This window comes from Ziziphus jujuba, chromosome 3 (genome assembly GCF_031755915.1).
Source record: "Ziziphus jujuba cultivar Dongzao chromosome 3, ASM3175591v1".
Lineage (NCBI taxonomy): Eukaryota > Viridiplantae > Streptophyta > Magnoliopsida > Rosales > Rhamnaceae > Ziziphus > Ziziphus jujuba.
Window position 1 is genome coordinate 29434258 of NC_083381.1, and position 71625 is coordinate 29505882.

Below are 71625 nucleotides of genomic sequence, written 5' to 3' on the forward strand. Positions count from 1 at the left end.
TACCTCTCATGGTGGAGTTGAAGAAAATGGGGGTATTAGTGCATATGCATCCTTCTGGAGTCCTTATGGCTAGTTTTCAGGTGCGACCGGTGTTAGTGGATTGTATATTGGAGACTCAAATGGAAGACCCTAAATTGAGAACAATTAAGAGCAAGGTACAAGAAGGTCTTGATCCGGAGTTTTCCATAAGGAGGGATGGGGCCCTCGTGTATAAAGGACGACTTTGCGTTTCTGATATTCTAGAACTTAAGAAGGAGATCTTAGAGGAGGCGCATAGCTCAATATATACGATGCATCCTGGAAGTACCAAAATGTACCGAACGCTTGTTAAGTATTATTGGTGGATTGGCATGAAGAGGGAAGTGGCAGATTTTGTATCAAAATGCCTAATTTGTCAACAAGTAAAGGCAGAAAGACAGAAGCCTTCAGGACTACTCCAATCCTTACCTGTTCCCGTATGGAAGTGGGAAGAACTCAATATGGATTTTGTGTTCAACCTTCCTTCTACACCCAGGAGATATGATGGTGTTTGGGTGATCATTGATCGTCTAACCAAGTTAGCCCAGTTGTTTGTACAACGTATTGTGAGTCTTCATGGAGTACCGCTAGCCATCGTATCCGATCGAGATCCACGTTTTAGTTCACAACTATGGCGGAAATTAGCTGATGCATTAGGAGCAAGACTTAACTATAGCAACGCCTTTCATCCGCAATCTGATGGACAAGCTGAGCGCACAATTCAGACATTAGAAGATATGCTAAGGTCTTGTGTTATGCAATTTCATGGTAGCTGGGATGAACAATTGCCATTGATAGAATTTGTTTATAACAATAGTTATCAGGCGAGTATTGGGATGTCCCTGTATAAGGCCTTATATGGAAGGCAATGTCGGACACCTTTGTGCTGGAGTGAAGTAGGAGAAGAGAGACTTCTTGCAACGAATAATGCGGTTGGATCTGAGTATTTACGGATGACCTTGGACAAGGTGAAGATCATTTGGGATCGATTGAAGGTTGCCCAAGATCGACAGAAGAGTTATGCCGATGTGCGTAGGAAGGATTTGGAATTTGAAGTAAGAGATTGGGTATTCTTAAAGTTATCTCCATGGAAAGGAGTAGTACACTTTGGTCGACGAGGTAAGTTGAGTCCTCGTTATATTGGGCCTTACGAGATTACGGAGAGGATTGGCCCCATGGCTTATAAATTAGCATTACCAGAAGAGCTAGCCCGAGTGCACAACGTATTTCATGTTTCAATGCTACGGAAATATATTGCAGACCCATCACATGTACTCGAGACTCCTGACATAGAATTTAGGGAAAATCTTTCGTATGTAGAGCAACCAGTGCAGATTTTGGATCGCAAGGAGCGGGTGCTACGTAACAAAACTATTCCTTTAGTTAAAGTTTTATGGCGGAATCATTTAATCGAGGAAGCAACGTGGGAGCCCAAGGCACAGATGCTTGATCAGTATCCCTACCTGTTCCGGTAACGTGTCAAATTTCGAGGACGAAATTCTTATAAGGGGGGAAGGTTGTAACACCCCATCCCAAACCACATCGGAATTCTTGCACGTTGACCGAGATTGACCATTGATCGAGTGGGTCAAAAGTTGACTTTTTGTTCCAGTTGAAATTTCTAGTTGACCATGGTACCGTAGCAAAGTACATGATGCCCCGAATTCGTAAACTAGTAGCACGTTGAAAACGGAGCTACGGTTTGAAAGTTATGGGCAAAACAAGTCGAGATTCAAATTATCCAAAAGGTGTCCGGAGTTGACTTTTTATGGTTGTAGAATTTTGTTTGACTTTTGTATGGTTGTAAAATACTCGTTGATACGAGTTCATAGACTAGCGGCACGCTTAATTGGACATCTGGTTAAAAAGTTATGGACATGTGAAGTTTTCCGAGTACCGTAATATTTTAATATATCTGGCTTGAGTGAACAGTGACGCCACATGTCAACATCTTAGAGTTCCACGTGGGTGAACAGTGTCACCCACGATGGCTTTTATTTTGGCAAAATGGGTGAGCCGGCGGCGAAAGGAGAAAGAGAGAGAGAGAAAGAGCTAGAGAGAGAGACGACGGCCACCGCCATTTAACCATTTTCTGGACACCCTTTCCTCACACGCGTCACCCCACCTTGAAGACCACCTAAAAACCGGCTGGCCAGCCAAAAACCACGCCCAACCGACTGCCGACACATCCAGATTGAGGCTTTTTCCGACGGCGGCGCCGATTCCCTCAAACTCCGATTTCTCCCTATTCCGACCACTGTTTGCCTCACCGCCAGTCCCATTGAGTTACCCACCACCAGATCTACCTTCCCACCAAAAATCACGGCCAGTGGCCACCGGACGTGCCGCCGGCGGTGACAGGTTCCGGTGACCATGGCAGGTTGCCTGGAAAATCCACTTTTCGGTGAGTTTTCAGCTGCACCGCCCCTCCTTTCCCAGTGATTCCGACCCTCTGAACCCAAATTCGGTGTCCCCTTTCCTCAAATCTCAACGGATTGAGAGAATCGAAGAGTTGAATCCTGAAAGCTTTCCAGCGAGATTCCGCCACCTCGGGTCCGATCTCCGGGAAGTAAGACCGAATTCGCAATCTTCGTCACTCAAGCTTCGATTCGGTATATTACTCGTCAATTTTGGTTGTCGTTTGTGTTCACTCCCCGGGTACCCATTTGGGTGTTACCCGATTAAAATATTAAAATAATTGGTTTTGTGTATTGTGGATATTTTAGGTGCACGTGTGGGTAGTGGAATTGATCCTGCAGAGGATCTTGATTGATACACGTGCTTAAGGTGAGTGACCCACCTTTAAAACCATTTTGGGGTGATTAATTTTTTTTTTTTTTTTTGTTAATTTGATATCTAGAATTATGCACATGTGGTGGAATTTAAAGTTAATTGTGGAAAAAATATATTATTTTATATATATATACCCATTGATGCTAAACGGAAGTTTGGGTTATTAAGAAATTCCCGATTATTATTATTGTGGTTTAATTGTATTTATTACGCAGGAGCAAGGTGTTTTCATTAATTAATTATATTTGGATTTTAATATTATTTTTGGGCATGATTTGATTTTAAATATTTCAAGAAAAATATTTGTTTAAATTGGTGGTTTCAAATTTTATAATTATACCCATGGAACATTATTTGATGGTACGAGAAAAATTATTTGTATATGGTTACCGGTGGATTTGTACTGGAAATGTTAAAAAAAAAATATGGGAGATTGAGTCGAAAAATGGTATAATTCTCACGGTGGATTTTGGAAAAGTTTGCGTATCTTTTTATAATAAAATTTGGTTATTTATTTTAAACGTACTCATACAGTACTGGTGTTCTGTACTGTATATGTGGATGAGCGCGCAAGTTATAATGTCTCCCATGAGTTGCCATTGGAGCGAGGGCAGACAAGTTTTATATAATGCGCATCAGCTGCCCCCCTCCATGGCCAGGATGACGGTTTAAGCAGCGACGCTGTCAGGATGCCGAAGCGACCGTATGCAAGTTTCTCTCTTTAACCCCCCCGTCAAACGGTGCTCGGGACGCTGGATATCGGAGAGCATCACTGGTATATGGTGTGGTGCATCAAGTATAAATTTTCAGATAGAAATTTCAAACCCTAAAGTGTTCTAAAATTATTTATTATATTTTATTACATTTTATTTATATTTGGATCATTTAATTATTATTTATTAAATTGACAATTTCTTGATTTTGGGGCATACGAATAACGGGTTTTGCGAAAATGTTTTAAAAGGGGAACCTTTCCAACGGAGTGAATAGTGAGGGTTTTGAAAGAAAATATTATTTTCAATGAATTGTTATTTATTTATTTATTTATTTGTTTGGTATTGAGTAATTAAATTCCTTTTATTGTTATATTATTAATATTAAAATTATACAGTAGATAGGGTCACTCACTGAGATGATTAGTATCTCATATTTTTAAATTCCGTTCCCTTAGGTGCAAGGGGTGGTAGACGTTCTTCTGGAGCGAACCTAATCTCCGTCGCTGTCATAGTTCGAAAAGTTATCTTATCTTCATTTATTTCAATTGTAATATTTCTTTCATCCTTGTTGTATAATTTCTATACTTAATAGTACTTCATGAAACTCTGTATACTATCTTGGACATTTATATATTAATTATGCACTGATTTGTTGTTATTCATTTGGAGTGCTGTAAATTTGTGGAATCAAATTGTAGTAATGTGGGAGGAATAAAGGGATGAATATAGAAGTGTGTTTTCAGTGCAGGAAATTTGTGGTAAGTCCAATTCTTAGGGGAGATTCTGCCGGATTTTCCATTGGAGGGTCCGGTAGGGTTTTCCTGGGATCAGAGCTTGTCTAGAGTTCCGGTGAGGAATTTTGGACGGGTCCTGACAAATTGGTGACACATGACACTTACTAATTGATGACATGTGACACACATGAAGGACTATCTAAATTTTCCATTACTTGGTAAATTCAATCCCAAAAAATAGGCATGATTTTACATATATGTAACTTTTCAACCATATGTCCAAATTAAGTGTGTCGCTAATCTACAGACTCGTATTAACGAGCTCTATCATATGGTGCATGACTCAAAATCAAAATCCATACAAATAAAGAGTCAACCTTGGGCTCGCTGATCAAACCGAGCTGCACCCTATTTTGAGCATAACTTTCCAATCTCAGCTCCAATTTCGACATACTATTAGCCTATAAACTCGAGGTCAACAAGTATTTCGCCAAAGTGCCTTGGACAAACTGAAATTCCTTTCGCAATAAAAATTTAACCATAGAAACCACTTGGTCGACCCCAGTCAATCCTGGGCAAATTTGATTGGCTGCTTCATAGGTAAGAAAGCTTGCTATTGACTAGGTTGAGCTGGTAATACTAAATTATGTAATTACATTATAAGTTGACACACGTAACTTTGCAAAAGCTGATGTGTTAAACACTAATCTAAGTATTGTAAGGCGGTTAACTAGATTTTTTTAACTTAAAAAGGTTTGCAATGTATTTTTACCGCCTACGTGAAGCCTATAAATAGGCAAAGTCACTTCCATGTAATGCAAGCCATAAAAAGCATAAGTCAATATCAAAGTATTAAGCCATTTCCTCGCTCTTCCAAATTTCCATTACACTCGGCCCCACTTTTTCTTTTATTAAACATCTTTCCATTCAAATTTGGCCTCCTTCACTATTAGTTAAATAGCCAAGCCTCCACTTAAAATAACCTTCCGCATATTATCCAATAGATAGACAGTTGAAAGTTAACCTGCCCCCCTTATGAGTCAAAAAGTTGTTGTCCAAGTTGGGAATCAATGTGAATCACGATTGTATGAGTAAATTACACGAACATTCATTTTAGTTTAAACTTTTTCGCATATGCCTTTGGTTTTACATTAATTGTATGCACTTTTTTTGAAACTTTTAATTTGTTACAAAACATATCCTTCGGTCAGCTGTGAAAATACAAAGAAAGTCGAAAGTAAGTTCCATCAAGAAGAGAAGAAACCCGTGCTTAGCCTTTCCACTAATATATATATATATATATCCAATTAGCAAGCTGATTAATTTTGGGTTTTATATATAGTTTAATCCTTAATTATGAAAGCCATCAAAACAACATGGAAAATTAACAAAAAACAAAATTTATTGTGGTTCACATTAATTTATAGTGGCTCATGTTTAATGTGAGAGCTACGTCCATTTTGCTGCCGTAGATTTTAATTGTAATCAAAATGGAAAAAAACATTCACAAAAGTCTTAACACTATTTTCTTACTAAAAAATGGCATGTTTACTATTTTTTATATGGTTAAAATCCTATGATGTACACCATAAATAAATTGGAGAAGTGGAGGGAAATAATAGGGGAAATTAGCATATAGCTATTTATTAATTTGCACGTATCAGAAATTCGGAATAATGGCCAAACTCCGCGTCAAAAACATAAAATTCAAGACATGTAGACCATATTCATGCCATTAACAGCTGAAACAAAAATTTTGATTACCAGATTGAAGGTCACCATTTTAAATTCCTCTATAACAAAAACGCTATAAAATCCATCTATTGACATGGTCTAGAACAGGCACATATCTCTTACTCAGACATATCAAGACCTCGTTTTGGGATTTTGCAACGAAAATCAGAAGATAAACAAATTCTAAGATTTCAAAATAAATCAGAACACTTACATACGTACACACGATAATTAGAACTTAAAATCAACTTCCAAACTCTAAAACAAAACTCTTCTTAGAAAATAAAAAGGGGGAAAAAAAATGGCATAATCATCAAAACCTTAAGCAACAATATATATCACTATTATCTTTGTACAAAAGCTCAACATCTCGACAATTAGACCTCTATTTTCCTTGCACAAAAGCTCCTGCAACAAGGGAGAAGATTAAGTTAAACAAGCTAAAAAAGAGCTACTCCAATTCTTTTTAAAAAAATAAAATAAAATAAAAAAGAGAGAGAAGGAAAATGGAAACGGGGTCCGTTTAGTTTCTATATATCTTCTATATATTTCTTCATCTGGTTGTTGTTGCAATTATCATTTGAAAAAAAAAAAAAAATCTATACTTAAAAAGGAACTCTTTACATAATTTCGGGAAACAATAACTATGACAGATTCACAAAATTACAAAATAGGTAGAAGGATGACGTAAGTTACATTTAATTGAATAAAAAAATATTTTTTATTAGGAAATTGAAACAAAACAACATCGGAGAGAAAGATTAATAATTCCACCACAATTGAAAGCAGAGCTATTAAACTGAGATTGCAATTTTTGTAAATGTAGTAAAACATAAACATGCAAAGGATATTATTTATCCTTAATCAAATGAAGTATATAAAAAGTTTTTAACAATTTAGCTCAGATTTAATTTTAGCAAACTGAAGAAATTATATGTATTCTAAATTCTACAACTTTTATCTTTCCCACATATTAAACCTTGTTTACCAACTGCTTCTATTTACATTTTTTATATTATAGTGCAGAATATTAATATTCTACAGAACAACCTCAATTGGTTGGATATGCATTTTGCTAGAGGCAAGATATATAATAACCTGAAAGCTAGTAAATTTATTTTCAAACAATGCACTAGGCTAAAATTTAGAAACACTATAGGGGGGGAAAAAAAATCAGAGAAGAGGGTACCGTTAATTACGTACCTGACAATATTTTTTATCCCACCTTCCAACACATAAGTAAGCATAGTCCTTCAAGCATAGTCATTTAGTGAATCCAATCCTTATCAAAAACAGAGTAACTTTTTCATTAGACAGCACTATGTATCCCAATGATACTCCAATAACGATTCCACTTCCATAACCTATCAAGATGATCTTCCACTAAAACCCATTTGTTTCCTTCCAACTACCTTCTTTTTGGAAGTCTGAGGATGGTGATTGTTGTGGCTCATTGTTATTCCCACACATTTCAGACAACGGAAATCCACATAATCCCAAGTTTCCACTGTATGAACTGTTCTCAAATGTGTTGAATTGCTTGCCATTGGGTATGGGACCAAATAATTTATTTCTCGACAGGTTTAAAACCGAAAGAGATATCATATTTGTCAATTGCTGAGGAATCTCACCAACAAGCTCATTCGACGAGAGGTCTAACCATTCAAGGTTACTCAAATTACCCAATGTTGATGGAATGGAACCAGTCAATTTATTATGTGAAATATTGAGCCCTTTTAGTGACTTTAGCTTCCCAATCAATCTTGGAATCTCTCCCTCAAATCTGTTATTTGACAAATCGATGGTTGTGAGAATCGTTTGAATTTTCACCAATTCCATAGTGAAGCCTTTCATGACCAAACTTACAGAAACTTCATAATAATAATAGCCTTCTCCCATGTACTCTAATTGGTCTGTATGCGCATCCATCATGGCCACTAGATTCCCAAAATATTTTGATGGCAAATTACCACTAAACTCATTACTGGAGAGGTCCATGATTCGCAAGTTTTGGAAAGGAAGTGCAGCTTTGGGACTATCTATGTATCCATGAAATCTATTAGATTTCAAGATAAGAACTTGAAGAGTGGGAAGAGATTCCAACCAGTAGGGAAATGTGTCATTTATCTTGTTATTTCCAACATCTAAAACTTCCAAACTTCCACACCTGAGCAAAGATCGTGGCAATATTCCACCAAGTTGATTTCCTTTAAGGATGAGTTGCCTCAAGTACTTTCCGTTTACAAACGTTTGAGGAATTGTGCCATGCAACTTATTCATACCCAGATTCAACACGAATAGACCGACACTAAAATTTCCGATACACGGATGAATGGTTCCATTGAGAGAATTATTAGATAAATCAAGGAAGTAGAGGGAAGCAACATTACAAATCGAAGAAGGTATCTCTCCGCTCAATTGATTTTTTGAGATTGAAAGGAAACCCAGGCTTTTTAACAATGAAAAATCATTTAACCCGATATCACCACTCAAGGAATTTGAGGAAAGATTTAGCGTACGAAGATTCACAAGTTGAAAGATAAACTTTGGAATGGATCCATGGAGTTTGTTTGCACCTAAATCAAGATCCTCCAGGGAGTGGGATTGAAATTCGTCAACATTGAAACCAGTGAATTGGTTGTTTCGGAGTTTTAGGTATCTCAAAAATTTTAAGGAAGATATCCAACTGGGAATTTCACCACCTAAATTGTTAGATGAGAGATCTAAGTCGCTGATTTGTGTGTCCAGGAAGCGAAGTGAGATTATTCCAAACCAGATTTTTACAACTATTGAGAAGTAAAGATTCCAAAGACATGAAATTTTCAATTAGAAAAGTTAAATCTATTGAGAGCTTAGTCCTAGAAAGATACAACAACTTGAGTTCTGGACTAGTACTACTCCAATTAGATTTAGTCAATAAGGAACCCGTGAGATTATCATTCCACCTTAAATCAAGCTTTTCAAGTTTTGGTAGGTGGAAAATATAATCTGTAGGTAAGTTCCCTCCAAATCTGCAATTCCTTATTGTAAGATATACCAAAGAAGAAGACAAATTCATCAAGATAACAGGGGAAGCATAGGACATATCAACTTCATCCTTAAAAATATCTTCCAGATTGGTAAGGTTTGTGACAATTCTTTTCAAGGCAAAAGTGTCTACTCTTAATTGATGATTAAAAGAAGCAAGATGAAGTTCAACCAGTTTGGATAGATAAGAGATTTCTGGTGGTATATGCCCCGAAAAATTGGACTCATAAATTTGAAGGTGCTCTAACTGCGTAAACTTACCGAATTCAGAAGGAATTGTGGAGCCTCGAAAATCGTTATATGCCAGAACCAAGTCCTTTAGATGGCAAAGGAAGAAAAGACTATTGTTAGAATGAAAAATTCCCTGAAGCCTACCACAATAAAGATCAAGGCCGATCACATGACCTGTAGTATCATCACACGTGACTCCCTTCCATGCACAGCAATCTGCCTCTGCTGTGCCATTTCCCCAAGACACTGTTTGAGGAATATTAGGACCGGTACACCATTCATTGAGAGAGGCATTAACAGAAAATGAGTTCTTGAATTGGAGAAGAGCAGATCTCTCATAAGGATGACACAATGGAGAAGGATTAATATTATCAGTGGAGGTAGAATATGAAAATGTTGATGATGACATGAAAGATGGAGACAAGAAAAGAAAGAGAAGAGATGGTAGCAATGAAAACCAAGCCATCAGAAAAACTAGTATCAAGCAATGCAGTTTGCGGTACATATGATTTTGTTGTTGTTAATCTGAGTATGTATGTATGTACATATAACCAATATGAAGATAAAAAAGAATTAAATAATCCGTGTTCCCTTGTTGCGTGTGAATTCAGCTTGATTGATTTACTTTTGAGCTTTCTTTTCATGAAGACTCAAAAAGCAGCTTTAATTCATGATTAAGATCCTAATAAAACATTACATCACCAAAACGCGTTACATTTACTTTTTTCTAATATTACTGTTATTATTACTTTGCATCAATGGCATATCCTAACTTTAATTAGTTCCATGTACACACATTTATCTTTATTTTAAAAAAAAAAAAAACCCGGAATAAAAAAATATTATATGATTTTATAATCCATATTCTCGGCAAATTTTAATTTGGAGAGCTCTACTATGTAATATATAACCATGTCCTCCTCCTTTAGAATAGATAAATATTAATGTAATCCTTAAAAAAAAATTAAAGAATAAAAAAAAAAAAAAAAAAACTCCTGGAACAGATATGTCCAAAAAAATAGATAAATAATTAAGTGTTTCTTTTGGTAACGTTTTACATGATTGGTTTTTGGTTTTCAATTTTTTTCCTTAAACGTTTTATTCTAGTTTTTTAAAAAAACAAAAGAAAAAAAAAAACAAAGGTTTTACTTTAGTTTAATAGTTTATAAATGGTTTATGCTTTATGTAATAGTATTGCTTTTCACCAATCTCTACAATTTAAAGAAACTGGCTACAAGATCAAAGGAAAAAAAAAAAAAAACCCCAAAAGACATTTTTTATCAAACTAGAAAACCAAGCAATATACAAAAATTTTATCACATCAGGGTTAAATCTTCCTAGGTCCTACCTACTTAAACAGCTTGCAAACTTGCAAGCTAGCCTCATAAGTTCGGTTATCATAGTCGTTGGATTTTTTTGGATTTTTGTTTATGATGTTCCTATTTTGTCTATATATATATATATATAATATAACAAACCAAATTCTTTTTTGTTTTACTGAAATTTAAAGAAAATTATTTTTTTTGTAGTCCAACTTATTGCATGTGAATTTTTATTTTATTTTTTTGGTAATAATTATTGCATGTGAATTGATCAGCTTGACTGAGTTACTTTTGCATTTTTTTTCATTTCTTTTGGTTCAGTGAATTCCAAAAGCAGCTTTGGTTCATGATAAGATCGTAGAAAACATTATGACCAAATCACATTTGATTCACTTTTTACGATTAGATAATTAATTAATTTCCATCAACCACATTCTAACGTTATTTCCATACACATATAAAGTTTTATTTTTATTAAAGATAAAGAAATTGTAAAAAAAATAAAAAATAAAAAATAATTTCTAATTATGAATTTTCTACTCCATCGTTTTTTTTTTTTTTTTCTTTTGTTTTTTTAAACAGTCGAGGAGGGCCTATTTTTTAACTTGGTTCCAGTTTGAACCTGAATTTAAAGATTTACGAGGCGATGTTAAGCCTAGGTTTTACTTCATGGTCATAGTAAATTTTTAGTGTTTGGAGAACTTACTGTGTGTATATATATATATATATGGATAACTAGAAGCAAAATTTTATTTTATTTTTATATTTTAACAAGAAGCAAAGACTAAGTAGTGCTATAGGCACAATAATGTTTACAAAAAAAACGTTTAACATATTACATATATTTATGTATTGTCGGTTGACATATTTATATAATCTAAATATGAATTAAGAAACCAATAAAAATAATATTAAAACTTGCAACCAATTTGTCAAAATATTTACCAGATACTAAATTTATTATATTATTGACTTACATTTAGTTACAATTATCATTTAAAATATTCACTTATCCATATCAAATGTATATTTAGATTTCAACTAATAAAATAAAAATATATCAAATTGCTACTTCATCTTAGTAGTTATTATAGTAGACTGATTAATATCTCTAACATTATTCAAAAAAAAAAATTAACTGAATATTATCATATTATTCACTATAATATTTTTAATAAATTTAATAAATATTTTAGTAGCACATTATTGAAAAATTATACAAGATACATTTGATCTTTGCATAATACTTTGTTTGTCAATCTTTTACAGAAAATATTTTTATTTTTCTATTATTTTTGTGTTCTTCAACAGGATTAGAGAATCATATTGTTGTTTTAGAAGTTTTTGAATAAAGTTACTAAATTGTCGGTATGGAGACAACAAAAAAACAACCCCTGATGGACAAAGGTTGTCCCTCCACCCCCAGTCGGAAATCCACGTATCACGATTGTACAAGGAAACTATTCTTTGTCAGTTTACACTTCACATATATCTTTTGTTTTGCAATAATTCAATTTTTAAATTTGTTACAAAATATATCCTCCCTTCAACTGTGAAATCTCTATTAAACAGAATTTGAACTATTCTCAATGACAAAGTTACCATTATCTCTGGTTACATTATTTTCTAAACTAATGTTGTCATTAATTACTTTTTAATTTATTTTATCCTCAAAAAATAATATTTATCATTATTGATAAATGATAATTAATAGCATTTACATACTTAGATAGCAGATCATAATATAAATAGTTACTATTAAAAGATTTATTTTTAAAATTTTAATATAAAAAATAATAAAATTAAACACTCTCAATTAAAGTTCTCTTTATGAACAGGTGATCATAACTATTAGTGACACATATTGAAGTTCTTTATCCTCTATCAAAAAGAAGTATATAAAAAGTTTTTAGCAAAGTTGGTAAAATTACTAAGAGTACACTTCTAAGTTTTAAATTCAACTAGATATGGATAAAATTACTATTCTTTTTAATTTAGAATATATTATAATTTCTAAACAAAAAAAAAACAAAAAGCAAAAAAGGGATATTATTTGTTTTCTAAATTCTACAAGTTTTATGCTGCTCACATAGTTCACATTTGCATTGTTGATATTTGATATACACACACACACACACACACACACACACATATATATATATATATATATATATATATATAATTTGTATAAAGTGCAGACATTTGGACGTTTTTATCTTGTGAACGTCCACAAAAATGATGGTTTTTTAAAAAATCATCATCATACTATCATACAGACACGATTATTGATTATGATTTCTTCAAAAACCATCATTTTTACGGATGTCCATATAATAAAAACATATGTACGTCCAAACCATAAAATCTTTATATATATATATATATAAATGAGATGGTCAAGCATTTATGAAGAGATCTCATCTACAAATGATGTTCTAATATGCAACATCAAGCAATTCCTCTTTTTAAACCCGAAAAGTGCATTGTTGGAACTAGGTTGGAACGCCAAATAGCTCTAGATTCCGGGGTTCTCGCCAAGTATCCATTCATACATATTTTTTTATTATTATTATTATTATTATTATTATTATTATTATATAAACGATATGATAAAAAATTTATAAAAAGGGATTGTGAGGGAGAATTATCCATAGTTATCATAATTTTTATGTTCTAATGACTATAAATGATTGTCCGTATAAATATATGGAGAATTAACAATTTTACAACAAAATGCATGCACACCTATCATATCAAATGCAGACCATTTTATTTAACAAAAATAAAATCTTAAAAAACAAAAAATAAATGTTTTCTACCTAAGTTTCACATCATTGTCTAAATAAAATCTTTGGGAAAAGTTAAGTGAACTGTCCTTGCCGAAATAATGGAAATCACTTCTGAGTAAAACAAAAGGAGTCGTCCACCCACCATGACTATTTATCTAAATTGGGTATCCAAACGAGTCAGGAATCACGATTGTAATTGTAAGTAAATTACAAAGCATCCACATCCTATTTAGTTCACACTGTTTTTTTGGAAGTACCTTTTGTTTTATAATAATTGCATACACTTCTTTTTTTATTTTTTTGAAATTTTAAATTTGTTCAAAACATATCGTTCTGATCTACTTCCTCTGCTTTTTTTTTATTTTTGCCCTCATGTACTTGTCTACGCTTCTTTTTTACCGCTTGAAATATATTTGAACACATATTTCAATTAAATTTATTTATCTTTTTAAATATTTTTGTTGATAAAACAGTTTAATGTTATTTATTAGATTAACAATCAATGGTTGAGATTCAAAGTCTAGATAAATATGAAAAAAAAAAAAAAAAAAAGCAAAAAATCCTAATTCATCCTGCTTTTTGGGTCAGTTGGGAAATCTACAGCTACCAATATTGTTCAATCATTAGTATTTATTCTATTTTATGGTTAGTAAATGATTTTCACCCAATTAGTTGTTGTTGACCTGTAAAAGAGTACAAAATAAAAAGAGGCAATAATTTTTTTAAGTTAAGTCAAATATTATATACATATATATAAAAGGTAGTTCTATGATACCGATATCCATTTTTTTTTATCATGCAGGTGTTCAAAAATATTATGATTTTTTTAAAAACTATTGTCTTTTGAAAACGTCTCCACAATCAAAAAAGGCAAATGTCTATACTATAAAATTTCTATATATATATATATATATATACATATATACATATGGTGAGCTGTTTCAACCCTCATGGCTTTCAGTTTCATTCATACTCAACAATCAACATGTTACATGTTACCAGAGACATCTGTATCTATCACCTGAAAATCCTTAAAACTAGAGCCGCTTATAATTAGCTTCCAATTTGCCACTTATCATAAAAGAAATTACATGAATAACCCATCTTCCTATCGTTTATGATACATTGGAGCCTGACATCTTTGGATCAAGCTCAAAAGAATTGTACAAACACACACAAAAACCAGAACAATCGAAACGATTTGAATACAGAACTGAGGCGACGCGTACACTATTCTACACTATCTCTGATTATTCACAAGGGTGACGAAACACTAGAAATAAAAGAGTTAGCTCTGGTTGTTGCAGATCTCGGCACCTATGTGGTTCCATCCCAATGATAAGCAGCCAGGAGGCAAACAAATAGTTTTGAACCACAAGCTGCATCGGTTTGAAAGAGTAAAAATTAATGGGGTGACAGTTCCTAATTTTCCACATCTGAGTGAGATTGCCTCTGTGTCGGGCTGACACTTCCACCTCGGCTAATCTTGAGTGCTGTTAAAGCCTTTTGTATTTCCATTGTCATTGCACTGTCCACACTCCCTGATGACAACTTCTTATGTGATTTTTGCAAATGAAGCTTAAGAGAGCTACTACTCAGACCAGCATTCTTCCCACAGATAGGGCAAACTTTAATCATTGGCTTCCTCTGTTGCCACTCCATGGAAACCCTACCATGTAATTTCCTATCCAGAGTTACTAAGCTCTTTGCAAACCCATCATTTGGCTGGGCCCGTCGATGAACTCTTTTAAGTGTATTCCATGCTTTTAATAGAGTGAAATTCCTGCAACATAGAAAGAGTAATCAATAAGGAGCATTTCCTTTAATCAAGAAATTATTCTGAATTCATTTAGTTGATTTCATTTGAGAGGTTTCCATGTCATTGAGTATGCAGTATTAAATATCCCACACCCTACCATGTAATTATAATTTTCACTTACTTTCTGAGCATTAGATATGCAAGCACTACCGTGGCACTTCTACTTCTGCCCTCGAAGCAATGAACTAAGACCTTCCCACCTAGTTGTTCAACATGATCAATAAAATCTGAAGCTTCATCAAAAATGCTGCTGATATTTGAATCTTCATTGTCATATATCTGATAATTTGGGGAAAGCGGATTTAGCATAGGCAAGCCAAAAATAATATGAATATTATTTATAAATGCATACTAGGAAAAGGATAAACAATGCCTCTAATATCACTCATAATAATGAATAGAGGCTTGTGTGCGTACAGTTCCATTCCCCTGGGCAACATAGCCCAGCTTATGCTGGCCAATACATGTCCCACAAGGCTGTGGGACGCTGTCAGCCAGCTCATCCTGGACTACATTGCAGAATAAAATTCTGTGTGTGTATGGTAAACATGACTTACTAAGCATCATAACATATACCATGGAAATATAAAATAACTAATATTTGGGATACGTAATTGCTTTTTACCAAGAAGAACAAACAGAACAAAAACAAAACAAAAAAAGAACTTACAGAAAAATTTTTGTACTCGAATAGATCAGGAAACTGAGAATCTGACTGTCCAATTTCATTGGAGCATAAACACAATATATGAGTAATTCCTATATGTTGCAGTGTAAATACAGATCTCGCAGCCAGCGCTCCTCCAATAAAGAGGGTACTTGTGATTAAGGATGGCCTTTCTGTATTTGCAGCCTCAGATATCAATGCAATCCTCTCAAGAATGTGCTCAAGTCTGACCTGTAAGTTATAGTAAATATGTTTTAATCAGAAATTAAAATTTTTAAAAAAAAATGTTAAGAAGAGGGAAAATGTTTCTGTAAAAATGCATGTTCCCTCATTGTAAATTGGAAGAATAATATATTTAAATTCTATGTACAAAACTCAACAAAACATTACCTTCAACTCATAAGCATCAATAACGCAATTATTATCACTACCCTCAAAGAATCCACTATTAAAATTGTTCTCCTGGCAGAGCTTAACAGCATCATTCTTGAGCATTTCATTCCACTGTTCCAACTCTTTATTTGAATCAGCATCCATCTGAAAAATAACAGAATATATCATAATTAAATCGTGTATATTATAAAATAATAATAAAAATAAATATGCCTAGAATCAAATGACATAGGATAAGCATGTATTTCAAAAAAAATCTTTTCATCGGTATCAAGTGGGGGTCCCTCTTCCTAAGTAATAGCAAGAATCAAATGACATCACAAGAAACTCCACATAGGCAACCCTGCTCCAATTCCAAAAACCATTGTCACCTAAGTAACAGTTTGAAACATGACTAGAAGTATACAAAAATGAGTGTGTTGCAGACTATACTAAAGAGTTCCTTTTATCTCATGTTATCACTCTAGACACCATACCCAGGTGAACAAAGTTCTGTTTTTAAGTATATTACCAACCTTGACAAGTTTATGGTAGTCACGGAGCTTTGCTGTTAAACGCAGGTTACGAAGGGGCTCGCCCCCAAATCCTTTATGGAATTTCCCATGCCAAGCATCACGTGACAATGGAGAACTGGAGTCTGAGCTTTCTTTATTTCCTGAAGATGAAGACCTTGAAGTGGATCTTTGAGATTCTGAATCACCAATATCTAGATTACTATCACTAACATACCGTTCCTTGCTTGGAGAAGGAAAAGGAACATATCCAGCAGAATGTGATGGTGACTCAGGAATTGCCAGATCAACATTGTCAGACTCCCCTGAAGAAGTTTTGTTTACAATATTCAAAAATAACCGTAACAAGCTATCTAGCTTTTGATGAAGAGTGAGAAGAAATATATGGAAGCCCTGCATGTCCCTAAGAGCAGCACGGAATCCACTGCGAAATTCTTGAACAATTGACAGCATTTCAGTCGCCCGTGCATCAGGTGTTTCACCATCCTCTAAGGGAGGGGATCCCAATTTCCCTCCTGTTATGTCATGTAACAGATTGGAGGAATACTGAGAACTGTTAAGTAGTAACTCAACCAACTTAGGATAAATTGCCTGGTCATTTGCACGCTTTCCTGCAGGAGGTCGACGAGGAACATTGGAATCAATAGCCACAATTTGAAAGTCAGAAAATCTTGATTCATCTGATAATTGCTTTCTCAAGCAAATGTCAATAGATTTTGGCGATTCGACATTGTTAGAAAGATCAGAAGCCTCTGAAACGGATCCAGAATTATGAGAGATCAATCTGCAATCCACCGAAGTTGATCTTCGTTCCTTTTGAAGAGCTCTAATCACTCGTGGTCTGTACTTTTTCATAGCAGAATCAATGACTTCCTCCAAATTATCCATATTTGTAGAAGCCATTTTTTCAACCATTAATAAATTTGAAGAATTTCCACGCCATCTTAGCTGACGGCAAGGGAGCCTATCTTCGTTTCTGATGACAAGGTCTAATAACAAGACCCTACCAAGAGCAGCTGCTGTATTTTCAGCATATTCCCTCAAGTCAAATGCACTAGAACTTTCTAGCAAAGGAGATCCATGTGCATAACTGCAGAGAAAAAGATTCTGGTCTCCATTAAAATATAGAAGATTAGTTCTTCATAGAAGTGATGGGAACAATGCATAACCATGCTTCCTTATTTGAATGCTACTAATGGTGTTTAGGAACAAAGAGGTAACTTTGCCTGTATATTAATAATCAATACAAACCTTATCCATAGGTCTACTAGCTAACATAGGTAAGCAGAAGTTTCAAATCATACTGCTTCATTTAAGTTTATCTTATTCAAACTCTCTGCTTCTCATTCTATATGTGCACTCCAAACAGTGCTAACAAAAGCAGCATATATCACATTGAAATATCCAACAATTTCTCCAATTAATTATCATTTTCGCTAATCGTTTTTCTACAAGCAGAAACAAATTTCTGCAAAAGGGAATAGAATTGAAAAAAATAATGAAATTGCTTCACAGAGCCTGTCTAAATAAGAAAAATTAACTGGACATTGTACCAAATAAAGGATGATAAAGGATTTTAAAAAATAAAAATAATAAATAAAAAATAATAATAATAATAATAATAATAAATAAATAAATAATAAAATAGAACAAAGGTTTAACAATATCTCCCTTGACAAAGTGCTGGATATATTATAACAGCCTGGGGCTAGGCCAATAAAACAACCATCAAACTTACACAACTCACATTGATTATTGAATGATATTATATTCTCCCTCTGGTTTTTCTCTCATATTTCTCCCCCTATCCCCTTGATCAATTCTCACCACCCAAGTCCCTTTCTCTTCATAGTCGTACACCAACTCTTTTTTCTTTTGGCTAATGTGAAAACCTACACTGCCTTCATCTGGGGGCTGAGAAGATTTTGGATATCCTAAGCCTATCCTTCTCTTGTGTATCAAGTCAGTCAAAAAGGAAGAGTAGGATTATGATACATGGACTTCTCGTAGGCCAGCATCCTAGTATTACTCTCTGAATTTTAGTTTACAATGGAAATAAAACCAGTTTGAGGGTCTTTAAGGTAGATGCTCAAATGAAAATGAACAGACCCCAATGAACCGACCACCTCAAAGAAATAATCTCTTGGTCCCTCAACTTAACAAAATGGCCCCACAATCTAATTGTCTTATTGTGTGCATGAGAATAGTCGACCAAACTTCTCAATAAAGATCATGTCACTATGCTCAGAAAAATACCACAACATTTAAAAAGATTAAAATATTATTTGACTTGTCTATCACTTCATCCAAGTAAAAAAAACACACCAAAGGCTCTTGGAAGTACAAATATTCCATGCTTCAGAATTACAAGATCTCATTAGACAAGAAAACAAATTGTGTTTCACCTCATTAGTAAAAGACATCTGCTAAGTTCAAGAGCTTCCAAAAGTTCTGAGCAAGTCATTTCACCAGCTTCATCTCCTTCTAAACTTGCTCCATCTCTTGCTTTCTCAGCAGCTTCCTTAATCTGGAGCCACTCCACACTAGAATTATGAATAACTCTTGCCTGCAATAATCCAATATAATGACTCAGAGAGAAAGAAAAAAGATAATATTGGATCACTAGAATCAAGGTTATTCTAGCAGTTTAAAAAAGTAACTATACCATTTAAGTTTTAGCAATTTCTTTTAAGAGAAAAAAAATAATAGTTATAATAATAAGGCAAACCTGAGGGGTTCGGACTCCAAGCCACTTAGCAAATTCATATCCAAGACGTTCAGATTGCGTAGCCATCCTAGACGATGATATTTTTATAACAGCAGCTGCTTCCTTTGCAAGACCATCATTATCTGCTGGCTGACTGAAAAAGGCAAAGAAGACAACTCCTCCAGAATTCACAGTAACCTATATGCACATAATTGAAAAGAAGGTGGGATAACTGATACAGGGATACCCAACTAAACTAAGCCTTCAGAGAAAGCACATACATACTTCTAGGGCTTTATTCATTTCATCCTCAGAATGATCAGTGTTGCTATTATGTTCGGTGTGGTGAAGAGATGAAAGCATGTCCCAAGAAAAAGAACTTGACTCAATTTCCAGAGTAGCAGCTTTACCGAGTCTTTCCCATAGACTGATTTCTGTTGTTTGATCAGAAGGCAGAGAACCTTTTGAATTATCAATGAACTCTCCTGCACTGAATAGCAATAAGGATGTGAAACATGCAACACAAATAATCTCCTTTTTTTCCAAGATAGGAGTCTACAATGGAGGTTTTGTTTGAATCTTAGTAACAATTTTTTTAAGAATTGCTGATTGAGGAGGTTGCAGTTGAAGTGGGCACATCTATCTTAGAATTAAAGCAATAAAAAGGCAATGAACAGCAATAATATAGCGCATTAAATAACAAGGTTTCAAATTGTGTATTGGCACCAACAGATTCAGCATGGCAGCAAGCAGAAAAGCACATCTAAAATGAGTCAATGTTCAAGAATTGTCACTTATAATAATTTCTATAATATATATACAAAATCTACTATATGAAATCAGCATTCCTAGCTTTAACCAATCCAGGGTTGTCAAAAAATTCAAAATTAATAAATGTGAATGGATGCTCTGGTCCAAAAATTTCCTAAGGTTGAGAGCTGAGAAGGTGATTATAAAAGGACACATTGAGTTCAAAATGCAATTTTTCAAACAATTCCGAATCTTTAATAGACCGAACTAAAAATGATATGGGGCTGAGATGATTTGGGCAGGATGCTTTAAAGGTGACACTGGAGCAGGCAATTCTGGAATCCTATCTTATACCATACCCATCTTGGTCCTGCTACCATTTTACTTACCTCAGTGGAGAAAGTTTGGTTCTCCCACTTTTGCCACCCTTCTGCACGATTTACCCTCTTTTTTATCATCACAATATTTACTCTTACTTTCCAGTCACCCAGAAAAAACTAATACATGAACAATGCATGGTAGAACACAAAAAAAAAAAAAAAAAAAAAAAAAAAAAAAAGGGTAACCAACAACAAACAACCAAAAGAGCTATAAAGAAGAGGAAGACAGAACGAAAGAGGAAAGTACCTAGAAGGCATATCATTGAGCCTCGGAGGCCTGTGAGGGAAACCAGAGGAGCGAAATTTGGCACTGCGTTTACGAACCAATTCCAGCCATTGCGTGAACCTATGCGCAGGCCCTGAGGTAATGTCACCCAACATATACAAAACCTGCATCTCAACACAAGCCAACTACATAAATTTCATTGCTGCTCTTTCAAATTCCTGCATCTATCGCTCGAACAACCAACTCCATAAATACCATATTTATAATGCCGCCACTATTTTCCCGGGAACCCTATCATTATAATTAATAAACTCTTCCTCTCCCTCTGCCTCTGTCTATGTTAAAAAAATGTATGCATATGCACAAGTGAAACTGACCCTGGAAGTGACGGTAAGGGGCAAAGGAGCCTCAGGCTCGTCGGATCCAAGGTCGGACTCCTTCTCTTCTTCTTTATCCTGCAATTTCCGCATAAGCAGCAAAGCAAATATTAAAACCAACTGATCATGCAATGGACAACCCAGATCCCAAAATATCAAAATTTATGAAAATTAACAATCTGGGAAAAAAAAAAAAAAAAAAAAAAAGAGTAAAACTATAAAAGTGGGTGGAGATTCGTGGGAAATACCTGGACCTGTATTGGGTTGATGAGTAAAGGGTCTGGCTTTTGCTCTTTTGCCATAATGTTTATTTTTGGGAGGTTTGCTTTCTTTTTGTTAAAATTATAAAAATAAAAATAAAAATAAAAATAAAAAGAGGGAAAAAAAATGGGAGGGCTACCACTCTCTACAAATTCGGCAAACAAAAGTAGTTTGCTTTTTTTAAGGAAGGCTGTTAAGGATGATATATTATACCACTCGATGAACAAAGCAAGACGCTTTTTTCAGAATCTTTTTTTTGCTGCTGCTTCAAGTAGCCACTTTTTTTTCTTTTTCACTGAGTACTTTTATCAGTAAGGAAGTAGGCAGTGTTAGAAAACTGCTCAAAAAGACGTTGGCATAAATATGATTGATGAATTGCTTGCCTTCTCTTCAAGTCTGCAAAAATGGGGGCCAATTTAACTACTCTCTCTCAGCGGTTATTGTTGCTGCTATGATGAAGATCACAATTTTTTTTTTTTTTCTTATATAAAGAAAACTACCAGAAAGTGGATCATGATGATGGATCATGTGTACAATAATTAATGTTGGCGCGTCGGGTTCCCAAATCCCAATATTTAAAAAAATAAAATAAAATAAATCAGGTATTTTTTTATTCCCGTATTGGAGTTTCTCCAACGGTTATTTTCTTTGGAAAGAAAGTTAAAAGTGATTTGTTGAAAAGAAAATTGTGGGAAATTTTTATTACTATTTGTATTTTGATGGAGGGAAATTCTTATTACTATTGTTAATAAAACTCCTTCTTTTTTTTTTGTTGGGGTGAAATATTATTAATAAAACTCGATTTTGGGAAATTGGAGGGAGTTTATATGATTCTTCAGAGCAAGGTTCTGAAGTAAAGGTGGCGGTTGGAATATAATTTTCCAAAAAGGAATTTTTTTTTTTTTTGGGGGGTATTTTTAATATATTTTTTAGTAATATGAGAGTAGACGTTACACCTATACTCCTGGATTATTTTATTCCGGATAAGTTACATCATTAACCAAGAAATATTCTCTTCGAAATAAAAAATTGATACCAAAATAAATAATTAAATTTTGAAAAAAAAAAAATATATATATATATATAACAAATAAAGTATATAACAATATATTTGGTCCAAAAAACCAAAGTGTCCCACATTTTTGCCACATTTTTTTTTTCCCTTGAAAATGGCCCATCTCAAAAAGTGTGTATATATATATATTCGATATTTAATTTATCTTTTTCACTTGATTTTTTTTTTATTAGATCTTATCATATTCTAAAATTTATATGACTTTTTTTTCTTTTTTTTTTTGAAGGAATATAACTAGTTTACTTATATAATATATGAGATCCCATATCGGTTGAAAAAAAGAACGAAGCACCCTTATAAGGAGGATGTGGATACCTTTCCTTTGATAGGCCTTTTAAAACTGTGCGGACGGAGCCTAAAGCGGACAATATCTCGTGCGGATGGACTAGACTGTTACAATTGGTATCAGAGCTAGTACCCGGATCAATATGCCAGTGAGGACGCTAGGTCCCAAAAGGGATGGATTGTGAGATTTCACATCCCTTGAAAAGGAAAACGTAGGTCCCAAAAGGGATGGATTGTGAGATTTCACATCCCTTGAAAAGGAAAACGAAGCATCCCTTTATAAGAGGATGTGAATACATTTCCTAAGTCTTATGAGCGAAGCATGCCTAGGCGTAAAAAGGTCAAGCCAAGCCTTAAGCCTAAGCATGCCTAAGCATAAAAAGGTTTTTTACAATTATATTATTATTTTAATTATAATAAGGCTACTAAATAAACAAAATAATTCATATTTTAAATGTCAAAATATATATAAATCTATATTACTTTTGTATGTGTAATAAATATGTATTAGCATGTAATTGATCATAATAGATTTATGAAAATTCAGATTTTTCAATTTTTCAACAATAGATTAGTTTCAAAACATATATATTATAAATCTATAAATACCTAATAATTCCTAGATTAATACATACTTTAGCTATTATCATAATCGAACTCTTATCTTATTCTTTATCAGACTTCAATTCAATATCTACATCTTCATCCAACTTATCTTTCTTGCCATCCGATACAAAATCATTTTCCTCGGGCTCCTTAATTTCAACTTAAGTATTTCTAAAATCTTTTTTAGGTGGTAACATATCATTCTTCATCTCATCATCATTTTCATCATCATCACAACCTTCGGCAATCCATGCATTACTAGCATCACTTGCTAATAGAGTCTCTAATTTATTACTCTTCTTTTTCTTATTCATCATTTTTATTTTTTTTGTTTAAGAAAAAAAACTTAATCTTAAAAAAGTTTCCATTCTTTAACAATATTTTTTATTTTTATATTTCAATTTCTGATGAATTGTTATTTAAAATTTTTTAAAAAATAATCTTAGAAAAAAAAAAACTTTGAACAAAACGCTCGTGTCTTTTAGCTCCTAGGCGCGCATTAGACGGTCAACACAGTATTAATCCTTTTTTTCTAAGTTTTGCTACTATGTGAAGCGTTATCTAAAAGTATCACGTCTAAACGTACCTAAACAGCACTTTTTTCCGCTTTTTAGAATACCGGTAAAACTAATACTTTTTTATTCTTAAAGTTCTTTGGAAAAACATGTATTAGTATTTTTATCATTTTTAAGGACAAAATTGCATTTTAGCTGCTCAAATATCTCAAATTTCTATTAAAAATTAATGTCAACCAATTTAGTTGTATTTCACCACTTAAGATTTATTACTGTTGGAAAGACAAAATTAACAAGCAAATTAAGACTTTGAAGATATTTTATTTGTCTAAACATAAAATTAAGGTTTAAAAAGGCATGGAAAAAAATTTTATGAAGTGAAAAAGTATCCATTTTCCTACACAACAAAACTGCATATACATTTATCTACCCAAACAAAAACAAAAAAAGCAAAAAAAAAAAAAAAAAAAAAAAACACTGCATATACGTTTATCACAAAAACAAAAGAATAAAGGCAAAAATGCAGATATAAGTAGCCAGACGATCTCTTTTCATTGCAATTTTTTCAATTTAAAAATATAATTACATTGTAGTATTCTCTAAAATCATTTAGTTTCGTTTTGGAACTTTAAAATTAATTGTATCACATTAATGTCCAATTTTTACAATCTTTACAAATTGATCTAGTTATGTTAAAATTGACTTAAATTGTGAAATAGAAATCATCTACTGCACATTGGATCCATAAATTTGATTTTTTAATTTATTTTTTAGATTTTTTCCAATTTTTCTGTTTGAAAATTTTAAAAAAATTTCAAGAGCCCACAAACAATATTAGATGTTCAAAATAATTTTGTGACCTCAAAAAAAAATATATATATTTGAAAAACATTTTGTAAGCCAAAAAAAAAAAAAAACAAATGTTAAAAGAAAATCAAAGAGCCTAAACAAATAATAAATGTTCGAAAAAAATTCTGAGAGTCCAAATATATAAATATTCAAAAAAAATTAAAAAGCATAAAAAAAAAAGAAAAAAAAGAAAATCAGAAGCTTCAAAAAATTCTAAAAGCTCAAAAAAAATCAGATGGTTAAAAAAATGTCATACGTACTCAAAAAAAAATTTAAATGGTAAAAAAAAAATTCTGAAAGCTCAAAAAAAATAAAATGTTTTAAAAAATTCTAAAAGCTTGAAAAATAACAAGATGGTTAAAAAAATTCTGAAAGCCCAAAAAATCATATAGTAAAAAATAATTTCAAAAGCTAAAAAAATAAGATATTCAAAACAATTTCCAAAAGCCTTAAAAAAAATCAAACATTTCAAAAAAAATTCCAAGTGCCAGTAAAAATATTAGATGATAAAAGAAATTTAAAAGCTTTAAAAAAAAAACAAATATTCAAAAAACAAATTCGAAAGCCTAAAAACAGTACTTTATCAAGCTCTCAAATTTTGTTTTACTATATATTATTTTCTTGGGCACTCAAAATTTTTCTAACCATTTTTTTTTTTTTAACCATATGGATCTTTATCATGCTCTCAAAATTTTTTTATGATCTGGTATATTTTTTGAGCTTCTAGAATTTTTTTTGAATATCTTATATATTTTTGAATATTTGATATTTTTTAATCATTCAGATATTTTTTAACCATCTAGTATTTTTTCAAGCTCTTAGAATTCTTTCGTTGCTATTTGATATTTTTTGGGTTCTCAATTTTTTTTGAACATCTAGTATTTTATTGTGCTTTTAGAATTTTTTTTTTTTTTCACCATTTGATATTTTTATCATGATCTTAGAATTTTTTACCGTCTGATAGTTTTTTGAGCTTTCAGATTTATATTAATATCTGTTTTTTTCTTAGCTCTCAATTTTTATTTTCATTTGAATATTTGGTAATTTTTGCAAGCATTTGAAATTTTTTTAACCATCTAGTATTTTTTTAGATTCTCAAAATTTTTTTAACCATATAATATTTTAATTATGATCTCAAAATTTTTTTATCATCTAATATTTTTTTAGGGCTCTCATTTTGTTTAACATATGAAATTATTTTGGACTCCGCAATATTTTTTTGAACATTTGAAATTGTTTTAGGCATTTGAAATTTTTTTTAATTATCTTATGTTTTTTTACTCTTAAATTTTTTTTAACCATTTGTTATTTTTATTCTATGATTAAATTTTTGTTTACCATTTAATATTTTTTTCTAGCTTTTTTTTTTTTTAAATAAACATTTGGTATTTTTTCAAATCCTTTGGGATTTTTTTATGAATTTTTAACAGAAAAATTGGATGAAAATCTGAAAAATAAATTAAAAAAGAAATCATATTTAAAGATCGAATTTTCATCAATTTTCACCAAATTGAGCCAATTTTAAAAATAGAAAATATCAATATGCTGACATTAATTTTAGAACTTAGAAAACAAAATTAAATGATTTTAAAAAGTACGAAAGTATAATTGCCCTCTTAAGAGAGTTAGAAACTTGTTTCTAAGAAAAAGGGTAGTTGAAGCTTTAAAGTATTATGAAAATGAAAATTCAAAACAAAGAAACAATGATAAAAGTCACAAAACAACACAAACAGAAGCATGCAATTTTATTTTCAGGACCACACAAAAACAATAACAAAATATAACAGTACGAAAACATGGAAGAAGTTGCATGGGCAAACAAGGAGCAACAGCCAGTACATAATTTGGGTTTTTAATTTTTAAATTTCAATGCAATAATGCCTAAAACTTCTTATGCTAAATTGACAGACACACTTATTCTTTTTTTTTTTTTTTTAAATGTCAAACAAGATTCTAATTTTACATGAATCTTTCAAACTGTATATTCAATTAAATAAAAAATGAATTTATACTCGGACTTTAAATGCAATTTTGCTTGTACAGCTTCTTGTATGATGGATTCAACAATAAATATCGCATTGTCGAAAGGGCATTTTATACAAAATAACAAAAACCAAAACGAAAACAAAAACAAAATTGTCCAAGAAGAAATAAAAGAGAAAAAGAAAATTTAGAAAAAGAATAGACAATTAGACACCGTACCAAGAAGAAATCTACGGCTAATTATACTCTGAAAATATGGTGGATTTGTGATTAGCAACGGAATGGGGTTGATCAATTTCCTTACGGGATGCTTCCCAAAGTTGCTGTTCTATACCCAGCTTCCTCAGCTCCAATAGACCTCGCTCCACTGCCATAACGAACATTATTCAAAACCATGAGCACCAAAATTAGCTGGAAAATTACTTATATTAGCAAATGAAACATCCTAATAAAAACGGCATTTCCTATCATTTACGAGTTTTCATTCCATTATCCGATTAAGGATGTGGCCTCTCCATCCCAGTTTCAATATGTTTAGTTTTTTGATCCATATGTCTAGCATATATGTAAAATAAAGAAACAAACTTTAATTCCAAAAGATAAATGAATAGCAATATACCTTTTTCTGTCTATACAACAATATTTTCATACTATAGTCGAAACTTGTCTACAGGAAATCCCAGCAACACATTCATTGTTTATTGTAAAGTTTGAGATTATTTTAATTATTTGGAATTGATAAAACATGAGCACTAAATTTTAACTTCAAATTTAATTCAATTACTAATTTTCTTAAGCATGATATTATTGTGAAGTTTACCATCCACAGCATCATGTGAAGTTGGTGGCTGTCCGCTGCGGCTGATCCAAAATTGGAGCCTCTCTTCTGCAATATCCTCTTCAACACCATGTACAAGAGCTCTTCTCCAAAAGTAAGTAAGCCAAGCCTGCATATCAAGTATGTGTATATATTTACCATCATTTTCCAACCTTCTACTGATTTGCGAATCTTGCAAACCACATAATTTTCCAGTCCATGCTTGTTTTTAGACAAAATCTAATTCAGCTCAAGCTATGGAGAAGTACATTACCACTGACTAAAATATGAAAAACCAGACCAAGGAACTTGTTTGCAGATGTTATCTAACAATACACGTATTTTACAATGTTTTTTACTAATTTGTCCAGTGCAAAAACTAAGAACTTGGAAAAAAAATTTGTGAAAACTAGTTTTCATTAAGCTCGGACAAACTGCTAAAACAGTAAGAGATAATAACACATTACAAACACAATTCCTAATCATGTTCTAGCACATGGCCTAATAAATTTAATTTTTATTCTCCTTCCCCTGTTATTTACTAGGATTTTATTTCCTTCTGTTGAGAAGAAAATGATAGAAGATAGTTAACTTATCATCAAGGTGGAAAAAAAAAATTCAGAAAGGCTGTAAGGTAATGTAAGCAGCTAACCTCTTTGAAAAGAACATCTTCACCCTCCTCTTCACCTAGTTCTGAAGGAAAAATTAGGATTTAAGGATAAGATGACTGCTTAAATGTTCATCAGCCCAATGAAATTTAAAGGAATGATGTTTCTATAATAACTGATATACAAATGTATGTCAACTCAGATCAAAATATAAATTTACAAATAAAGCCTATAAAATTAAATTACGGCAGTGCATATTTGTATAGCTTCCAATGGCTTCAAAAAAATAATAAATAAATAACCTTTAAATTGGATATTCTAAAAAAATTATCCACAGAAGAAATCTCTGTAGTTTATAATATCACCTTAATCAGACTGTTTTAACTGTTTTCCTCTGCTTATTGGCAGGATAGAGGGTGGAATCCTCCACACCTCTCTTCCCCCATCTTGACTCTCTATCTATCCCCCCCCCCCCCCCCCCCCTCTCTCTCTCTCTCTCTCTCTCTCTCTCTCAAAGCATGCTGTATTTAACCCGCAAAATATATTATACTGTATAGAAAACCTTGGGTACACTAAAGTTCCCTTATCTTAGCATTTAAAAAGGAATGAAAGTACAATCAGGTCAGATGAAACATCAGAGCATTTTCTTACCAAATGCCTCCAAAAACTTGGGATCACCAGGTGACTTGGAATCTGAATTTTGGAAGAAAGCAAAAAAAAAGGATAAACACACTGATGAAATTCTTTTCCTTATAATTCTCAAATAACCTATGTACAGCTCTTGTAAAGCAACTTCTATGGACGAGTAATTTTCCCAGAAAGAAAAAACAACTACAAGACAGCAGGACAGCAGGACAGCAGGTAGAAGACAATTCTAAGAGACAAAGCGAGATACCTGTAATGGACTGTCTAACAGAATTTGGACATCTGTGCACGGCCAAAGCAAGCACAACAGCATCCTCAACCTTCAATAGAGCCGTGCCATAAGAAAGCAAGGGAAGTCAAACATAAGACCAAAGGAAAAGAAAAGTAAAAGCACTTTTATGAGTAAAGAGAAGAAGGATTTAACTCTAAACTTATAAAACAAAACAGAGAGGATTTGCTTGGCATTTAAGGTTACCAAAGTAACAAGTCTATTATGTATTTCCATGTTCCTAGGTCTGACTAATCTGTCCAAGGCTCTCAACATAAGAAATATTTCTTTAAAATAACAATAAATAAATAAATAAAAATGAGAAGTTGAGTTGTAATAAAAATTAGAGATAGACCTTTAGAGAAGCTAATTCTCTTAAACCCATTTCCACTGAAAGCATACTCTCAATATTTCCTTCCCCTGTAAGATCACTTAAGTCCCGAACAAGCTTGCTTCTATCAGGATCATCAGCACCTGCAATATATCATAAAATACAATAGGATAACTGAGTATATCAGGAAAAAAGAAAAAGAAATAATAAGAAATTAAATGAATGTAATAAATGTCGGAACTAGCCTGTATTCCAAGATTCCTCCTTAGCTTTTTGTCCGGCAGAAATCACAACTTCAAATGGAAGAGGAGCATACGAGGACCAGTGCTCATGTTTCGACACTGCTATATCTGCACATATGCCTGCAAGCAAGAAAGGACACACAGGAAAAAGAATCACCAAAATGTAACTGAATGTTTACAAATTCAAACAATCATTCATTCAAAGACGAAAGATTTATTTTATGCATATTTGCATCTGCATTTATAAAATGAAAAATGTCAACACAAATATCTAAAAAACCAATAAATTTGAAATGTGAAAATTAAATGAACCCATCAGAAAAAGAGAATCAGAATTAACTAACTGGGGGCTATCATAGAAACATGCAGATCAGAAAAGTACAAAGAATAAGAAATGAACAAAAAGGAAAAAGAAGCAGAATAAGGATCAAAAGAAAAAAGCATAATTTTGTTTATATCATTGATGTAAAAATAACTGTTAAATCTCTTAATGGACTCATTACCATGCTGTACAGCTAAACCCCAGTAGCGAGAAAGCCAGCATCTCTTCAGAACAACTTCCTCCTACAAGGTAGCAATTCACATAGGAGTGAGTGAAGACCAATAATCATGAACAGTACATCAGTAACAATTACTAACCATCTCTTCTTGAGTCAAAATCATTCGTTGGGTCATTGAACGAAGAGCCTTTGCCTCAGATTCTGCCTCTCGAAGCTGTTCCACTGCAGTTGCAGCCCCATCCTTGAAGTTCTGATCCCGATGAAAAATAAGCAATATCATTTGAATCCGTTGTATACATTAGAAAGCATTCAAACTAGGAGGAGATGCACACTACCATAAAACTGAAGAACTGACAACTTATCAGCAGATTTACCTCAAGTTCTGAACGAAGGGCTGCAATTTCTTCTTCTCTCCCACCCTTGGATTGTTTTGCAGCATTGAGAGCAGCCTGTGAAAAACAGCATTTCAAAATCTAAGAACATCCTGTACCATTGTCAACTACAAGCAATACTGTTCTCATGACCAATTATCTTAATACATGGCATATTTAGTGGCAGGTCTCCAGTTTAAGCGAGCAAATAACATTAAACACCCATGTCTTACAACAGACATATTTGACATTCTGCGTTCTGCAATTTACCTCTCTTTGACGCAAGGCTGCTTCCTTCCTGAGGATGAATCATACAAAGAATTAAAACCAAAACAATACAAGAATTAAAACCAAAATAATAAGGACAAAACCAAATAAATAAATAAAATAAAATAAACACCAAACAAAGTGTACCTGCTCAATAATTTGGCCTCCAGGGATACACCCTCTCCAAGGGAAGCAACCTGTAAAACTAGAAATAATTACTAAACTTTACAGTAACAGCAAAAGAAGGAAGATACATCACCACATATAGTGTAATGTATAATCTTTAATGACATAATAAACCATTTGGCATTTTCCTCAGCTATCTAACCAACACTAACAGGTATATAAAACTTCGACAAGAAATGTAAATTTGATGTAAAAACTATGGTACTTTGAGCGACACATATAAGTTGTCTGACAATGAGAAGTTACTTGTGGTTGTGTAATCTAACATAGATTTCAAAAACCTAACTTTTCTCTTGACTTGGTGATTGTTAGGATAAACCTCCTAACTAATAATTTGAGATATCCTGTCTATGCCCAATCAATAAAGGGAGGTAAAAATTAGCCTATGCAATAAGAAACATAATTGATATTTGAGTCCACTGAGAGAAAATTAAATCTACCAACAGTAAACAAGTATTAAAAATTTTATATAGAAAAAGTAGAAACAGAATTTACCTGTTTCTCAAGTTCCCTCGCTCTTGCCTCTGCTTGCTCATGCCTTTCTTCTGCACTGCGAAGCTGTACAACATGCACAGCCATAATTGTTAGACATCATGTTTATCATGTCTGTTAGAGACACTAAAAGCAAGTTTACATTTTGCACGCAAAAACACACCTTATCTAGTATAACCTCATTCTCTTCTTGTAGCATGTCGAGCTGGAATGATAGCTCACATCAGCTTCAGATTATTGGTCCAAAATAACAAATTTAAATCCAACAAACTAAAAGCCTGAAATTGGTGCGACCCATATATGGGCTTTCTTAAGAAATTGAAGATCATCTGCACCAATTATAAATAAATAAAAAATTGAGGGGTCTAATAACCTACTTCATCACGAAGAGCCGAAGCTTCACGCTGATCTCCGGAGGATTTTAAGTTGAGCTGTCCAATATCTGCCGTAAACCTGCACGAATATATTGTTAAATCATTACAAATTCAAGAAATTATAGGGGCAACATCAATACTCTCCAAAAGAGCATATAAACCAAAGTTTATGAATAAAAAATGGAATTCAAAAAGAACAATAATAACAAAATTATAACCATCCATATACTTTAAAAGTTTACAGTTAAGAAACTCAAAACAAAATTTAATCCTTGCCTTTTATTACTATTCCTATTAGTAGGAGGTTCAAGTGGAGGTATAGACATTGGAGTTCTTAGCGAGGTGGGTCTGCTCGTCGGCACTATCGTTGCTGAGCGAACAGACATTGATGATCTTCCAGCAGACGTGGAACGAACTGAAGTAGTATTTTGCTCTACAAAGTTCCGACCTAACTAATTAAAATAGCAGAAACACAATTAGTCACCTATAAAGCCAAAAATAAAATCAAGTTATCCATCAAAACTTAGAAAATTCAGGGAAAAAAAAAAAAAAAAGGCATTTTAGAAAAACAAAATGGAACCCAGTAAAGCTCATGTTAAAATAAACCCAGTAGAGAATTACGCTCTTTCTCAAGTGCACTAGCTTAATCTCAACAAAGAAACACAGGCTAAGAACAAGTAGAAAAATAGTCAATATTCAGATCACAAGCTTTAAAGACAACAATAATCATTTCCACATGTTCCAATTCCAAACCAAAATAATTAAGAAACATAGATTCCGACAAAATCATACCGCAGGAGAAGGAGATCTATTAGCTCGAGGCCCCGAAATCGAAGGGATAGAAGCATTCGAAGAGTTAACAGAAGAATTGCTCGAGAAAGAAGGAGGAGTCGGAGCAGCGAACCGAAATCCGAGATCGTCGTCATCATCTTCGTCATCTGCTGCGGTCTGCGAAGCCATAACCTGAGCCAGCCGCTGAGCCGCGGCTTTAGCGGCGACATTTTGGGTCCGCTTGATGGTAGAGTAACCGGGGCGGGAGGTAGGGTGCGCCGGAGACATCGCCGGAGAAGAAGAACCAGTGCTGCTTGAGCCTCCGCTCCACTGCCGCGTGTACACCGGACTCGCTTGTCTTCTCCGATCCATCTACAAAATTTTGTACGTATGTCTATATATATATATATATATGACTATGACTGTGTGTGTGTGTTTTGTAAATTCCAAGTGGTGGAGTTGATCACGATGCGGAGTGAAGCCTAGATTTTCTCGAGAAAATAGAAAAGGGCTTGAGAAAATAGGAAGAAATGGAGAAGAGAGAGGGTACGGAATCGTGAGGGAACGGGACTGACACGGTGTTTTGTGGGCTTGAAATGCGATTTAGGGGGACGAAACGGCGTCGTTGGAGTAGTGCACAAACGGCGATGCGTGCTTCGCGGGAGAGAATTGAGTTGAAGTGGTGGGACCCGGAAGCGTGGGGTCCTTGATGACGTGTCCATTTGGTATGAGTTGGCGTGGTCCGAAACATCATTGGCGACCCGGAAAATGATGTTTCGGTATTTTGCTTATTTAAAATATCTTTTCTTCTTCAGATCCTCAACGGTATTTCGGACCACGTAAAGTTCATCTCGTGACGTGGCAAAAAAGTAGAGACAGACGAGGTCAATTGTCAACAATTCAATGATTCTGAAACGTCGCCGTTTTTAAAAATCTTAATACCCATTTTTCAATAGTTGGTATTTACATTCTTATTATTAATTATTATTATTATTATTATATTTTAATGAACGGAATATATGGTAAACACTCCGTAGAAGAAGAAATCACATTAAAATGGGTTACCTGCTTTTAATCGACTTTTTATTGATATGGAAAGATTGAGTAAGCTGAAGATTCTTAGCAATTAAAAATACTAATTAAAAAAAAAAAAAAAGAATCAAAAATTGGGATGGGCGATCTTTGTTTTATTATGCTGTTATCTTTGTTTCACTTTATTTAGTTATGCTTTTTGGCTTGATTTAGACGGCTTGTTAGTTTCGACAAAGGGCATATTACCAACCAAAAAAAAAAAAAAAAGGGGTTTCGTCAAAGGGCATTTTGTCAAGACTTCAAACGAAGAGGTCATTGATGACAGACCCTTATATACGCCCAAGTATCAAAACAAAAACGAAAACAAAATTTAATGGCAATAATAATTAAAATTCAATCTAATCAAATTGAATTATTTTAAATATAATATAATTTAATTTAATTAAGTTAAATTTAAAATAATTTAATCCAATCAAATAATAAAAAAGAGACCTTTTTTTTTTTTATGCGAACAAAATAAGAGATTGAGAAGCCATATGCATATAGAATGCAAAAACTATGCTTCCAAATAGTTAGCACAAATGGGTATAGATTTCTATATATATATATATATATATTTTTTTTTTCCTTTTTATACATAATTAGGGTTAATCGAATTCAGGATTTTGAATTCTATAGTTAGAAGGATTATTTTTCTTCTGTTTGTGACAATTTAAGAATCTTTTAATATGATAATTGACCTTTTTTTTATAAGCTATTTTTCCATTAGTCCTTTAAAGTTCTAACAACTTAGTGATCATCTGCGTTTAACACCAGGCGGTACGGTGAGGAGATATATTTAAAAATCCCCCTCTAAGACAATTTAAGATTCCAATTTTTTTTTTTTTTTCCCCCCACTAATCTTTGCTTTTCTACGTATAGGAACCTGGATTAAAATTATTCACATCTGAATTCAATGCAAGTTACAGAAAATAAAGATCATAATTTCAAAAGCTTTATACATCAAACATGACGAATTTTTTTTTTTTTTTTAATTAAGCCAAATGGGGAACAATGGCAATCAATCTCTGAACTTGTTATATAATTCCAAAAACATTTTTTTCTCATAAAGTAACTACGGAAAAATAACTTTTATTTACACAGACAGAAACTAGGAAAAAGGAATGAACTTTGTGTTAGATAGCATAAGAAGAGAGAGAAAATAATTGCTCTACAAAATCAACTGGTACTGATTTCACAAACAAAAAGACCATCTGGTAAGCAATTTGGAATGGTACCACAGTGGCGAAAACCGTCATGCTTCAAATGTTTTGTTCCGCAATTCCAGAACTACGAGTATAATGTTGATTTCTTTCAAGAGGATCACTCTTTTCTTCCCTTCTTTTCCTCGTCCTTCTGAATGTTCAATCCAAAAAATGGATGGTTGAACACATATTCATGTTCCAGTATGCTTTTTCTTTCCATTTATCCTTTTCTTTTTTGTTCCACTTATAGTACTGGTAAATCCTCAAGGTCATACTGCATAGCAAGCCTTTCCACTGAACTTTGATCAATAACCTGTCTCTGTTGCAACTCTTTTAAAACTCTTGCTGCTATCCCCATCTCTCCTTCACTAGCAATTCCTTCCACGATAATGATATAAGTTGTTTCATTAGGCATATACCCTTTCTCAATCATCATCTCATAAACATCGACCGCCAAATCTGTTCTTTGAGATTTGCAAAACCCAAGTATAAGGGCATTGAAGTTTTCAGTATTAGGCCTGTAGTTATTCTCTTCCATCACACTAAAAATCTCCATGGCCTCATCCAGCATACCTTCCATACACAACCCTCTGAGCAAAGATGAATAAGTATAAGAGTCCGGAGTAAATCCATACTTTGTCATTTCATATAAAAGCTGAAATGCAGCATATGTGTTCCCTTTCCTACACAAGCTCGAAATCACATTCTTGGAGAAATCATGTGTGGAGGACTTCTGTTTGTTACCTAGACTTTGAATTATAGAGAATGCCTCTTGTATCATCCCTTCCTCACACAGCACAGCAATGGCGTTGTATGTACCCTCGTTAGGACTGCATCGTCGATACATCATTTGGTCTAAGCACTTAACCACAAGATCGACCTTCCCCTCTTTACAGAGACTAGCAATTATAGGATTGTAGCTAGCAGCAGTGGGCTTGAACCGTCTCCTTATCATCTCATCCATAACCCCAAAAGCATGTTCAATCCTACCATGAAGTGAAAGTGAACCAATTAATATGTTGTAAGTAACAATGGATGGGGTTCGTTCCCCACCATCCATCTCAGCCAGAAGCATATTTGCCTCTTCCCACCGACCCTCGTAGCACAAATTCCTTAGTAAAATGTTATAACTCACAACATTCGGATTGAAACCCATCGAAGGCAAATTCCTAAAGAAGTGGATAGCCTCATCAGTCCTACCTTCTTTGCACAACCCAGTCAGCAATACATTGTAACTAACCAAATTAGGCTTCCCACCATTAGCAATTATCTCATCCAAGAGCTTCATGGCTTCATTGACCCCTCTTTCCTTATAAGCAGCTTCAAGCAAAGATGAGTAAGTAAAGGCATTTGGAACCAACCCTTTCTGTTTCAGTCTATCTAAAAGCTGCAGACTTTGGTTCAAATTTCCACGCAAACAAGTCCCTCTAATAAGTGAATTATAAGTAGCAGTATTGGTTGGATAACCATATTCCTCCATTTTATCAACCAATTGCATCGCATACCCAATACTACCTCTTTTGCACAAATAATTTACCAAGAAAGTATAAGAAGCTGCATCAGGGATTATACAAGATCCTACCATCATCTCCATTACTCTAACAGCTTTTTTCGCCTTATTTACCTTGCAAAGATCATACAAGAGCTGAGTTGCTTGAGCTACATCAGGCTTTTGGCCCTTCTCTACCATACGCTCAAAGTGAAGAAAAGCATCATTAAGTCTAAATTCCTTACTCCTAGTGTCATTCTTCCCTGTCCTCCAATTGGGCACAGTAAAAACAGTGTCTTTAGGAGAAATGGTGATCGGGGTAGATGCCAACACTCTGGCAAAACCCTTGTTGACGGAAAATGTATGAAGATTTGGGACATGAGAAAAGAACCCACAACTCTTTCTACTAGTTTCTGGTGAAGGGTGTGCAATTGGAGACACTGGATTCAGCAAGATAGCCATGGATAGAGCAAATAATAACAAGAATAATCCAAGGCAAGGCACAAAAAGATCAAAATCCACTATAAAGAACAAGAATCAAAATTCTGGGTATAGTCCGAGTTGGTAAAGAACTCAGTATTTTCACTACAAACTAAGATATCCAGCATAAGGAAAACAAACATATATGGAATAAAATGGAAGTGAAAGAGAAAGAGAGAAAAGAATCAACATACAGATGTTACAGTTGATAGAAATTATTGAAGGAAATGGTTGTTTTGCGGGCCTTTATGAGCTTCAAGCAAAATTTGCAAGTTCATTCGCTTGGTTTTGGCTATGGACTTGCTATTTGGGACTTGTCCAGTTCCAGCCACTACATCCCACTTATCCAATTCAATATGTTTGGGGATTTTTTTCTGAAAGACACGCGCCGTTAACCTGCTCGTAAACCACGCTCTGCTAATTGGGCTTAACCCCTGAAAGAAATTGTACAAAAAGAAAGAAAAAAAAAAATAACAATAATCAGTGATTTAGAAATTATTTCGTACGAGTCATAAAATTTTTTGTACATATATTTTATAAAATAGATAATTATTTTTGGTATAAAGATTGAGAAAGGTTTTCCAGAATTTAAAATTTAAAAAAAATTATTTTTTTTCTGTTGAAAAGAATTGTATTATATATTTATAAAAAAAGAGGTTGAGATGAGACTAGAACTTGGTAAAATATAGGAGTAAAAAAGATTGCGGAATTCAATTTTCTAATTTTATTTTAAAATGATATTTTTAAAATAATTTTATTGATTGGCTTCTATTCAAAAGTTAAACAAAAAAAAAAAAAGGCTATTTTCAAGCATACACTATAAAAATGTTATTTATATTCGGTTAAGTTAGAACATCCTAATTTTATATAATAAATATATAGTATAAATCAATTATTATTATTTCAGTCTAATTTTTTACACTGTAATCTGAATTTATAAAATTAAATATCTTAACTAAATAATTATTATTATTATATATATATATATATCCCCAAATTTTCGATTAATTTTTCATAAGTATGCAATTTAACCCTTGAACTTTTATGCCAAACAAAATTTATACTAAGCGCAAAATCATGAAAGTTTTAGGAGACATCGATGAATAAAAATGTCTAACAAAAGTTAAAATTATATTTGTATGGCAAATTAAATAACAAAATAGATGAGTTCATTCATAAGAGTAATAAATAAATAAAGTCAATTAATAAATGTTATATCAACTACCAATTTTTCTTTTTTACTAAAATATCAACTATCAATTTTAATCATCATCACAAATGATAAATAATATTACAAAATAAAAATGCCTACTTATGTCATCTAAGTTATTTCCATACTAAATAAAAAACAAATCATATAGAGTATTAGTTGTTGAACATCTTCAATAAACTCTTTGCTAGTTTTATTCTCTCAAAAATGAAGAGTTTGAAGAAGATCAATTGTATTTGTTTTTCTTATTTTGCTTCTTTACAAGATGATTTCGAATATAGAGGAACACAATTTAGAACGAAAAAGGAAGATAAAACAAAGAGGGAAGGTAATTAACACCTCAATTAACACCTTTTTGTAATGCATGGGATTTTAAATATTCAAAAAGAGGTCAATGTCTAATACTGTCTTAAAGACATTCTCTATCAATGGATTCTTGCCATATGGGAATTCCCTTGACTTAGAAGATGATTGTTCCTTGTTTGGTACGTGAGTAAAATCTGGTTTTGATTCTTCATGATAGTAATAGTTTCTGGCTCTTCATGACAGTGGTATTCAATATTCTTCAAGACAGCAGTGGATAATGTGTGTGACAGCTCTTCTTCTTTATCATGCCCCCTCAAGAGTTTGGAGAGGGTGCTGTATGGACTCCAAGCTTATCCCAAAAATGTTGAAATAGCATTCGTAAGAGTGGCTTCATATGTATGTCTGCAACTTGTAAATGTGATGGAATGTAGCAAGTGATAAGGTGTCCAATTGCTACCTTTTCCCTAACAAAGTGATAATCAATTTGAATGTGCTTCGTTCGTCCATGTAGAGCACTTATGTTGTCACACAGTAAATGAGGTGTCCTGTACAAAGGTATGCCAATATCTCATAACAAGTAAGTGAGCCATGTTATTTCTGCTATTGCTATTGCCATAGCTCAATATTCAGCTTCTGCGCCAGAGCGTGCTACTGTTGGTTATTTCTTAGAAGACCAAGAAATGCAATTTGCACCAAGGAAAATACAATAACCACTTCTGCTTCTCCTCGTGGTTGGACAACCTGCCCAGTCAGCATCACAATACCCTGTCAAGTGAAAAGAGCTTTGAGATAGAAAACGTAGACCATAGTTGATAATACCTTTGAGATATCTTAGTATTCTTTTAACTTCCCTAAGATTCAGCATGGTAGGCTCTTGGAAGTTCTGGTAAGCACAGCTTGCAGCATGAGAGATGTCAGGTCTAGTGAATGTGAGGTACTGAAGGCTACCAACTAGTTTGCGATATTCAATTGATTTGACAATAGTATTTTGCGATTTTGACAGCTAATGGAGTCTTCATGGGAGCTGCTTCAAGCATTTTAGCATGTGATAGTAAATCATGTGTGTACTTCTCCTGAGTAAGAAACATGCCCCCTCGAAAATACCTTGCCTCCGGTCCAAGAAAATAGTTTGGTTTTCCTAAGTCTTTAACAGCAAACTCTACCCCCATTTTGCTCACCAGATCATTAATAACGTTAGGACTACTTCCTATTGTTAAAAGATCATCAACATAAATTAATAATAATACAGTTATTTTAGAATTTTGAAGTACAAAAAGTGAAGGATCAACTTTGCTACATATGAAGCCTAAAGAGAGTAAGAATTGAGAGAGTCTGTTAAACCATGCTCTAGGGGCCTGTTTGAGCCCATATAAAGACTTCTTTAGAAGACATACATGCTGAGGATAAGAGAAGGAGATAAAACCTGGAGGCTGTTCCATAAACACAGTTTCTTTAAGTTGCCCATGTAGGAATGCATTCTTGATATCTAGCTGCCATATCTTCCATCTACATGTAACAGCTATAGATATAATCATTCTTACAATATCATATTTGATTACAGGACTATATGTTTCATCAAAATCTTGTCCTTCAATTTGTGTGAAGCCCTTTGCAACGAGATGAGCCTTGAATCTATCAATGTATCCATCTTCTTTATACTTAATTTTATACACCCATTTTGACCCGACAACATTAATGTGTCTAGGTTGTGGAACTAGTTTCCAAGTTTTATTGTCATGTAGAGCTGTGATTTCTTCCTGCATGGCTCGAAACCATTCAGGACTTTGAAGAGCTGACTTCACAGATTTTGGTTCTGCCGTTGATGATATTAATGCCATTTGGGAAGCTAGTTGAGGATTATCTTTTAATTCCTGTCTCGTGATCATCTGATGCGTATTTGTATCTGGTGGAATATTATGTGCAGCAGCGACGTATATGTCAACCACAAGCTTTTCTTGTAAATCTGTAGAATCGAACATGGTGAAATGATTTGGCTCAACAACAAGGTTATCTGTTCTGTTGTCCATATAATTAGGAAGATTAGTAGTTGAAACTGTTGTTGTTGGGTCAAGTAGACTTTATGCCTTTTCAGGAGCTGTTTTAGAGGTGTTAGAGTTTGAAATGGGTGCTGATTCACGGGTTGGAGTTAGTAAAATAGTAGCTGTTGTGTTGGGCTGATGTGGTGCTTTTTCAGGAGATAATTGAGAAAGGTTGTGAGTTGGAATTGGTGCTAAATTAGTGTTTGCAGGTGTTGGAGCTGTTGAACACGATATTATTGTGTTGGGTTGATTTCCTGCTATGTCAAGGGCTGGTTGAAAAATATTAAAAATTGATTTTGGTGAAAAGTTACTATTCACCCATGTTGAGTTACTGTTCATCCGTGTTAGAGTTGTCTTGGTTTGATGTCTTTTATTTGTCCCGCTGTTCATTGTATATATCTTTAGTGTATAAAGGAGGTAATGTGGGGTTCCATGATGTGGGAAAGGAATCAGAAATAATATTTGAATTGTTTTCTTGGTTTGAGGTACTGTTCACCCTTGTTGAAGTTGTTGGAAAGGCATTGTTGTCTTATGTTGTACGGTTTAAAGTTATTTTCCTCCTCAAAGCTAGTTTCTGGAAATTTGACAAGCTCAAGATGCTTTTGTGTGTTAGTGATAGTAGATAAATATGAAAAATATTGTTCATCAAAGACAACATGCCTGGAGATGTAAACCCGATTGGTTGTTGGATGAAAACAATGAAATCCTTTATGCTGAATGTTGTATCCAATGAAGATGCAAGGAAGAGTCTTCTTTGAGAATTTGTTTGCTGCATAATTTCGAAGATAAGGATAGCACCTGCAACCAAAAACTCTAAAATTTGATAATCTGGTTGTCTTTTGTATAACAGAAAAAATGAAGTTTCATTTTTCAAAACTGATGATGGTAATCGGTTGATGAGAAAAGTTGCTGTTAAAAAACTTCTACCCATAATTTCAAAGGTACACTGGCATGAAACATCATGGTTAATCCCATTTTTATCACATGCCTATGTTTCCTTTCAGGATTCCTGGGCAAGACATCTGATGAATGATTCCATTCTTACCTAAATGTTCCTTGAAGGCTGAAGATATAAACTCACCTCCTCCATCATTTTGAAGAATTTTAATTCATTGATCAAACCGGTTCTTTACCATTTTTTGAAATTTAAGAAAACATTCAAAGCATTCAGATTTTTTACATAAAGGAAATAACCAAGTATACCTTGAATAATCATCAATAAAGACAACATAAAAACGATATTTTTATGTAGAAATCATCGAGGCTGGTCCCCAAATGTCACAATGAATTTTTTCCAAAGGTAATATTGAAATTTTATTAGATAAAGAAAAAGGAAGTTTGCAACTTTTTCCTAATTGGCAACTAGCACAAATACTAAATTTATTTGTGCAATTGGAAACATTAAAAACATTATTGGAATGTAAATTTTTCAATTTTTTTAAACTAGGATACCCCATCCATTGGTGCCATAAATCCGCAGGTGCTTTGATTGCACTAAAGACATGATGTTTTCCTTCATCCAGAACATATATTTTTCCCTTCTTGTGTCCTGTTGCTATGATTCTTTGGCTGCAATCCTTTATCACAAATCCATTAGATGAGAATTAAAAAATATAATCATTTTTTTATGGTTAATTGACTAACAGATAAGAGGTTCTTTTTCAATTCTGATATTACTAAAACATTTTGAAGATTTAAGTATCCATTTTCAGTTTTAATTTTGGCATTGCCAATATAAAATATTGCTAGACCATTGCCATTACCAACATATATACTATCATCACCTTTATAGGGATAAGATTTGATCATTTTACCAGTGTCATTTATCATGTGTGCAGTGTCACCTGAATCTGCATAGAAGTTAGGATCGGAGTCTTCTGCAATCTTGAGTGCTGCTAGAGCTTCTGTGATATTATCCTTGGTATATGAATAGTCAAACTTGTGCAAACAATCGATTGCACTATGGTTAAATTTGTCACAAATCTGCCAAACAATCTTACCTTCATTGTTTTGTTCAGAATTGCCTTCAATATGAGGCTTGAATTCTTGTTTCTTGCTTTCCTTAATTTCATTAAAGTTTCCTGCCGGGGTAATGCCTCTTCCTTTTGAATTGAAACAGCCACCACCACGACCACCGCGACCTCTTCCACGGCCACGTTGTCCAAAATAAGCTTGAGTGCTGTCATATATTTCTTCTTCAATTTCCAGCATGTGATTGTGACTTTGCAATGCTAAAATGAACTGGTTGAATGTCGAATAAGGAGGTTTTGCAAGCATGGCCACTCTAAAATCTTTGTAATTAGGACCAAGACCTCTAGCAAAAGAGAACACCTTATCTACGTCTGAAACTGGGGCATTTATAGCGGCAAGATTGTCACATACTTGTTTGAATTTCCTCAAATATTCATCTATTGAGAGAATTCCTTTCTTTAGTGAAGCAAGTCTGTTCTTGAGAACATATTTTTATTCTTTTGTTGATGGCGACAGTTAATCTTCTATTGATTTCCATAGCAAAAATGCACTGTCAACACCTACATTCAAACTCAGAATTTCATTAGTCATTATACTAAGCAACCATGTTGTTAAGAGCCCATCATTGTTGATCCATGCAATGTGGTTTGGATTTGTAACAAGAACTTCCTTTTCATCATGCAAAAATTCACATGGAGGTTCACTATTGGTGAGATGATGGTACATTCCAAGACTTCTCACCAATGGAAGGATTTGTGAACGCCAAAGAAGGAAATTCGAAGAGTTTAGTTTGATTGATACCAATCTGGTACACTGGTGAAAGGATTGGATGGTCAGGATGGGTTCTGTTTGTGAGAAGAGAGTTTTGGTGCTAGTATTTGGCTATGAGGAGAATTCAGTTTGAGAATTCATTGTGCTAGTCATCTGTGCGGAAGAAAGCTCTAATACCATGAAGAAGATCAATTGTTTTTGTTTTTCTTATTTTGCTTCTTTACAAGATGATTCGAATATATAGGAATACAGTTTAGAACGAAAAAGGAAGAAAAACATAGAAGGAAGGTAATTAACACCTCAATTAACACCTTCCTGTAATGCATGGGATTTTAAATATTCAAAAAAAGGTCAACATCTAATACTGTCTTAAAGACATTCTCTATCAATGGAACCTTGCCATATGGGAATTCCCTTGACTTAGAAGATGATTGTTCCTTGTTTGGTACGTGAGTAAAATTTGGTTTTGATTCTTCATGATAGCAGCAGTTTATGGTTCTTCATGACTGCAGTATTCTTCAAGACAGCAATGGATAATGTGTGTGACAGCTCTTCTTCTTTATCAGAGTCAACTTTTAGTTTTAAATCTCCAACAACCTTTTTGTATTCAAAAATTAAAATAAAAAGTAAGTTTTATTTTCCAACTCACTCAAAAATTAAAATTTTAATACTTTATTTATTACATTACACTATTCAGGGCACCACTATCACTCTATGTTAATTGGTGCCCAAAAAAAAAAAAATATATATATATATATATATATTACATTTCCTATAAACCATTATTATTTTACATTTTCCTATGCAAAACGAAAGCAATTTTAAAGAATGTTGTTGAAGTGGTTTTACAAGTTATACTCTTTATTTTTAGAAATTCTTTAAGATACTTTTTATAAATAGAAAATGAGTAGTTTTTTTTACAATGTGAGAAAAAAACTATATAGGGGGTGTTTGTTACATGGGACTGGCCAGGATCGGATGGGTTATAGTCCCAATCTGGTGTTTGGGAAGGAAAATGGAGGACGGGACACACTTATCCCGTTAACCAAATTATCCGAAACGAAGGGGACAAAGCTGACCCACCAAAACACCTGGGTCACTTTTGTCCTGCCCTCTTTCGATGCTTTCAACCTCTCAGCCTCTCACACAAAGTTGCTTCTGCCGGACCGTTCGCCACTTCTTTTCGGTTTGAAGCCACAATTCTTGACCTCGAAGACGTTTCCTACCAGCACGCCAGCCACGCAGCTGTCAAAGCTAACCCTAACTCTGCTGCCGGCGAAACCCATTTCAACCTCAAAATTGTCTCCCCGAAATTCGAAGGCCTGAACCTCGTGAAACGGCATTGTTTGGTCTACGACGCCTTGGCCAACGAGCTCCAAACTGGACTCCACGCCCTTTCTATCGTCGCCAAGACTCCTCAAGAGCTCGAATCTCAACCCAAATGTCGACCAGAGTAAAATCCAAAACTGGGTTTTTTTTTGTCACTGTGAGTGGCCGAATCCAAATTTGCTTAATTTCTGGTTTATTTTTTTATTTATTTTTGAATTATTAAATTTGTAATCGTATATCTTTGCGTATTTCAGCATTTCAGCAACCGGCCTTCTCTCCCAACTCCGAAATTCCAGCATTTCATTTCTTTTTCCCTTGCCTTTCCCCAATCCCTCATTGCCCACTCTTCCACCCTACTGATCCCCAAGGCCAGTGACCGTATCTAACAGGTAATTCTTCATTCCCAATACTCTCTCTCTCTTTTGCTTGGTTCTTGTTGACCAAACGGACGTGTAACTAACTCTTTGATCTGGGCCTTTTGTTTCTTTTTTCCTTTGATTCCACTTCCTGTCTGTATTTGGATTTCGATGTCTCCGAGACCCTAGTGATGCTCTTTTTTGTTGTTTAGTGTCCTTAGTTGTTTAACGTGGTTGCATAAGATCTGGTTTGTGTAATTGGTTTTTGTTTTGGATTGTCATTGGTGGTTGTTTTGAATCGGTTTGAGGTTGTCCATCTGATGTCATAAGATCCGGTTTGTGTAATTGGTTTTTGGTTTTTGTTATGATGACATTAGTATTTTAATGATTGACAGATGTTTGGTATTTCCTTTTGATTTCAACCAGCACAAACGAGATTGTGATAGGATAAATAAAAAACCAACATTCAAATTTTATAAGTTTTTTTTTTTTCTGGAAATAAAATTTTATAACTAATTCATATTGGAAGTTTACATTATATTGATCCTGCTTTCTTGTGACAGTGGATTGAAGTGAATGTACATACATTGCATGATTAGGAAGGACTAGATTTTTTATTCATTGCAAAGTATATGAGTACTTAATGTAATGTTTGTCCTGAATGATTCAGATTCCACAAACCGGATGGGATAAGTTGTTTATCTCTTTCATTCCTGCTGATTCTGCAAAGGCCACAGCCAAGACAACTAAAGCAAATGTGAGGAATGGCACCTGCAAATGGGCAGATCCTATCTATGAAACTACTAGACTTCTTCAAGACATTAAAACAAAGCAGTATGATGAGAGGATCTATAAACTTGTGGTCACAATGGTAGTATTCCTTTATAATTTTTATTTTTAAGTTATAATATCTGTAATACGATCTCTAGTCTTATGTGTGAACTTAGAAATTTCGTTTCTTAGTACCTACTCTCCCTTAAAAATTATTATTCTGGTGACTTCTCTTGTATTAACTGAAAATCCTTTTCTTTGGCCAAAATCTCACTGGAATCAGGGTTCTTCACGATCTAGTGTCCTTGGTGAGGCTAACATCAATCTAGCTCATTATGCTGATGCACTAAAGCCTTCTATTGTTGCACTGCCTCTTCAGGGATGTGACTCTGGAGCTATTTTACATGTAAGAGTTTCTGCATGTTGTTTCTGAGTTGGGCATGATTATGTGTGCGTGTGTGTGTGTGTTTCTGTATTATGTGATTTGTCAATAGCAGCAACCTGGTGGCATGTGGTGTCCACCTTGACCATGAAACATGCTTGTGTACTTGTTAGGGATGTCAATTTGCCCCGCCCATCCCGAGGCACCGCCCCTAACAGGGCGGTTTTTCCCCACAAAAACGGGATGACGGGGCGGGCTTGGGCTTACTCTCTTAGACCCGAAGCGGGGATGGGCCAGGACCGGGTATTAAAGACCCCGGCCCGAACCCGGCCAGTATATATTACCTTTTTTTTTTTTTAATATTTTGAAAATTAAAATTAAACTTATTCGATTATTCCTTTCTTTCTCCTAGCCCGAGCCGACCCTAAACACACACAAACACATTCCTCTCACTGTCTCACACAAACTCAGATCGAGCATCCACCACCATCTCCCTCAGCTCTCTCATCTCTCTGCTTAGTTAGTCCAGCTCCAGTAGTTGTAGTGCTGCCGACAGTCCATCTCCGATCTCCCTTAGCAGTCAACTCCAGCAGTGCTGCCACCACCATCTCTGGTCTCCCTCAGCTCTCTCAGCCGATTCTTCTTCACAGCCGCGGCCACCACCGAAGGTTTGCCATTTTTTTCTTTTTGCTTCCTTACGTGTTGTTTGATTGCTGAGAAATATTGAGGAAAGGTCAAAACTGATATGAATTGCAATGGGTTTTTCCATTTTCTTTTTGCTGGTTATGGATGTGATTTTAGAAGGTGAAATTGCATTGCTAAAGCCTTTGTTTGGATCGATGCAAAATTTTTCCCTCAAACTTGCTTAAGTGGCTTGTTACTTTCACGCAGCTTAATACCTAGGAAGTCTATGATTTTATAATTGGGAAAAAAGAAGAACGAAAGAAATAAAAATGGAAATCTGCTTTCAGTATTTTCATTAAATTCATTCTCAAAAAACAAAAAAAAAAAAAAAGGGGGAAAAAAATTCCTAGTGTTGAAGATACATATAAGTTCAATTGCTAAATATTAGTTGCGCTGCTAGGGAATTAGAGGGTATGTATGTTTTAGCATATTAAGTATTTGGAAGAACCAACTTTTATTCAAGCTTTTTGTAGTCATATCATATAAAAACTATTATGAGTTAGGCTTTTAGATTAGGATTTAAGAGTATGCGGTACATAAGCACCCATTCTCTTCAACCAGTTCATAAAAAATTAATGGTATGAAAAATTAAATTTTATATTTTTTTGTGTTAAATAATTTTTGTATTTATTGTTAACTAATTAATCTCATTTTTGTTAGCTCCATCTTCTTCACCGTATGTTGGAGCTTGTTCTTCTACTATGAGTGACATAGAAATTGATGAGGAGGTAAATTGAATTTATTTATTACAAAAAATGTTTATATTAAATTGTTTAAAATTTTTTGATATTATTTAATATTTTTGTCTATTTTTGTAGCAATCAACTCTTACGGAACATTCTTTCATGGAGACTTAAGGAAATGAGAAGTAAAACTTTATTATGTGTGCATGTGTATTTTTATAAATTTTATGTTTATGTATTTGGATTATATTATATTGTATTTTTTGAGAATGTATGTTATTAAAATTATAAATTTGAACTTTGATATCTTTTATTGTATTTTTATTATATTTTTGGTCATTTTATTTATATTTTGCTTATAGAAGAAATTTTTTTAATATAAATTTATCAAAAAAAATTATATCAATTATATGAAAAAAAAACAAATGGGGAAACCGTCCCCGCACCGCCACCGATTGGGGAATCCCCGTCCCCGCCCCGCTTCTAAAAAAACAGGAAAAATTGCGGGGATGGGATGAAAAATCCCCTACGGGGATGGGGATGGGATTTTAAAAACCGGCCCCGCCCCGCCCCGTTGACATCCCTAGTACTTGTTGTCAGGATATTGTGAGCTCCCATTTAACAAATGTTTTACCTTATCTGATGCCAGGTAACTGTTCAGCTGCTAACTTCTAAAACTGGTTTCAAGTACAGCATTAAAACATCTAAAGTTTATGGGTTATCTAATTTTAACATGCTCATTTGTAGTTGTAATCCCTTTCAGAGAGTTTGAGCAGCAAAGGGAGCTCAGAGAGAGAGGTCTGCAGACTACATCTGATGAATCTGCTGGTAGAAAATTATTTTATGACGATACCATCAATGATCAGATGGATAAGGACAAAATCCAATATATATATACGGATGTCATACTTGTTAAAAGTGCAACTACATGTGACAGTTATTTATATATCTATATATCTATATGTATGAATTGAAGATGGATATTTTTATGCTATTAACAAGTTCTTAATTAAATATTATGTCAATTTTTTTTATTTGTATTTAATTGTTATTCATGATTAGTAATTTTATTTTAATTGGTTTTGAAAACAATATTTTAAGTAGTTTATGGGTGTTAAAAAAAATTACAAATGTATTATAAATATCATTAAATTATTTTTATTATTAATTAATTGAACATATAAATATCTATACAAAACATATTAAATATAAGTAATAATAAAACTTTAATTAAATATAATATTTAATTTTTTTGTAAATATAAATATAATTTTAAATTTTTTCATATATAACAAAATAAATACTATAATTATAAAATAATCCAATCCAGTCCGATCCTGCACCAAATATGGGACAACTAGTCCAACATTCAGTCCAGAACTATACCAAACACAGTACTGCACTATTCGATCCTGTCCGATCCGAACCTATCATGTCCGATCCCGTCCGATCCGGATCTATTCTGCATACCAAACGCCCCCATACAGTTTCAAAAATATTTAAATTACCAAAACATCCATTCCAATTTTTCAAATTTTTTTTTTTTTTTTTTAAATCTTCTTCTTCTCTTAGGCAAGCATCTACCCGTTATCCTTAAAAAAAATAAAATCAAGCATTCACCTTACCGATGTTGGAGGACCATCGACAATCTGCTGGTGATGGCCATGGGATCTCTAGCAAAATTCCAATGATTCTCCAGTGCCAGTTTATTTTTTATTTTATTTTTTTTTTTAAAGTTTTGCTATTGTTTTATTTTATTTTTTATTATTAAAGTGTGCTTCCCTCTTTCACTTACTTAGACTTCGCCCCCATTTAGATAAATAATTTTTTCTTTGTAGATATAAATAAATCGAAATAATTTTTCAAGATTATGTGAGATGGGTTTTTGAGCTTTTATAGAGATATATAATGAGTGTTCGATTCTCATTTTCAAAGAGAGAGAGAGAGAGAGAGGTGGGTGGTGGTGAATGTGAAAATGTGAATTAGAGCAACACTTCAATCAATCGAAAGTAATCGGCTTTCATTGGTGACCTTCACACCAGTAGGCACAGCCATTGCCGGCCAGAGTTCATTTAAGAAAAAATTGAAAACTTTAAATTTCATAATATATATATATATATATATATATAAAAGAGAAAAATTAGGTATCAACGGCATCGAAAAATTGCCAGTAACTTATTGGAGGTCTGGTAGCAGCCTGTACCAGATTTGGCGTTCCTCTGGTGCATCGTTGTGTTTGGAGAAGAAGACATTAAAAATAAATTAAAAGTTAAAGGCCTTTTGAAAGCTAAAATAAGAAAAAAAAAATTAACAAGGGTATTGTTGTAATATAAATTTTTGGAGACTGCATAGAGTTTGTTTTGCATTTAAGTAGAATTTCTCATAGAAAATATACTCTTTAAAATAAAAAATATTGTTGGAAATGATCTTAAAGACAATTTAATGGTAAAGTAATTGCTTTTTCATTTTTTTTTAAATTCAAAAATAAAGTATTATTTGATAATATGGTCTGTGTGTTGTTTTTTTTTTTTTTTTTCTTAAAAATAAAAACAGCAACATGTTTTTTAATCATTTATATTTTTGGTTTTCTTTTAAAAATATAAACTTGTTTGGTAATCTCTGTTTTTCTTTTCCTCCATCCATTAATTGTTATCAACGGGCTAAGGTTTGAATACATTAAGGCCCTATTTTACATAATTTTTTATTCTACTTCTTCAAAAGTACTTTCTGAAAAAATCATTATTTATTAATTTTGATTAGAAATATTTCCTAAAAATTATTCAAACATTACCAAAACGATTTTGAATCTTAAAAACTGCTTCTAGTTTTCTATAAAAACTATATCAGATAGGGCTTAAATATGGACCAAAGTCTACGAATATTCATGTATTAGTCAACAAAGACTTTTGGCTTAGCAAAATTTGGGGCACTCAATCTTAAAATATAAATAAAAACAATAAACGATGGAAATTTTTTTTGTTTTCTATTTTTTTTTAACCAAAAAAATAAAAAGACTTACCAAACATATTTATGTTTTTTTCTTTTAAAGGAAGGACCATATAAACACCTATAAATTCGTTTTTTTTTTTTTTCCCTGAAAATATTAGGTGATTGGACATGTGCATATCATCTACAAGAAATTATAGAGAACGATGCCTATGATATTTTATGATAATATAGGAGTGATATTGCATAAAAAAAAATAATTAATTTAAAAAAAAAAAAAAAAGGATGAAGAGAAGTCGATATACAAGGACAAAAGTGGTTTTTTAAATTTCCCCAAAATATTAAGTTAAAAACTACAATATTGGTGTTGGCAAAATGATATTTTTTTTATTAATACCATTTGAGAATCCAAGCCTAAGAGAGGATGTAGGGGATGCTGATTCCTTCATTAATTTAGGAAAGTTCCTGCAGCTCCAGCCAGCATTTTTCCTTGACCTGGATGGTGGCATTCGATATCCATGTACCCATGTTCCTGTACGTATATCGGCTAATGTTGTGCAGTTTTCTATTTGATAATTTTAACCAAGTATCTCCTATCTATAAGTTTATTTCCATGGAAAATCAACCGAAAAATGGTCTACTTTAATATAGGCAATACACAACAATTTGATTAAGCTCCTTATTCTCCTTTTATTTTAACTAGTTGTAGACTGGTGTAATACATGCCATGTATAATTGCAATATGCTATTTTGATAATAAGTAATGAAAATGAATTATAGTAAAATCAAATACAAATTATCATAAAAATAATATTAAATTAAAATTTTCAATTCAACATAACTAATTTAAATTTTGAAAATTACATCAGTGGTTAAATTGGTTAATTTTTCATTTTTCTCACAAATTAATGTCTTCAACTATTTTCTATTTGGAACTCTAAAAACTACATAATGTGTAGCTATATATATGATTGAAAATTGATTTTTTCATATAAAGTTCAACATATAAAAGAGCACGCTCTTGGCTCTTACTAATAGTTATAGTATATAATACAACTAAAAGATATTATTTTCAATAAAATTTGAAAGATAATCTTGAATCTGATAGAGTTAAAATCATTTTTGGAATGAAAACTTTATACCTTGCTGCTTATTGAAATAATATTACTTTCCAAAAAATGATTCCCAAGCCTTGTAATGATCAATCTAATCTCATTGCACAATCTGGAAGTATAATCAATATTTTTTAATATTATAAAAAGAACATTGACCTTCAATTTCAACTAATGATTTTATATTTTTTTTTATTTTTTAATTTTTGCTAAGAAGATGGTACAAATTATCATCGACAAACTGACGAATGAAATATATAAAAATTAATCATATATATATATATATATATATATATATTATAATCTTAGGATTACTTTTAAAAACAACTTTAAATATAATATATATATATATATATATATGTATGTACAAATAAGAGTACCTTTTAAGCCTTTGTTTTTTTTGCTTCATTAACACAGACACACAGACACACACACACACACACACACACATATATATATATATATATATATATTATCATATATATATATATATATATATGAATTTTAAGAACTTTTGGAAATAAGGTGATCAAATCATTATTAATTACCATATATTAATTTTATTATTTTACAATAAAATTCTATTTATTATATATCCATATATAAATATGTATTAATGTACAAAATTTTGAGTAAAATATCATTAATAATAAGAGTATCTTTTATTATATGCACATTTTTTATCTTATCTTTTAAAAATTCAAAAAAAAAATCAAATAAAGAGATCAATTTATTATTGAAATCTATATATTGGGATATTGAAATTTCATTTATTATATATATACATTTTTTTTATCATATCTCTTAAAATTCAAAAAGAAGCCAAATAAAAAAATTAATTTAATTATTAATTACCGTAAATAAAATCTTATTATTTTACAATAAAATAAATATAATAAAGCAAAAAATATATTAATATATAAATAATACAAATAAAATCTTATTATTTTACAACAAAATAAATATATTAAATGAGTAACGATAGTAATATCTATATTATAAAATATTTTTTAACTATTTTTTTATTGTGACTATCTTTTTTATTATTATTTCTTACAAATAATTAATTTTTTTATGTTAATCCTTGTAATATAATTTAATTATCTTTATTATTACTTATCCTATAAACATGTTTTTACTTTATAAGGTAATTTATTTATGGTTACATATATTCTATCCTATAAGTTAATTTATTATTTTACAATAAAATAAATATAACTAACAATAAAGATATTAATATATAGATTATGCAAATAAGAAAATCAATCTCATTATTAATTATCATAAATAAAATTTTATTATTTAACAATAAAATAAATATGAAAAACCAATAAAGATATTAATATATAGGCTATAAATTTTTTTATTGTTTTTGTATTCTGACTATATTTTTTTTTTGTTTTTTTGTTTTTTTTGCTCCTTGCAAATAATTAGTTTCCTATATTAGATCTTCAAAATATAATTTAATTATCTTTATTATTATTATTATCATTATGATTATTATTATTTACCTTATCAACATGTTTTGTAATTTATTTATGGTTACATACATTTTGTGAAGATCAAATAAGAAAATTAATTTCAATATTGAAATTTATATATTAAAATATTTAAATTCTTTTTATTGCATAATCATATATAAATATGTATTAGTGTATGAAATTTTTGTGTGCAATATCTTTAATAATAAAAATATTATTTTATTATATATACATTTTTTATCTTGTATTTTAAAATTTTGAAAAGAAACCAAATAAGAAAATCAATCCCATTATTTATTATTGTAAATAAAATTTTGTTATTCTACAATAAAATAAATATAACACAGTAACAAAAATATTAATATATAAATTATATAGATATTATTATTATTATCTACCCTATAAACATGTTTTTAACTTATATTTTTTAGTAACATTTTTTTTTTCATATATTACATCACATTTAATACTTATCAAACATAATATTATCCTTTTTTTGGAATATTTTCAGACATTTTGCCTAACATGTTTTTCAATTCTGAAATGTAAAATTTATTTTATTATTTTTATTTTACATAAATATGGTAAAAAAATTAAAAAAGAATAATATATGTTATTAGACAACATTTAGATTATTGGAAACATCCACGGCAATGTAAATTGGAAAACATTGTATTATTGGAAAGTCTTGGGCAATGTAAATTAGAAATATAAAAACATTAATAGTAAATAAAATAAAACTATTATTTTTATTTCAATCCAAATAAAAATTAAAACATTATTTTTCAAACAACTACACACTTTGACAAAAGGGAAAAAAAAAAAAAACATTATAAGAAAAAAATTAAATTATCTAAGATAAACACTTAATTTCTGTATGCTACTTCTTGTTCAATGTAGTTGTTATAAATTTAGATAATTCTGATACATCTTGATTGCTAAAACAATGGTGTCGTTCTTTCTTATATGTCCTTGCCCTGAAGAATCTCTTATTCTTCTTATTTTCATTTTCTTGTCCTCCATAATACTGAAAAATTCGATATATAAAGGTAAATCAACAATCAATGAGAAGTCTTCCTTAGATACCTATTGTTTTTTGGGATTATTTTTTGCCATATATTCTAATTCAGCATCATCAACTTCGTTATTAGATTCATCAACTTTAATAAAAAAATCCATCACATGGTTCATATCCATGTTCATGATTCAAATGATCATGATTTGTATCCATTCGATAAAAAAAAAAATCAAAATTAAACAACAAAAAACAGAATTGGATGAATTTGAATCATGATCATAGAGATGAATCATGTTATCGATTTTTGATTGAAGATAACAAATCTAATAACGAAGTTGAGAATGCTAGATCATAATATTTTACAAAAAAGAAAAAAAAGAAAAAAACAAAGCACTAATAACCAAAACCAAAATATAAAAGAACAAACAACACCAAAATAAAAAATATTTAAAATACTAATAACTAAAAATATTAAACATCAAAATTTTATACAATCAAAATGTGCTACTTACTAATTTATATTGAAATATATTTGTCTTATTTGGTAAATAAAATAAAATAAAATAATATGTTTTGAATAAGAATCCTAATTTACTAATTTACTATCTTTAACAATTATGTTCTAAAAATAATATTTCAATTTTTTACTACCAATAACATAAAATTACATTGTATATGTATTTTTGGTAGGAAAATTATGTATTTATTTATTATTTTCTCTATTATCATGTCTATATACGTAAAGATATTTAAAGTTTTTCCCAAAAAAAAAAAAAAAAGCTTAAAACATGAAAAAAAAATAATAATAAAGAGAACAAACTATATATATATATATATATCTTTATTATTCTTGTCCTCGACTTATATATTTTTATACACACAAAAAAAAAATTCAAAATTATATATATTTATTATTTTCCATATATATTTATTACATATGTAGATATAAATGTTTGTACATGTTTTTTTTCGTAATTAAACTTTAAAATATGAAAAAAAAATAATTACAATAATAATAAAGAGAAGGGGAAGTATAGTTATTTTATGGATGGATTTTTTTAATAATTTTAAAGGTAATTTAAAAAATCTAATAATTACACGCACATTATTTACTAGTATTCAACTTTTATATATTATATAGATTTATTAATGTTTTATTTTTTCTTTCCTATATGATTCTTTAGAGTAAATCTATTTAAGACAAGCTTGTAAAAATCTTACACCGGAAAATGACGCAAAAGTAAATCAACATTTCGTCCTCAATTTCTTAATCCATTTTTATTATTATTACTTTTTTTAAATATTATCTTTAATCCCTTAATTATGGTACAGTAATAAGTCACTAATTAAAAGCACAATTTTTATCATTTATTATTATTAAAAAAAAAAAGAAAAAAGAAAAGAAAAAGAAAAAGAAAGCTAAGCTGGCCTGGCTACTGCCAAAAAGAAACTCCACGTGCATTTTGCTTTGCAAACCTCTTTTCATTCATTCATTCACAGGAGAGACACCACCACATTCCTTCTCTTTACTTTTCTTTTCTTCCAAACTCCCCAAATTTATTACCGTTATCCTTCATTTTTCAACCCACCAAAAAAAAAAAGAAAAAAGAAAGAAAAAAAACATTTTCTCGACTCCCAAACACTCCTCCCATTCACATACAGACACACAGTTTCCATCAAATCGATGAAGAAAGCTAGCTAGACATCGATCCAAAGATGAAGAGACAGGAAAGTCTGCCAACGTCATCTTCTCACCGTGAGATTCCCAAGGAGAATATGAAGAATCTCCATGCTAAGTCCATCGGCTGCATGGCCGGCATCATCCACTTCGTCTCCGGCAACCGCGGCCGCCGGAAATTCCTCACCTTCGGTTCGTCAAAAATAAATTAAAATTAATAATTCCTTTTTTTTAATTTTCTTAAATGCTCTTGAGCGGTTATAACAACTTTTTCACATTTCTCCAGGTAAAAAGCAAGAAAAGATCAATGAGGTTGCTTCTCCCAAGAACCCAAATTCCTCACCGGAAGTTAAAGAAGAAGGCAAAAGAGAAGGAAAAAACTCCGCCGCCACACATCTCCGGCGACTCTCCTCCTCCGACGTCCCGAGGAGTCCGACTCTTCCCGCGGAGATTCGCCGGTCGAATTCGGTGAACTCGTCGGAGAATTTCCGGACTCCGCCAGCGCTTGTGGCTCGGCTTATGGGATTGGAAGAGGCTCCGATGTCGAAATCACAATCGCCGGCGGCGATAAGGACGGAGTCAGCGGCGGAGAAGAGATTGAAGCTGCTTGGAGCATTGGAGAAATGCGATAAAGACTTGAAGGCGCTGAAGAAGATCATCGACGCAGTTCGGTCGGCCGAGAGACTCCGATCGTCGGCGATAACGTTTAAAAGCCCCGAAGGCGAAGAAAGCCGGAAAAAATGCTCCGGCGGAATGTGGTCGGAGTCTAATAATACGGAGCAGCCAAGTCCGGTATCGGTGCTGGATGAGTTGAGTGGCAGTAGAGGTACTCCTCCTTTAAGGAACTCCCACTCCAAACCACCACTTTATTATAATAATGGTACGTCTATTTATTTTATTTTATTCTTAGTTTTACGTATATAAATATTATGTTTGATTTTTCGTAGAAATTCTGCATGAATTTTAGCTATACCATATTCAGTTTCATCGCTTAATTGGTTTAGTTAGTTAATTAATTAATTAATTAATGAAATTCGAGTAATTAATGCATGCACGGAGTTGCACCACCATGAGATTTGTTTTTGATGATTGGTTATTTGTGGATAATTGATATATATGGAACTATATATATATATATATTTTTTTTTTTTTCCCCTTTTTTTTCTTCATAAAGTATATAAGATAACAAAGTCGAACCAATAAAAAAGGAAGAAAAGAAGAGGAAGTACACGAGAAAATCATGTCAAGCATGTGATCATTCTTCTTGTCTTTATAATTGTTGCTTGAAACACAAAGATGTTTGATTCTCCATTCTATTCTCTCAAATTATTATTATTTTTTTTGCTCACTTAAATTAAATTTTTAAACATATATATCAAATTAATTAAATTGATGTGATTATTCATATGATGATATCTAATAATCAGCCCTTATGTAGTATTTAAATTACTAACAAGTCTACCCAAAAAATGCATAGAAAAACAAATTAACGTGGTTTTTTTTTCCATGCAAAACATATCTATATAAGCTTTATAGATATCTAGCCCCTACTTTAGGGGAAAAAAGAATTAAGGGAAAATTCTTCATATATAAAGAATATACTAATGTATGCCCCCCAGCCATTGAAAATTGATGCTTAAGCTTCGTTTAGGGATTACATACCCCTTTGAAGAAGGAGACAACATCAGCTTTTTCAGGCAAAAGTAGTGTAGGGAATGCCCAACAGAAAAAGGATTTAGAATTCCAAGTAAAGAATTATTACACCTTGTGTCCAACCCTGCTATAATAACCATAGTAGTTAGTGGGAGACAAATTAATTACTTACTACTATTTGCCATTATACCCAATCCCCCCATATCATTCTTCTAACTCATTGCCAGCTTTCCCATTTAACATTAACATTAAGTTTCCCTCAACATACCTAAATAACCTTTTAACCTTAGGTTAAAAGGTTAAAAGGTTATTTAATTTTCCTATGCTTTCTTCTTCTTTTTATTAATATAAAACCAATTTATTGACCAATCAAACTTGGAATTTGCATAGTTAGTTTTTTATGCAGTCTATTTGATAAATATTATGTTAGAGATTTACACTATTAATCTTTTAAATTTGTTGTTATGAAATAGGTTCGGCCAATTAAACAAATCTTAAAAAATCCCAAGGTTATAATTATAGTCCTTAATTTAATCTCCTAAAGTCAGATATGATAAAATAATTAATAATAAAAATCAGTATTTGATGACTCAGCATCGATCCAAAATTCTTTTGAAATGTATAAAGATGGGCTGGAGAGATCTTTATGGGTTGGACCACACGGGGTTCCCGGGGCCTGCTATTATGTTTCATGATTTAGTCAAAGATGGTTAAGAAAAGAGAAGAATACAAAGGAAGGAGTCACTGTTTTCAGCTTTTTCTGGCAAAAACCATCCACTTTTTACAGGGGATGGGCTCCACCACCACCAACCACCCATGGAATTAAGCTTTAAAGCAGCTTCTGGTAGTGGTACTGATTGCAAGCAATCTTTGGGTTTAAACTTAAAAAGCTAAAATGGGGGGGCTTGAGGGAAACATAGAATGCATTACAGTACATGTGCACCCTTTTTAACTGCTCCACCGCTATCACTATCAAAGTTTGTTACTAATCTAACAGTGCTTAATCTACATCTTTAGCTTTATCTAAAAGAAATTTGTTAAGTTCATTCGCATTAATAAATCATGATAATTATAATGAAGATTAATGATTGATTGTGCGGTGATTAATTATACATATTTTTATGTTACTTTTCTTTTAAATTTTTGTAAGATTCCCATGCTAGATAATCAGTAACATCACTGATTTTCTATAATCCATGATGACCAAACTTCTTTTTATAACTTAGGAACGCTTATCTTCCATCTATTTATGTCCATAGGCATAAAAGTCTATGTATTTATCATTTTCTTTTTATTTTTCAGTTACCATTATTTGTTCTTGTGTGCCAACATAAATTATATATTGACAATTCAGTAAATAATACTATTGTCCATTAATAACTCTCATGTTCAAGGATATCTAGTAATACATCAAACCAACATTGATGTGTCGATAATTTATACATCACATCCACATTGGTGTGAAGTATTCTTGAACAATCTTGGATAAAAATTTCTTGAATATGATAATTACTATTATTACGTTATACTTGATTAGTGTTTATAATATCTATGTATGTAAAGTTTATAACGGCAAGTATATGATAATAGGAGGAGGATTACTGCAACATCATAATCAGAGGCAGCACCAAATCATAAGGAAGAAGCCAGGAGAAGAGGAGGAATTCATAAATCCAAGTATAATATTTGATAGAATAACAAGTGAAACAGCAGCTCAAACTTGGAAGAATATAAAGGCAGCAGCTAATGTTCATGAACATGATCATGATGAGAATGGCATAACAAGAGCAGCAGCATCACCACCATGGAGTAGCAAAGCGATGAGAGACAGTGTAGAGGAAGTGTGCAGAGACGTTGCATGGGGTGAGAGAAGAGAAATTGGAAGAATTGGGTTGGGTTTGCATGATCACATTTGCAGAGACTTGATTGAAGAGATTGTCATCGATATGACTCCTCCTCCTTATCATCAACATCATCATCTAAATGATCATCAGCATATGTCTTCGTACCATGATTCCCAGCGTTTACTTCCCTTTGAGGCTTGTAAGAGAAGACTTTGTTTCTAGACCTTTTCCATTATCATAAAACCCTATTCGTTTTTCTTTCTTTCTTTCTTTTTTTTTTTTTTTTTTTTTTTTTTTTTTTGTTTTTTGGGTCATAAACTTTTCTACATTGTTTTTGGTTTGATATTGTTTTTGCTAAGATTATGAGTGGTGGATCACATGACACATTATTTTTTTCAAACATATGTTTTTCTTGTATGATTATTGAAATACTCAATATATATAAATACTATACAGTATATAGTAAAAGCTATGTATGTTCTGTTTAGATGATAAGTGAAAAAGGTAATATAAAAAATGAAGTAAAAATAACATAAATGTGTGAGAGATTAGAATTAGGATCATTATTTGAGGAAACTAAGAGCATTTATAATTGTAAATATGAATTACTTTGGTGGTATAAAAATGACATTATTAAAATTTTAATAACGTAAATGTACAATCAATTATAAAACAGTTATCCAATAATAATAGTACAAAAGTTATTTATGGGTATTGAGTAGTTATACATTTTATTAATTATTTTTAAAAAATTAACTTTTTAAGAAAAAAATTTCTTTCTATGAAATTTATCAATGTTTGACATAGTTTATAGTAATAAACATTCACCTCAAAATATATATGCCACATTAACTTGATATTCATTATAGATATTAGCGATGTGGAGCAATCTTTTATAAAACACTTTAGATATTACTTATATAACATATTTATTTTCACAATCTATATTTTTTTAAAAATGCTCTAAGCTATCATTTTTTTCTTTGAAATAAAAATAGACAAAAATATTAAAAGGATGATTAACATTATCTAATAAGAAAATAAAAGGTTAATTGCTCTTTAGTATTTTGTACTTTCATTTTATTTGTAAAATGATAAAATTAGTCAATTTTTTAATTATTAAACTTTTCGTTAGTTAATTTAAATATTTATTTAACAAATAAACTAATTTCAACAAATAAAGAAAAAAATTTCGACTGCAGTCCTTGAAATTTGTTCTGATTCAATTTCAGCTTCCCCACTTTTCGAAATTTCAACTGCAGTACTTATCATTTATTTTCTTTGATTAATGTTAATGGTCAAAAGATAAATAAAACATTTTATATATTTTTTAAAAATATAATTTTTAGGAAACATATAATATAATAAAATGCTTAATTTTTTTTTTCTTCCCTCAAGCATAATTGTAATATTATTTAAAAAATATATTTTTTCTTTATTTCTTGATCTTAAAGAGAAAAAAAAAATCAAAAATTGAAAAAAAATTAAAACAATAAATAAAAATATATAAAATATAAAAACAATCTATGAAGAAGATTGAAAATATGTTATTGTACGTTTAATAATATATATATATATATATATATAGATATAGATATAGATATAAATATTTATATACACATTATTTTTTAGAAAATATGCAAATTTTTTTCCCTCTCTCTTTCCCTTTTTCTACTACGGTCTTCATAGATCTTTTCTCATTCTTGCTGATTTTCACTGGAAACATGGATAGATATTGTTATTTAAGAAATTAATTCTAAAACTAATGGATATATACTATGGTTTCAAATACTAAATTAATAGTTTAAGAAATTAATTCTATGCAAGACTCTCAAGGATGGAATGGTAAATTTAAAAATTTTTACAATGAAATCCAAAAAATTCTGTAAAAGGTTATAGTAGGAATTAAATAAGTTTATTTATAAATTTATAAATTTTAGGAACTGACTAAGTTTATTTATCAATTTTGTTATATATATATATATTTTATTTTATCTACTTTATTAATTTTATATATAAATTTACATAAGTTTTATTAATTTCTTTTATAAAATTTATATTTAGTTGATTTATCTTTGATTTTATTAATTTTATCTATAATTTTATTAATTTAATTATATAAAAAATAAATATTTAATAAAGTGAAAACGAATTTTTTAAAAATTAATATTTAATTCAAAAATATAAATATAATTACAATTGCTTACTCTGTAAATAAATGTCTATTTAAAATAAATATTACAATTGAAATATCAAAAAAATTTAAAAAATCTAAATTGAATTATGATAAAGTTGGATATTACAATTAAAAATTTTTCTAAAATAAATTATAAATAAAACATTGATGTGAAATATTTTAATATTAAAATTCTACCATGCAATCTAACCGAAAGTAAAATGTAATAAACCCAAAACTCAAATTTTGTGCAGTTTTTATTTTTATTTTTTATTAATTCAATCTTTTAAGAAATAAAATTAAACAAATAAAAAGCAAAAGGAGTGGGAGGGAGATTTGAGTGGAACTGGAGGTAGAGAAACCGATAGAGATTCGAAAAGACAGCCGATGAATAATGCGAGAGCGACGCCTCACGTGGCAGTCAACGTGGGATTTGATGAGCTCACACTCCGCGTACAAACCGCGTAAAACGCGTAGCGTTATTTAGCTCTCACCTCGCTTTTTTTTTTTTTTTTTCTTCGAAATTTAATTAATTTATTCTTTTCTTTTTTTAATAATAAAAAAAAACCGACCCCGCGAGACTTACTACCATCCACCCAGTAATAAACCTTTTTCCAATTCCATGTATTTCTTTTTCCTTAAAAAAAAAAATAAAAATAAAAAAATAAAAAAATAAAAAAATAAAAAGACAACTACGGAGTCTACGCGCACAGGTGCACTGTACTCGACGTTCAGGATTCTTATCACGACACGTGTACGGCCCGTTATTGTGTTCCACGTGGCTATTCGGAAGAGATGTTGAGAGGAATATCTCCTAATTCGATCGTCCTAATTGCCTTCTTGTTACCCAAAAAAAAAAAAAAAAAAAAATCCCGCTTACAAAATCGTGGGTCATTTAGTTTTCTTATTTGGTTATCTATTTCCCTGAAATTACCTTTGTACCCTTTTTGGTATACAGTCTATGGTAGTAGATATTTCTACTTCCTTTGCACAAACTTCACCTTTTGATTCATAAATTATCTGAGGTGCCCTTGTAGAAAATAAGAATTATTCACACCAAATATACAATTTAAAAAATAAATTTGACAACAATAGGCTTGAATAGTATTCTTAAAGGTTAGAAAGGTAAAGATTTACATACCCTCATAATGAATGAATAATATATCTATCTTTATAGTTTGGTATCTATAATAAAATTTCTGCTCCAAACAATGGTGCTCCTCCAACATTTGTAATGTTTGGTCAGAATCCAAAAACTCTACTATTGTATCTGTTAACACTCGCATAACATCCTTAATTATGCTTGTTTACCTTTTATTTTTGGTTAGAAAACATATTAATATTCTCTTATTTAAGTTAAATAAAACAATTACTCATTAAAATAATACTAAGTTATTGTAAAATTTTATGATCCTTCAATTAATCTATATATTTAGCCTCATATAAGACCTTTCGATAGCCAATATGGGGCAATATAGACAATTGGCCAAAAACAAGAAAAAAAGGAGAGTGAAAGTTACCAAGGTGGAGTAAATAAAGAAAAAGTGCAGGGGCAAAGTAGTAAAAGGACAAAGGAGAAGTGGGGACCCGACGTAAAAGTGGGCCCCGATGCAAAGGCTTATGTGATGGGGTGGCTGTATAAAATCCTTCTCAATACCTTGTTCGTTTGTCCGAGCCAAACACGCGTACGAAAGCCTCTCTCTCTCTCTCTCTCTCTGTACTTATCTCACTCTCTCTCTCTCGCTCTCTCCCCATTTTCTCAGAGAAAAGCAGAGAAAAAAAAAAAAAAAAAGGATAAAAAAGCGATTTATCTGTAGAAAAAGAGAAATTTACGATGGCCGATCAACTCACCGACGACCAGATCTCCGAGTTCAAGGAAGCCTTTAGCCTTTTCGACAAAGATGGCGACGGTCCGGTCCTCCATCCCTCTCTCTGTTTATATGCTTATATATATATATATATATGCATGTATTTGCGTCTTTCAGATCTAGGTTTCATGCTGTGTTAAACTTTGAATATAAAAAGTTTGTGTTGATTTTGTATTATGGAGCTGGAGTTTGTTTATATTTGAGCATAATTGCCTGTTTGGATTTTGGGAATTTTAATTTTTTGAGTTTTGAATATATTACTGGAAAGAAAAGTCAATCGTAACTCTTTTTGAAAACGGAAGTCTTGAAATTCATGCTTCAAGATCTAGGAATATAAATTTGTTTTATTTTATTTTATTTTTCCTCCACTCAGCCAACTAGTAAAGGATTTTGAAACACAGATATTGAATTTACCGTAAGGCTGTTTTTGAAATTTTATATGGATGTAAAACTTTTTTTATTAAAAAAAAAAAATTGTTACTGATAATTTTGTGTCTGATAGATTTTTGATTCTTTTGGGGTTGATTTGCATTCGTTCCACTGGATTGATTAATGTTGTGTTTGTTGCTATGCATATCGTAGAAGCAAAAAACTTTCATAAAGTTTCCCATATCAACATAATAGGAAAGCAGATTCCAAATTGGGAATCGAGATTTCATTTCTCTGTAATTCCTTGCCATGTAGGAATATTTTCTTTTCCAAAAATTGAGCTAAATTTTAAATCAAGATATAAATGTTATAGATTTCCTAGAAATTTATTTATTTTTAATTGTGATTTTAATATCCAAAAACTATAATTATATGTTTAAAATTTATGATGCTATTCCCAAATCTACTCGTCGGTGACCGAAAACACCCTTCTTGTACTTTTTGTATGGTATTCTAATTGTAAAATTGTCATGGTGATGTACAGTTAAGGATTTTAAGATGTTGATGTTTTGATGCATTAATCTGTAGGGCATCTAAGGGTATGCTTCTAAGATGGTAAATGGCGGTCTTTGTCAATGCATGCTAAAGATTCTGATTTTTAATATATTTAAGCTGTTGCTATGTTTACATATATCCATTTGATAATGGCATATACTGCACGTGAATATGCTTTTACTGTGCAAATTAAATTCTTTTGGTGCTATCATTTATGGAATCTTTAGTATTGACTTTTTTAATATTACTGAACACTCACTAATAGAATGCTTATGGCATCTTGAATGTACTTTGAGCACTTAAGTAACAAACTAGCAAATCACTTACTCATCGAAATTTGGTATAATAACAGCCTGAGGTTAGAAATGAAACTAGATCTGTGCTCTTCATAGAAAATGTTAAGATTGGAAAAGAAATTTCAGGTGCTTTTGTTATCTGTGTTCTTCAGCAACCAGACTTCCATGTTGGCGAGGACTTCTGCTGTCATCGTATAGAATGACTTTCTTACGCTTTGGGTAATCTTTTGTTGCAGGTTGCATCACTACCAAGGAGCTTGGAACAGTGATGAGGTCACTGGGTCAGAACCCAACTGAGGCAGAGCTCCAGGACATGATTAACGAGGTTGATGCTGATGGTAATGGGACCATCGACTTCCCTGAGTTCCTAAATCTAATGGCCAGAAAGATGAAAGATACTGATTCTGAGGAGGAGCTGAAAGAGGCATTCCGAGTTTTTGACAAAGATCAGAATGGTTTCATCTCTGCTGCTGAGCTGCGTCATGTGATGACAAACCTTGGCGAGAAGCTTACCGATGAAGAGGTGGATGAGATGATTCGCGAAGCTGATGTTGATGGTGATGGCCAGATAAATTATGAGGAGTTTGTCAAGGTGATGATGGCAAAATGAAGACCCCATCTTCACCATAATATAAAATGAACATGATCTTCATTAAAAGGACGAAAAAAAAAAAAAAAAAAAAAAGAAGGAAAACGGGATTAACTATTATAAAGGGATTCCTAGTTTCCTCCCTTTCAGTTTTTATTTGATGGTTTTTGTAATCAATCCTTTGTAGATGTAGTCCTGTTCTGATGTTGTGGTGGAAGTGTTGTTTAGTCTTTGCCTTTCATATGTGTCTTGTGATAAAAGTGTCTTGGTAGTTTAAATTTTTTTTTTATTTTTTTATTTTCCATTTTATGGTCTCTTTTGAACGTAGATTACCATGGGAGGGATTCAGTGTTCAATGTTGCATGGATAGCTCAATTGATTATTTAACCTTTGTCTATTTGCAGCTGTTATGCATATTCATCTATGGTCTTCCTATGCACATGAGTATTAATTTGTTGGAAATGTTTTATTTTACTCTTTATCTACGAGATGTTATTGACAATTTTCGTCATCCTGGGTTATAGTCAATGGCGTGTGATACTCTTTGGTGATGATGATGGCTTATATGGTGGTACCAAATGGATTTGGACGGTTTATGTGAGAGGTGTTGTAGAGCCAATCTCTTGACAATGTTGCATATTTTAGCATTGTTCTGATGTGGTTAGGGTCTGCTATTGTATGAAGAGGTTATCCTTGGAAATCCACCAAAAAAACAAAAGGGTCACTTTGATAATGATGGCGTCCAAGTGTTGCACATAGGTAAGTGCTGGAGACTTAAATTGGCCTCTCTTGCAGTATTAAATGGATTTTCAATTGCTAATAGGCTGCGCAAGAAAATCTTTCTAATTTTTTGATGTTAGGGTTCCAACTCGGATTATCATCGATAAAACAATGAATTTTGACATTGGGAAACCCACGGATTTGAGAATTAATTTGTAATTTTTGTCAAAATAGTTTTTTCTTGTATCGAGCTCTCTTGTCCCAAAGTAGTGGGATAATTTAGTTTATTAGGGGCAAAATACGTTAAATGCCCTTGAACTGTTAGGTATTTGCAACTAATCTTCTAGCATTCCTTTTAGGGGGGGACAAAAGACAAAAATAAAATAAAATCCTCCGACATTAGAAAATAGAATTAACAGATTGTGAAAAGGGACAGCTTAATATTTTGTTTTTTATTAAAATAAATAAACACGGTATGAAAATTAAATATTTTGAGAGGCTGTCCGCTTGTCCTAATATTCATGGAGATTTACTATCAATCTATTTTATCTTTTAATGATTTCTACTAGTTTGAAAAAATAAAGAATTTTATTTTATGTTTTGAAATTTTAAAATAGATTATGCTTATTAATTCTGCATCCTTTCTTTTCCTGTGCATATATAGTCATCTTAATTAAGATTTGAAGCCTAGCTACTCATTTTTTCTTCTTTTTTTTTTTGGGAAAAATATAATTATAAAAATAATATCTAAGCCTTAATTTAATAAAAAAAAAATCTTATAATTTCATAGTTCTAAGAGTATACCACAAAATAAATAGGATTAAATACACTTAGCTCCCCTTAACTATTAAATTTTTTGTGCTTTACCTTCCAATTTCAAATGCATCACACTGTTTTTTAAACTATTAGTTTTGTTACTTTAGTCCAATTATTAATTTTTCAATAAATGGATTTTATGAAATTCATGGTACACGATTAACGTAACTCTTTCATTTTTAGTTGGTGTGTATTTCTAATTTTGTCAAATCTATTGGACAAAATTTTAAAAATTACATTACAAAGACAAAATAACAATAGTTTAGAGGTCAATATGATATTTTTTAAATTTAAAGGATAAAATACAAAATGTGTAATAATTTAAAGGGCCAAGCATGTTAAACCTAAACAATTAATAATTGAAGAGACTGTTATTTAAAAAAAAAAAATACATCAAAATTTTATTGTTAATAATTTCATTTAAAATGGTATTATTGATGGTTGAAATAATAAATTCTAATTAAAATTTTATTCCACAAGATATAAAAACAATTAAGAATTATAACGGATTATCAAAAATTTAAAAATAAAATAAAACATTTTATCCGCTTGGAGGTATCTTAAAAGACTTTTTCTTTGATTTTCGTCTGTTATTTCTAAGCTTTACTTCGTCTCCATTTCTCAAGAACTAAACAAACGAAAAGAGAGCGATTTTTCCGAGGAAGGTGAAGGTGCAAAGCAATGGCCGATCAGCTCACGGACGACCAGATCTCCGAGTTCAAGGAAGCTTTCAGCCTCTTCGACAAAGATGGCGACGGTTCGATCCTCTTTTTTTCTTTCTCTTATCTTTTAAGTTTGGAAAATTTGTTGTTCTGTGGATTTTTCTCGTGTCTATTTGATTTTCGCCTTTTTTTTTTTATTTGATTTGATTTTGTTATTTATTTGTTTACTTATATATATTTTTTTCTGTGGATTTTTTTCGCGTCTATTTGATATTCGCCTCCTTTTTTTTTTTTTCGATTTGATTTGATTTTTTATTTATTATTTTTTTTGTTTACTTTATGCTGGGAAATTGTTATGTTGATTCTGGAGTCTGATAATATGCGCTGTTTGGTGTGTGGGAAATAAAAATAGGAGTAAAATTACAAGTATGGATCTTATAACTTTCTAGTCCTGTTGATTTTGAAATTGTTAGGGAAAAAAATTATGCTAGGTTTATTTGAATGGAAAGTTCACGAGTTAGGGTAATTGTAGGCGATTGTGAAACAAAGGGATTGAATTAACCCGAAGGCTGTGTTTAATTTACTGAAAATATCTTGGGGATTTATATTTTTTATTTCCGCTTTTTTTTTATTATTATTATTTTTTTATTTTATAGTTAAGCAGTTTCTTACGCTTAAAAAATGTTTATGAGATTTTTCATTTTGCTAGATTTTCATTTTGTTTGGGGTTTATTTGGATTCTCTTGTAATATATTATTAACTTCATTGGCGTTTTTCTAAAAATCTTAAAAGGCTCATAAGCACACTAAAGTTTGCGTTTAGAGTTAAAATAAGAAAGTATATTTTTGAAATTATGAGACCATTTTCCTATAATTTCTTATCGTGTTGGAGTTTCTTGTTTCCCCAGATTTTGTTTAATTGAAGGGTGAACCAATATCGAGATGTTATAATTTCCTTATTTTCTTTTCTATAATTTTTGTGGAATTTTCAGACTAGACATGCTTGTGCTTTCTTTTCTGTACTAGAAGTTGTATTTTGATGTGTATTCTAGTGAAATCTGGAAACTTTACATTGTGGAGCTCTGGTTATGTCCATGTCCCCTTCTCAATGACCGTTTATACCCTTTTTGTTTTTTTAGCATAGTTGTGCTTGTGCAGTTTCCTAATTGGAAATAATATTACATTGTTAAAGATTTTAACACAAGTAGATGTCTTAATGCCTCAAATCTTTCAAATTACATGTGCATATGAATTAGATTTACGGAATGTTAGTGCCTCTAGGCTCTAAAAGAAACACTTCATGAGATGGGAAATGGTGATTTATTTCTCCAATGCATGTTAAAGATTTGGATTAGCTTGTGTTGTATTCCAGGGTATTATTCCCTGTTTTCATATACCATTAGTTGGTGTTTATGTATGCTTATTATAATTTTTTGTGAGGCCATCTTTGTTGTCATTAGAATCATTTGTGTTGACTTGTTTTATCACTGGACATTAACTGATAAAATGTTTTTGCCATCTTTAAATTTATATAATAAACCTTATTGTTTCAATTACCAGTCGAAGTTCATGGCATTACAGCCTTAGTTATGGAATGAAACTGGCTTTCTACTATTGGAAGGATATTAAACCTGGAGGATAGAATTTTGCTGCTTGGTTGTCTATCCCCTTTAGAGCAAGTAGACCTATGTTTTGGCAAGAATCTTCCGTCGACCATATAAAATTTCTTTCTGATGTTTTTATATAATCTTATTGTGCAGGTTGTATCACTACAAAGGAGCTTGGGACTGTGATGAGGTCACTGGGCCAGAACCCTACTGAGGCAGAGCTCCAGGACATGATTAACGAGGTTGATGCTGATGGTAATGGGACCATTGACTTTCCTGAATTCCTAAATCTCATGGCCAGAAAGATGAAAGATACCGACTCTGAGGAGGAGCTGAAAGAGGCATTCCGAGTTTTTGACAAAGATCAGAATGGGTTCATTTCTGCTGCGGAGCTGCGCCACGTGATGACCAATCTTGGTGAGAAGCTAACTGATGAAGAGGTGGATGAGATGATTCGTGAAGCTGATGTTGATGGCGATGGCCAGATAAATTATGAGGAGTTTGTCAAGGTGATGATGGCCAAGTGATGACCCCACCCCTACCAAAAAAATTATAAGATGAACATTATCTTTAGAGAGAAAAAAAAAAAAAAAAAAAGGAAAAGACAAGTAAAAAGAAAAAAAGGAAAAGGGGGGTTGACTAATATAAAGGGGTTCCTAGTTTCCTTTCTTTCAATTGTCATGTGGTGGTTTTTGTACTCAAGCCTTTAGCAGAAGTAGTTGCCTGTTCTGGTGGGTGGGTTGGTGGCAGTGGTGTTATAGTCTTTTCCTTTGGATGTGTAATTGAGACTAAAGTTGTCATGGCGGTTTTATTTTATTTTTATTTCTTCTTTTTCTTTTTCTTTTTCTCTCTTTTTTCCATTAAGTGGTCTCATTGTGGCTGTAGACTGCCATGAGAGGATTCATTGTTCATTGTTCGATGGATAGCTTATATTATTTTTAATGTCGTGTTTTTCCTTTAACACTTTCTATGCATAAGTATTAATTTTTGGAGCATATTTTAGTGTACCCTTTGTAGTTTTATTTGGCTTTCAATTTCATTTGGATTTTGTAGGAAGTCTGCGTATGATCTCTGCTAATTACAGCTCAAGTTTGGAAGTCCACGTGGTCTAATAATCGTTCAGTACAAACTTTTTATTCTTATTTTATTCCTCCTTACTCCGTCTGTCCGCTTTACAGCCAAAAATGATCATTAATCTAGGAGATTTATCAGAAGGGTGATCTGTATACATATATGGACATGTTGAATTGGGAAACAGGAGGTTTTAGCTCCTATGAAATTCATAGGCTTATCTGTTAAAAACTCTCTGATCCGAAAAACTGTCATCTGTTGTATACTATAGCTAGGAAAGTTAATTATTTGCGGATTTTCCAAAAAATAAAATGAAACTCCTAGAGATTGTTTTCAGAGATTAGAATATATATATATATATATATATATATATTCGTATCATCCTTCAATAACAAATTAAAATGTGTATTTACTAGTGGGGGCAAAAAAAAAAGAACAGACAGAGAAAGATGTTAGGAATATAAAATAAGAAAAAAAAATAGATATTTCTTTTGGTTTGATAAAATAAAAGGGTCAATTGCTGAATAATATCCTGAAATTTCAAAGGTATGCAAATTGAACTTTAAAATTTAAGATTACTTAAATTTAAGTTGGAAGTTTCAAATTGATTGTAAATTTCTTACTTTTCTATTTTATATTTATGATTTTTTATTTAAAAAATTGTATCAAATACTATTTTATTTAAGCTAAAATTTTATTTTTGGAACTAAAATTAAATTTTTGTCCAGCAAAAATATTTTTATTGAACCAAAAATTAAATAAAATTATTTTAATGGAGCAAAAATTGATAATAGTTTTTTATTCCTAAACCATAAAAAAAGAATTAGTCCAAAATAAAAAATAAAAAATAGACCAAAAATTAAAATAAAATTTTATTTTTATGGTTTTTTATTTTAGTCTAAAAAGGAAAGGATGGTAGATCTACTTACACTTGTGAATCATTGAATTCTATAAATAATAAGCAACCATAGAAAAATTAGAAAGAAAATGAACTACTTTTACTTAAAAAGATAAGGATCTAAAAATAATAAAAATAAATTATTAGACGAAATAAAATAAAAAAATGAAATCAGTAATAGTAAATTTTTTTTTATTTTTTTATATTAGACCAAAATATGAAAAAGCAAAAACATTAAAATTTACTCCTATTTTTATTTTTTGTCTAATTTTTATTTTTTTATGGTTTGTTTGTTTTGGTCTGAAATTATTTTATCTAATTTTTGATCTAATGAAGATATTTTTACTAGAGTGAAAATTTGAATGTTATTTTTATTTTTATTTTTAATCTAATTTTCATTTTTATAATTTTTAATATTTTTTTTATTGTTTAGGCATAAAAAATATTATTAATTCTTGATCTAATAAAATTATTCATTTAATTTTTCATTTAATAAATTTTTTATTAGATCAAAATTTTCAATTTGTTTTATTTATAATTTTTCTAATTTTTAATCCAAACTATTTGATTTTTTTGAATTTTAATTTAAATAAAATAAAAATGGATAGAATTTTTAAATAAAGAATTGTTTTTTTAAAAAATCATAAATATAAAATAAAAATATTTTTAAATTTTTTATTTTATATTGAAATCATTTAACTTTAAAATTAATATGTCAATTAATTAAACCGATTTTCATAATTTGAACTTAAAATTCAATTTATATAATTTTAAAACTTTAAAATATTAATTAGCAATTAATTATAAAATTAAATAATTGGAGAGATCAAAAAGGGCACAATAGTAATTAAAAAAAATAAAAAAAAAAAGGAGAGGGAC

General features: G+C 31.7%; 8 protein-coding genes across 10 annotated transcripts; 4 read left to right on the forward strand and 4 right to left on the reverse strand.

The window, feature by feature from the left end:
- Nucleotides 1-7378: 7378 nt before the first annotated feature.
- LOC107423385 (receptor-like protein 33) lies at nt 7379-8447 on the reverse strand. Its single transcript, XM_048476965.2, has one exon. The coding sequence runs from the start codon at nt 8273-8275 to the stop codon at nt 7379-7381; it is 897 nt and encodes a 298-aa protein (XP_048332922.2). The 5' UTR covers nt 8276-8447.
- Nucleotides 8448-14296: 5849 nt separating this feature from the next.
- Nucleotides 14297-22023, reverse strand: LOC107423412 (dual specificity protein phosphatase PHS1). The gene is made up of 11 exons (XM_016032964.4): nt 21444-22023; nt 21196-21273; nt 20840-20982; nt 19748-19952; nt 19484-19660; nt 19161-19321; nt 16759-17845; nt 16241-16387; nt 15854-16081; nt 15305-15462; nt 14297-15147 (listed from the first exon to the last, which is right to left on the reverse strand). The coding sequence occupies exons 1-11, from the start codon at nt 21495-21497 to the stop codon at nt 14787-14789; spliced, it is 2799 nt and encodes a 932-aa protein (XP_015888450.3). The 5' UTR covers nt 21498-22023; the 3' UTR covers nt 14297-14786.
- A 4747-nt stretch (nt 22024-26770) lies between these two features.
- On the reverse strand, nt 26771-33219 carry LOC107423392 (coiled-coil domain-containing protein SCD2). 3 transcript variants are annotated; one of them, XM_016032936.3, is made up of 17 exons: nt 32663-33218; nt 32147-32322; nt 31874-31949; nt 31660-31701; nt 31500-31562; nt 30966-31015; nt 30822-30849; nt 30555-30629; nt 30320-30430; nt 30184-30244; nt 29684-29800; nt 29463-29581; nt 29090-29159; nt 28846-28887; nt 28239-28279; nt 27590-27716; nt 26771-27136 (listed from the first exon to the last, which is right to left on the reverse strand). In XM_016032936.3, the coding sequence occupies exons 1-17, from the start codon at nt 33011-33013 to the stop codon at nt 27006-27008; spliced, it is 1680 nt and encodes a 559-aa protein (XP_015888422.2). In that variant the 5' UTR covers nt 33014-33218; the 3' UTR covers nt 26771-27005. The 3 variants fall into 3 exon arrangements, with proteins under 3 accessions (XP_015888422.2, XP_060671871.1, XP_060671870.1); XM_060815888.1 differs by having other exon boundaries at nt 32147-32318; nt 32663-32802; XM_060815887.1 differs by lacking the exon at nt 28846-28887 and having other exon boundaries at nt 32663-33219.
- Nucleotides 33220-34729: 1510 nt separating this feature from the next.
- LOC107423394 (pentatricopeptide repeat-containing protein At1g79080, chloroplastic) lies at nt 34730-37223 on the reverse strand. Its single transcript, XM_016032939.4, has one exon. The coding sequence runs from the start codon at nt 36866-36868 to the stop codon at nt 35162-35164; it is 1707 nt and encodes a 568-aa protein (XP_015888425.1). The 5' UTR covers nt 36869-37223; the 3' UTR covers nt 34730-35161.
- Nucleotides 37224-45453: 8230 nt separating this feature from the next.
- On the forward strand, nt 45454-46072 carry LOC132803177 (uncharacterized). The gene is made up of 2 exons (XM_060815451.1): nt 45454-45739; nt 45923-46072. The coding sequence occupies exons 1-2, from the start codon at nt 45530-45532 to the stop codon at nt 46070-46072; spliced, it is 360 nt and encodes a 119-aa protein (XP_060671434.1). The 5' UTR covers nt 45454-45529.
- Nucleotides 46073-55432: 9360 nt separating this feature from the next.
- LOC107423398 (uncharacterized) lies at nt 55433-59378 on the forward strand. Its single transcript, XM_016032942.4, has 3 exons — nt 55433-55815; nt 55910-56503; nt 58867-59378. Exons 1-3 carry the CDS (start codon nt 55662-55664, stop codon nt 59340-59342), a joined length of 1224 nt encoding a protein of 407 aa, XP_015888428.3. The 5' UTR covers nt 55433-55661; the 3' UTR covers nt 59343-59378.
- A 3577-nt stretch (nt 59379-62955) lies between these two features.
- On the forward strand, nt 62956-65370 carry LOC107423402 (calmodulin-7). The gene is given in 3 exon segments (XM_016032951.4): nt 62956-63206; nt 64621-64980; nt 64983-65370. Coding segments are annotated over 3 exon segments (468 nt in total). The 5' UTR covers nt 62956-63130; the 3' UTR covers nt 65015-65370.
- A 1681-nt stretch (nt 65371-67051) lies between these two features.
- LOC107423405 (calmodulin-7) lies at nt 67052-69772 on the forward strand. The gene is made up of 2 exons (XM_048477034.2): nt 67052-67266; nt 68931-69772. The coding sequence occupies exons 1-2, from the start codon at nt 67191-67193 to the stop codon at nt 69302-69304; spliced, it is 450 nt and encodes a 149-aa protein (XP_048332991.1). The 5' UTR covers nt 67052-67190; the 3' UTR covers nt 69305-69772.
- The last annotated feature ends 1853 nt before the right edge of the window (nt 69773-71625 follow it).

Bases quoted from the DNA above. Each gene is read 5' to 3' on its own strand.
- LOC107423385 (XM_048476965.2), bottom strand. From the start codon at position 8,275: ATGAATAAGTTGCATGGCACAATTCCTCAAACGTTTGTAAACGGAAAG.
- LOC107423412 (XM_016032964.4), bottom strand. From the start codon at position 21,497: ATGGCAAAAGAGCAAAAGCCAGACCCTTTACTCATCAACCCAATACAG. The intron at 19,661-19,747 runs GTATGTATGTGC...ATGTGCATATAG, and splicing joins AAATGAATAAAGCCCTAGAA to GTTACTGTGAATTCTGGAGG. The intron at 19,322-19,483 runs GTTTGCCTTATT...GGATTATTGCAG, and splicing joins TTGGAGTCCGAACCCCTCAG to GCAAGAGTTATTCATAATTC.
- LOC107423392 (XM_016032936.3), bottom strand. From the start codon at position 33,013: ATGGATCGGAGAAGACAAGCGAGTCCGGTGTACACGCGGCAGTGGAGC. The intron at 30,431-30,554 runs GTAAATCTGCTG...CATCGGGATCAG, and splicing joins CCCTTCGTTCAGAACTTGAG to AACTTCAAGGATGGGGCTGC. The intron at 27,717-28,238 runs GTTAGCTGCTTA...CTTGATATGCAG, and splicing joins AAGATGTTCTTTTCAAAGAG to GCTTGGCTTACTTACTTTTG.
- LOC107423394 (XM_016032939.4), bottom strand. From the start codon at position 36,868: ATGGCTATCTTGCTGAATCCAGTGTCTCCAATTGCACACCCTTCACCA.
- LOC132803177 (XM_060815451.1), top strand. From the start codon at position 45,530: ATGATTCAGATTCCACAAACCGGATGGGATAAGTTGTTTATCTCTTTC. The intron at 45,740-45,922 runs GTAGTATTCCTT...CACTGGAATCAG, and splicing joins ATAAACTTGTGGTCACAATG to GGTTCTTCACGATCTAGTGT.
- LOC107423398 (XM_016032942.4), top strand. From the start codon at position 55,662: ATGAAGAGACAGGAAAGTCTGCCAACGTCATCTTCTCACCGTGAGATT. The intron at 55,816-55,909 runs GTTCGTCAAAAA...ACATTTCTCCAG, and splicing joins CCGGAAATTCCTCACCTTCG to GTAAAAAGCAAGAAAAGATC. The intron at 56,504-58,866 runs GTACGTCTATTT...ATATGATAATAG, and splicing joins ACCACTTTATTATAATAATG to GAGGAGGATTACTGCAACAT.
- LOC107423405 (XM_048477034.2), top strand. From the start codon at position 67,191: ATGGCCGATCAGCTCACGGACGACCAGATCTCCGAGTTCAAGGAAGCT. The intron at 67,267-68,930 runs GTTCGATCCTCT...CTTATTGTGCAG, and splicing joins CTTCGACAAAGATGGCGACG to GTTGTATCACTACAAAGGAG.